General features: G+C 39.4%; 9 protein-coding genes, 1 long non-coding RNA gene and 1 other non-coding gene across 13 annotated transcripts; 4 read left to right on the plus strand and 7 right to left on the minus strand.

Moving 5' to 3' along the window:
• Window positions 1-889: 889 nt before the first annotated feature.
• On the minus strand, window positions 890-4,617 carry LOC116196351 (serine/arginine-rich splicing factor RS41). Of its 2 annotated transcripts, none has more exons than XM_031526024.1 (6): window positions 4,486-4,617; window positions 3,866-3,995; window positions 2,494-2,606; window positions 2,159-2,397; window positions 1,368-2,048; window positions 890-1,274 (listed from the first exon to the last, which is right to left on the minus strand). In XM_031526024.1, the coding sequence occupies exons 2-6, from the start codon at window positions 3,969-3,971 to the stop codon at window positions 1,253-1,255; spliced, it is 1,161 nt and encodes a 386-aa protein (XP_031381884.1). In that variant the 5' UTR covers window positions 3,972-3,995; window positions 4,486-4,617; the 3' UTR covers window positions 890-1,252. The 2 variants fall into 2 exon arrangements, with proteins under 2 accessions (XP_031381884.1, XP_031381885.1); XM_031526025.1 differs by lacking the exon at window positions 4,486-4,617 and adding an exon at window positions 2,801-3,149 and having other exon boundaries at window positions 3,866-4,000.
• Window positions 4,618-7,134: 2,517 nt separating this feature from the next.
• Window positions 7,135-12,336, minus strand: LOC116194055 (two-component response regulator ARR14-like). The gene is made up of 8 exons (XM_031522773.1): window positions 12,204-12,336; window positions 11,020-11,172; window positions 9,815-10,279; window positions 9,553-9,629; window positions 7,990-8,862; window positions 7,605-7,748; window positions 7,354-7,431; window positions 7,135-7,200 (listed from the first exon to the last, which is right to left on the minus strand). The coding sequence occupies exons 1-8, from the start codon at window positions 12,334-12,336 to the stop codon at window positions 7,135-7,137; spliced, it is 1,989 nt and encodes a 662-aa protein (XP_031378633.1).
• A 1,133-nt stretch (window positions 12,337-13,469) lies between these two features.
• On the plus strand, window positions 13,470-13,666 carry LOC116198275. The gene has a single exon (XR_004155218.1). It is a non-coding gene; the product is annotated as a U2 spliceosomal RNA (small nuclear RNA).
• A 540-nt stretch (window positions 13,667-14,206) lies between these two features.
• Window positions 14,207-16,586, minus strand: LOC116195993 (traB domain-containing protein). Its single transcript, XM_031525484.1, has 7 exons — window positions 16,058-16,586; window positions 15,737-15,855; window positions 15,519-15,598; window positions 15,343-15,417; window positions 15,146-15,253; window positions 14,905-15,000; window positions 14,207-14,786 (listed from the first exon to the last, which is right to left on the minus strand). The coding sequence occupies exons 1-7, from the start codon at window positions 16,510-16,512 to the stop codon at window positions 14,520-14,522; spliced, it is 1,200 nt and encodes a 399-aa protein (XP_031381344.1). The 5' UTR covers window positions 16,513-16,586; the 3' UTR covers window positions 14,207-14,519.
• Window positions 16,587-16,864: 278 nt separating this feature from the next.
• LOC116195995 (post-GPI attachment to proteins factor 3-like) lies at window positions 16,865-20,326 on the minus strand. The gene is made up of 5 exons (XM_031525485.1): window positions 19,978-20,326; window positions 18,830-19,091; window positions 18,532-18,728; window positions 18,037-18,224; window positions 16,865-17,487 (listed from the first exon to the last, which is right to left on the minus strand). Exons 1-5 carry the CDS (start codon window positions 20,070-20,072, stop codon window positions 17,201-17,203), a joined length of 1,029 nt encoding a protein of 342 aa, XP_031381345.1. The 5' UTR covers window positions 20,073-20,326; the 3' UTR covers window positions 16,865-17,200.
• A 1,700-nt stretch (window positions 20,327-22,026) lies between these two features.
• LOC116196165 lies at window positions 22,027-23,826 on the minus strand. The gene is made up of 2 exons (XM_031525753.1): window positions 23,241-23,826; window positions 22,027-23,128 (listed from the first exon to the last, which is right to left on the minus strand). The coding sequence occupies exons 1-2, from the start codon at window positions 23,787-23,789 to the stop codon at window positions 22,859-22,861; spliced, it is 819 nt and encodes a 272-aa protein (XP_031381613.1). The 5' UTR covers window positions 23,790-23,826; the 3' UTR covers window positions 22,027-22,858.
• A 176-nt stretch (window positions 23,827-24,002) lies between these two features.
• On the minus strand, window positions 24,003-27,975 carry LOC116196164 (calcium-dependent protein kinase 26-like). Its single transcript, XM_031525752.1, has 5 exons — window positions 27,765-27,975; window positions 26,385-27,422; window positions 25,685-25,981; window positions 24,883-25,296; window positions 24,003-24,499 (listed from the first exon to the last, which is right to left on the minus strand). The coding sequence occupies exons 2-5, from the start codon at window positions 26,971-26,973 to the stop codon at window positions 24,240-24,242; spliced, it is 1,560 nt and encodes a 519-aa protein (XP_031381612.1). The 5' UTR covers window positions 26,974-27,422; window positions 27,765-27,975; the 3' UTR covers window positions 24,003-24,239.
• A 5,433-nt stretch (window positions 27,976-33,408) lies between these two features.
• On the plus strand, window positions 33,409-35,179 carry LOC116194353. Of its 2 annotated transcripts, XR_004154410.1 has the most exons (4): window positions 33,409-33,542; window positions 33,722-34,122; window positions 34,326-34,499; window positions 34,911-35,179. It is a non-coding gene; the product is annotated as an uncharacterized LOC116194353 (long non-coding RNA). The 2 variants fall into 2 exon arrangements; XR_004154409.1 differs by having other exon boundaries at window positions 33,722-34,499.
• A 299-nt stretch (window positions 35,180-35,478) lies between these two features.
• LOC116194352 (sorbitol dehydrogenase-like) lies at window positions 35,479-38,160 on the minus strand. Its single transcript, XM_031523150.1, has 6 exons — window positions 37,874-38,160; window positions 37,653-37,720; window positions 37,195-37,431; window positions 36,797-37,087; window positions 36,439-36,626; window positions 35,479-36,280 (listed from the first exon to the last, which is right to left on the minus strand). Exons 1-6 carry the CDS (start codon window positions 37,980-37,982, stop codon window positions 36,088-36,090), a joined length of 1,086 nt encoding a protein of 361 aa, XP_031379010.1. The 5' UTR covers window positions 37,983-38,160; the 3' UTR covers window positions 35,479-36,087.
• A 458-nt stretch (window positions 38,161-38,618) lies between these two features.
• On the plus strand, window positions 38,619-40,826 carry LOC116194351 (L-idonate 5-dehydrogenase-like). The gene is made up of 6 exons (XM_031523149.1): window positions 38,619-38,896; window positions 39,316-39,383; window positions 39,506-39,742; window positions 39,882-40,172; window positions 40,258-40,445; window positions 40,535-40,826. The coding sequence occupies exons 1-6, from the start codon at window positions 38,779-38,781 to the stop codon at window positions 40,725-40,727; spliced, it is 1,095 nt and encodes a 364-aa protein (XP_031379009.1). The 5' UTR covers window positions 38,619-38,778; the 3' UTR covers window positions 40,728-40,826.
• Window positions 40,827-49,630: 8,804 nt separating this feature from the next.
• Window positions 49,631-50,446, plus strand: LOC116194174. Its single transcript, XM_031522926.1, has one exon. The coding sequence runs from the start codon at window positions 49,721-49,723 to the stop codon at window positions 50,111-50,113; it is 393 nt and encodes a 130-aa protein (XP_031378786.1). The 5' UTR covers window positions 49,631-49,720; the 3' UTR covers window positions 50,114-50,446.
• The last annotated feature ends 3,122 nt before the right edge of the window (window positions 50,447-53,568 follow it).

Consider the following 53,568-nt stretch of genomic DNA (forward strand, 5'->3'; position numbering starts at 1 on the left):
GACAAATGATCCATCGATGATTGTAAAGATTGCTCAAGATATTACAAGTAGTATTACAGATACATTTAAAATAATTTTTTATTTTTTCTGTAAAGAAAAGATATGATATGGTACCTACCAAAAGTCTGACTTGTATTGGCTCTGTCTCATAAGTCACAACGTACAAGCGCACAAAGATATCGGCAAAAGTGCGCCAAGTCATTTCAGTAACCCACTTGTAGTTGTAGTGGCAACATTTTCAACCAAGACCCGAGCTCAAGAACACCCCCATGTTCAGTCGACTTGCGAGCTTAATCATGTTTCTCATCATGTCACATTGTTTCTTCAAGATCACACATAGGTTATGCTCATATTAGGTACCGAATTATATATATACTTCAAAAGGTTTATTAATTTTCATCTTTGAAATAATAATAATAATAATAGCGAAAAGTCATATATAATTCAAAAAAGTTGCAATGAAATAATAAAATTATTCAAAAAAGATTTATTTTAATAAAAGGTGCTCTTATTTCACGGAATATATAACCCATACTTATTTTGCATAAAGGCATTGTGCTCGACTTACGTCCGAGATATCCCGGAAACAAAAAGTGAGACCAAATGTCTCGCCTCTCATACGTTTTACTTTTACATAGTGGTCCAAATTAAAGAGACTCCCAACACCACTATCCAGTTAACCCGAATTAAACAGACTCCCAACAACACTATCCAGTAAACCCGGGTCGAACTTTGGTCGTATGGGATTAATCCTAATTCACTCTTGATTTGAGCTCAAAAGTCAAGCTAGGCCAACCTCATATTTGCTTGGGGTTGATCTTTGATCGTATGGATCATTCGAATACATTGAGCTGCCTGGAAAGCCAGACTGAAAGAACAATAATCAGTCGAAGCTCCAAGTGAAAGCAAAGCTCGTGCAAACTCAAATGTGTTGTGGCAACAGACAGAACAATGATAAACTTCCCAGAGTAACATCACCATGACTTATCCTAAGACAACTTACAAAAAAAAAGAAACTTATAAAGAGTTGACGACTTCAAAGAGACAGTGCGAACAATCATCTCGGGAAGAAATACAAGTAAGAAACAAAAGCATCTGTCACGACCACTGCAACCTACAGCAGGGATGCACAATTCCATTCACTAACAGGCATCACAGGGAGGAGGGAGTCCAACTGCAAATAATGCTGAATCAGTTCATAAGGGAGCTGAAAGAAGAGATTGGTCCAAGCTAACCACTCCAAGCATCGACATTAGTCCTGCTGGGGCGAACCACTGCAGAAAAGAAGGCCAACAACAATCAATGTGCCGCCTATGATACTATATGAAAAGGAAAATACATTTTAGGAATTATATAAAAGCACAAACCTGCGGTCTCGGCCCTCCACAGGGCTCTCAGCACGTCCATAGTCGAGGGGACTGTCATGTGGCTCAGCAGACGATTTCGGGAGGTCCTCATGACCATTTTCGGGGCTGAGCTTCTCTCCTTCCTCAGGGCTCCGAGGGCTCACACGGCCATTGTCAGAGCGGACTTTCTCACTCTTCCTCTCATATGGACTGCGGCTGCGATCACGGGAGTTCCTCTCCTTCTTGTATGGGCTGCGGTTGCGCTCACGTGAGTCTCTCCCCCTTTTATATGGGCTACGGCTAGATGCACGGCCATTCTCAGGGCTGACCCTCCTGTCCCCATAAGGGCTCCGGCTTCGACTCCTGCTGCGGCTCCTACCATGGTCACCATTGGATCGGGATCTCTCCCTCCGACGAGGGCTTAGGCTGGGCCTATGGCCATAGTCAGGGCTGGTTCTCTCCCTCCGATGGGCCACTGGGCTCCCACCACGGCCATAGTCAGGACTACCCCTCTCTCTCTGGTAAGGGCTAGCAACTCCACGACCATAGTCAGGGCTACCCCTCTCTCTACTAAAGGGACTGGGAGAACGCCTTCTCCTCTCAGGGGACCTGTGACGGTCTCTGTCTGAGCCATATCCATCTCTCCTCTCATCATCATCTCGGACAGCATATTCCACTGATATAACTCGGTCCATCAACTTGCTGCACAAGAAATAACACCATACAATAGAATAATCATTTTCCTCGAGTCACTGTTCTGAACCAGCTATATTTACATGTGGTGGAAATGGGAAAAAGGCAAGGACATTTACCTCATATTTGTAGCATCCAAAGCTTTTGTAGCATCTTCTAGATACTCATACTGGACAAAAGCAAAATTCCTTCGAATCCTTACGCTGACTATCTTCCCATATGGTTCAAAGTGCCTCTCCAGATCCCTTGTCCTGGTCTGGTGAGGATCAAAGTTGATTACAAACAATGTCTTGGTAGGCCTCAAGCTGGATGAAGATCTTCTTGAACTTCCGGACTTTCGACTGCCACCTCGCTCTTGCTGAATAAAAGATACAGATAACTAAGGAATGCTCTCCAATTAAACAAAGTGAACAAAGACAGAACAAGAAAACCAATGAGAATAAGAAAACAGTACCTTGGTCCACTCAACTCGAAGTCTGCGACCCTTACGACCAAACTCTATCCGGTCGAGTGCTCGAATTGCATCCTCTGCATCTCTCTCATCCTCCATATAGATGAAAGCAAAACCTGCAAAAAAGGACAGTAAATATCCTCTATATTTACTTCAGAACTGGAGACCAGCTAAACATCCTCATGCAAAATTCATCCTTCCGAAAAATGCATTACTCCCTTCAGCCTGGTCAGACCTCTATCTTAGAAGAAAAGCTTGGCAACCTCTGCGAAATCTATAAACTAAGCTACCAGTAATTAGTTTAACAGACCTTGTCTGATGGACTAAGTGATGTCAAGGAACAAGAACGCATAATTGGATGTCTCATGGGAGGTCAATGTAAAAATGTGCCTTCTTGATCTATCCTGCTGACTCTGCCTGCGAGGTCAACAATGTTTGACCCTGAAACATGTCTGTAATTGGAGGCTGGAAGAAGGTGATTTCGTGTGAAGGGCACTAGTATCTGTGGAAATCTGAGGAAAGTGAGGGATGGTAGTGCCATTTGCGGAGCAGAGCGACCCTTCTCAGTAACAAGAAGGGGAAGCCCGTTGCAGGCAGGAAATAGGATTCTGAAGAGCCCATCCATTAGCCGGGAAGGAAATCCCTTTTCCGTGGTAATCCTGCGTCAAAGAAAATGCTGAGTATGGGGGCTTATGCTTCAAAAAACATTTCTTTTTCTTTCTTTAAAAGTATCCAAAACCCCCACTGCAGCTCAAACTGGACAGGGGCTTTATCAGGAACTGCTTGCACCGCGGTCTGCCATCATATTGCTGCCGATTCACTGAAGTGGCGGAAAATTGCTGCTTTCTGGACTAGGATTTGACTCCACAACTGCTCTGAGCCATAGGAATGAATGCCTTCTCCGAAAATGTGCGCATAGTTCAAATAGAACATTTCTCTTACACAGCAGATTCCTTAATATGGAATGAAATTAAACACTTATCTTGTTCAGTTATTCAGAATGGGAATGAGTTATTTTTAGTTCATTCCATATTTCATCTGCAAACCAATGATGAATTACTGGTTCCGCTAATAAGGAGGCTGCATAGCTCTCTGTGGTTTCACTTCACCTTGGCGAAAGAAATCGCACAAACTGATCTCAAGATGTAAGTTGACTCCTATTGACAGTCGGAAACAGCCCACTAGTAAAAGATAACGACCATTTACGGACATTACATTTCGAACTTAGGTAAAAGAGCCATGGAGTTCATCTTAAGATGTCTTTATTCACCAACGATTTATGCCCTGAGAAATAACTGCATAACCCGATCGTTCACAAATTCAGGCAACTAAAAGAGGTAGAAAAGTAGAAGTAAAATATCCAGCAGGAACTTACCAGACTTCATATCCACCCTATCAACCTTTCCATACTTCCGGAAAAGCCTTTCCAGTTCAGACTGTCTAGCATCATACTCAAAATTCCCGCAGAAGATGGCCCTCATTTTCTTCAAAAGAAAACTTCAGTCCTGCACAAGAAATAGCATAAAGAAGAAATCAATCCGATATCATATTTCACATTTGACATCAGAATGAATGAAGCAAAACTAGCAGGTTGCAGCATAAGAAGACCTAGATCATGCAAAAGTCTAGCTTTTTAACCGAGAAGCATGCTGGAGAGCTCAAAATCATTCAACGCCAAACACAGAAGGCAAGCTATAGAGAAGTTCTTCTTCATGAGAAAGGAAAGTTCCTGGAGCACTTGTCAACATCAGATCTATCCGATATGAACAGTAAAGGCAAAATCGCAGCTTCTGAAATCAATATGGTAATGAGAAAATCGACAGAATGATCAGTAACCCCAACAGTTTACGAGATCCCCAAAAGCTACCCTTCTGGGTACCTTCTAGAATGGAAAACAAGCAAACAAGCAGCACTCGAATCACGTCAAGGCGAAGTCTCAATTTTGATTGTCAGATAATATGATTTTAACAGAGCAATCGATGATTGGAACAGTACCTTCAGAGAGCGGCTATCGATAGGCTTGCAGATTCGAAACCCTAAACGAACGAACGAGAGAGAGAGAGAGAGAGAGAGAGAGGATGATATTTCCCTGCTGGGAAAGCAGACAAAATAAATATCTTCTGCGGTCGTTGCGTGACTACGCAGGGGAAGGATGAACGTTGCAAAGAAGTCCCCCAATTCCATTTATTTCTAAAAGCACCACTGTTCTTACAGACTGATACGTGGGCAAATTCTTCTCTGCCCAAAAGTATTGGCGGAAAATACCAAATCTTTTATTTGATATGAGCGTTTGCTATATACTCCTAATTTTTAATCAATCTAAAAATTTTCATAATTTATCAACATGAGTTTGGTTCAAGCGGTTTGCCACTTGTTTCCCTTAAATAAAGTCTCGGGTTCAAGTATTGTCAATAGAAAAAATTCGCATTATGAGAGTTGTACCATTTGGCAGGCTGACCTGGCTGAACTTGATTAATCGGAACCCAATTGGGCTTTCAAATATTAGAGTGTGCAGAAAAAAATTCTCATAATTTAAGATCCCACTTACAATAGCATGAATTATAATTTATTTTTATATCCAATGACTCTTCAATAAATGTGAAATTTTGAATTATGAGAATTTTTAAGCACATCATTTATAAGAATTTAACTTTTTTTTTATATTTTTGTTATAAAGGAAGGCCTGGGCTTGGAAGGAAATAGATGAAAGATGAAAAATATACGGACAAGTGGTTAAGTCGGTGAAAATCGAACCCAGACCCAACTCAAGGGCATACCACTCTGCAACCCCTTTCTCAACTTTATTTATTTTCTAGGGACGAAACGACTTTATTATTTTTTCGGTTACAAGGAAACTCCATAAGTCTAATATTATAACATAAAAATTTTAATAATTAATAAATGGACACGGATAGTTCTACTGAATATTGAACTTGAAACCTCTTAATTATTATATTAGAGCATGTGTCACTATACTACATTCTTTCTTTATATTATTTTACTCTGATAAAGTAGAGAATTATAGTTAATTGTCATATATAGGAAAAGAATCTAGGCTACTCTTTCTCACAATAGCATGATCAGAAAAAAAAAATTAATAGAATTCTCTAATAATATAAATTTATGGTCATTACTCAAATGTTTACAAATCTATTCATTTCATGTAGTTTTATATTGTTAATTTGGTTAATTAGCTCCTCCCATTTACTTATAAAAAGTAATTTTGTTTGCACCCTGACCGAAAGTCCAATAGGTGCTGCCTAATCCAATTTGAGTCATGTTAGCCTACTAAATAGTAAAGTCTTCCTGGATTTTATCCATTTACGAAATTTGAACTTAAAATCTCATTTGAAGAGTATAAGCGCCGAATTACTTGAACCAACACATGTTAGTATCTAAAAAATAGCTGGCTTGCATTTATCGATTGCCGTAAATAGAGAAAGGATCAATGAGAATTTGCATTTGTATAGGAGGTATAATATTTATGCTGAAATAGGTGTTATTTTCTGAATATGATAGTGAGAAATAATATATCGATTACTATTATAAAGAGAAAGCCTTCCCTCAAAATAAATTTACGAGAATGGCTTTGAAAAAATTTCAAGAAATCAAATACAAATAGATTAACCAAAGTTTGAAATATAAAGAGGAAAAAAATATAAAATAAAAGATTTTGAAAAAACTATTCCTTTTCACGATAGAAAAACTACCCACATTCAATGAAATTATCCTCGCTCTTGGCATTTTCTTTTTCACGTGATAATGTTATAGATATTTAAAAAATAAAAACAAGAGAAAGAGTTGCCATCCTATCCAAAAAAAGAAAGAAAGAAAGAAAGAAAGAAAGAAAGAGTTGCCAATAGAAAATTTGGGGGCAAAAGGTAGCAGATTAAATCCATTCTTTTTTCCTTTCCTTTTCTTGATATTCTTCTAATTTAGTTTTTTTTCGGTGTACCATGATATTTGAAAATTCAATAGATCACAACTAATTTAGTTTGAGCACAGTTAGCCCACTAAGGATAAAACCCTCTTACTGTGAATTTAATTTAGTTTTTTTTAAATGTAATTTCTGCTCGTAGAGCAAGTGAATCGCCTCTATTAAGTAACAATGCTAATAAAAATTTTGAAGGAATTACTCTATTATTATTGTATACTCATATATATATAGTTCTTAGTGTAGTTTCTTGTGGCAAGTGTATGTCTTCTTAATTTCGATTACAAATAGAGGCAGATGAGTCTAAATACATTAATAAGAGAAATTCTAATAGCCAATAAAAGTGGACGGCCAGCTGCATTACACCCTCTTTCTCGTTTCTTCTTAATTAGTATGGAAAATCTTCAAACAAAATCCGGTCAACAACCGTCCATGCATAAGACCATACTTAATGATTGTCTAAATTAATCGATTTTCGGATCCCATGATAGTATCGAATCACAAAACATTGATCTATTTCTATAAAAAAAACATAATAAAATATATAAATCTAGTCCAATATATAGTATCCAAATTAAGTCACAGAAACAATTGTCATCAGTCAGCCAAAACAAGTACATATATAGTCAAGTTCTAAACGAGTCTAGCCCGATGAGCTATATGTAAAAGAGCTTTCTCCACGAGCGGATCAGATTTTGATGCTCAGGTTTTCAGTCCATCAGGCTCGGTGTAATATTTGCAAGCAGAGAGTCGATGAAATCATCGTCTGGCCAGTCCTGAAAACCAAACATCAAGCTTGAAATCAGATCTCCTAAAGAGTCATGACTCATGCCAGTACGTCTATCTTTTCCTCAGTGAAATAGCTCGCATGTTCGTGTTCGTTGGCAGACTCCAGGTAATTTCAGTATGTATGAGTATGACTAACTTGCCTGCTCATGAGATGCATCATTCCCGGGAATGACTTGCTGCTGTTGATGACCCGTGTTAGGAACAACAGGGCTCAGTTGCTGCATTTATATCAAATAAATTACCATAAGTCATAAGCTTTTTCAATAAGAAAACCTTTTTGTGAAGATCTTCAGATATCGATCGAATTTAGCTAGAGATGCAATGTGAAGTTATTGAAAGATGTGATTAATTTCACAAAAAAAAAATTATGGTGCATTTTCTTAGACATTACCTGGAGGTCTTCATAATCCCATGGAGCATTCTCTTGGTCTTGGGCTGCATCACTGGGAATTATAGCGCCAACACAATGGTCTCCGTGACTATTTGAGCCATTGCTGAAGGGAGTCATTTGCTGGATTTCTTCTCCACCACGTGTCTGAGAGTAGCAATAGAATCACGATAAACGAAAAATCAAATCGATCACTTAGTTACCAAGGGAAATACATAATTTTTTGGGTGAATTGCTGGGTGGGGCCCAATTGCATTAAAATAAATTACTAAATACAAAGTCGGGGTATGGTGACCCCTACAACCTCACCAAATAATAGGAAATCGAGCCCAAATAGACAATGGCTAAGAGAGTGATTAAGATCGATGTAAGAATTATATATTCATACCAGATTAGGAAAGTGCTCCATTAATATGTTGAAAAGATCTCCATTCTTGAGCTGTGGTGTCGGAGTGTTGTCATTGAGAATCAAACCATTGCCTGTCATTTCATAGCCGTGATTCTCTCCATGCTCCAACTGATCGTTGGACATCAGATCCATTAATAAGCCATGGTCTTCGAAACCACTGGAAAGTTGGTTTGTTCCTATATTTATCTGGACCTCATTATTAGTAGTCATTCCCCCGAGGCTCGGCTGATGGTTGGCTATATAATTATTGTTGCTTGAGCGAGAATTCAATGGAGAGGCACTTCCAAGAAACCTGATCATATTTCCATAGCTTCCAGGGTGGTTGCCAAGACCAAAGTCGGGTTTCCCCGAATTGACATTCAAAAGGCTGGTAGGAGTGAGCAGGCCCTGACTTGCTCCGGTAGACTGGTTCTGAAACACTGGCTTCGAACTTGTGAGATTAGTGAAGTCACTTGTAGCAGAATACTGGGAAAGATCTGGATTGTTATTCAGGAGATCCGTCCGAGAAGATGGCATATCAGACCTAGAAAGGGAAGCATTATTGGCTGTGCCGAGTACCATCTGTTGGTTGAACCTAGCTTGAGCATTGGGAGCTTCTAGGGAGGCGAAACTACTGGCAACGATTCTACGATCATTAGGGATCGAGGAACCCCAGTGCAGCCCATGCTGGTTTGATGATGAGAGTGCTTGATTCGTCTGAAAATAGGGATATACTCCTCGAGTTGCTGTTATCATCGAAGGAGGATGAGGAATGGTGAACAAGCTCGGTCTCGGGGCTAAAACATCCCCGGAGTTCTTCAACTGATGCTCTTTCCCCTTCTCTGCAACTCGTTTGAGGAAGATCCGGTACTTCTGCTCAATCAAGATCAATTAAATTGTGATCAGTTAGAAGAAAGTTAATATCATCTTGGTTTACATTTGAAATTGAAATTTTTTTTAAGATAAACCCTAAACTAATAATACGATAACTCAATGATCATTTTATTGAATTAGTTGAGCCTTGTAATAATTTATAATAAAAAAAAAACAAGAAGTGCTTAATAATTTCTTTCATTCATGTATTGGATTTCCAAAGGAAAATGAGTCATTTGAATTTTTTATTTTTTTGGATTTGGTAGCCGAAGCCTAATTGCATTAAAAAAAATCCTCATTTTTTAGGGTAAAAAAATGTTTACTCTTAAAAGATTTTGCTAAGAATAATTAAAAGCAGACTATATCCACGAGGCCTTCCACACATAATAATATTATAGATGCATATGTGTGTGTATATACATATATATGTATGCCCGTTTATTATCACTCTACCAGTCAAGCAAGTAGAACAAAATTAGTTCACCAAAAAAAGTAGGGCAAGATTAAGGATCGGGTGATGTGATACTCTCAATTGCTAATTGAGGATTTATAGGGTTTTTTTTTTCCAATTGGTGGGGACATTAATTTTTCTGAATCATTATTAGCATATGACCCGATCGATGGCAAGTGCATATAACGTATAGTAGGAAACTTATCCATACAAAGTAGATAATTAATAAGCATACATACCTGCAGATGACTCGCAACATTCTGTCGGGTTAATCCAGGAATATTCATTAACTCGAGGATCTTCTTCGGAACAGCCCCTAGAACAAAAGGAAGGCGAATTAATCAATAATTATTATACGCTATGAGGGTGAGTAATGCTTCAAGTCTCACTATATATAAACTCAAGAAAGACAGAAGTACAGATAGATAGAAGGATGGATGGATAGATAGATAGATAGGGAAATGACAGAGGGCTAGGGTTCGATCCATCGATGCTACGTACTTTCAATGCCGACGAAGTTGATGGCCTGTAGGAATCGGTTGTGGAGATAGTTGGTCCATGCAACCTTTGGCTTCTTGACAGTTTTATCCTTTGGCGCCTTAAGAGGTTTGGAGGGCAAATTTGATTTGACGTCATTTGATGTGGGCGGTTGTGGAGTGATTAGATTTTCATGAACAGAAGCAGCCGCCATGGACGTAGGAGGAGTAGGAGTATTCAGCTTGATCATGCTCTTGACAGGAAGGATATTATTATTATTATTATTATTATTATTATTATTATTATTATTATTATTGTTATTATTATTAACATTATTAATGGATTTGCCCTTGGAGTTGGAGGACCTTGCTACAGCATACTGCCAAATGTTCTTGCAATCAATGGGCTTAACTGGCTTTAAGATGAAGTAGGCAGCCCCGCACTCTAAGCTCTTGAGCATGAGGCACTCGTTGTTATCCCCTGACATCACTGCATGTTAACAGCAATAATTACACAATAATTATTAACACAGACAAAAGGTGGTGTAATAAAAATTTACGCTGTCTATTAATTACATCTACATAAAACTTTTACTCATACTCATCATTCATTAAATGATTCAAAACCACGAGTTATCGTACAGTTAAGAAATTACACTTGCATGCAATGGAAGATTTCAAAACCATCAAAGAACACCTCATAATTAAGACTAAGCCGACACCTAAATGAGAATTCATCTCTGCCAATAAATATAAGGATAAATTGTGTTCTCATCGAGAAAATTAAAAAAAAAGAATCATATCTTATATAAGATATAGGACTAGTTGTGTACCCAATTAAAAGAATTTTAATTTTATTCACTGAAAATGCATCATATATTTTATGAAATTGGTGTTATTTGTCCAATAATTATAAACATTTATGTTCTCATTCGCCCTTCAAACATCCTGCTCCCTCTATCCAAATCCTATGTCCGTCCTTGCACACATGTTGTACATATTGTACATGCATTTGCTTCATGTCTATTCTCTCAATAATTGCTCAGCCTTATAAATAAATGTATTTTCATGCCACACGTGGCAACAAACGTAGAATTACTTGAGATTTAATCCACAATCAATACGAAGATAACGAAATTTTTAGGTTACGATTATGTTTAAAAAGAAAAAGAAAAAGGAAAAAGAAACTAATTAAATATTTCATCAATTGAAAATGGCGCGGGCACTCACTTATTACGGGTAAGTTGAATTCTTCAAGTACGCACTGTTGGAGTGCGAGCCCATTCATAATGGGCATATGATAGTCCGTCACGATAAGGTCGAATAGTCCTCGTCTCGTTCTGAGAGTCGATATCGCATCCAATGGATTTTTCACTCCGGTCACTGAAAATTTTCCAACAAAATAAAAATTACACACATATATAGCACAATTAATAATCTTAGAATATTGACGGCAAATGAAGAGTAATTATATATTTTAAAAAAAGGAAAGAAAAAACTTGTATTTATGATAGGGGTGATCGGTTCCGAGTACCCTATATTTTTCACGATACTCAGACCCTACCTTATTGAATCCTGAAACCGGAACCTATATTATACTACAGGTTTCGGGTACCCTGTTAAAACCTATAAATTTTTTTATCTGGCTAAATAAAATCGAAAATGTCACATACATAATCAGTAATCACGCCAAATAGAATATCAACAAAGATTTAGATTAATCCACAACAAAAAAAAATAATATGTCTCATCAATCTATCGACAAGATTAAACATTCATAATACGATCCCACACAGCAAAGTGCATATGTTCTAATTCATTAAAAGAGATAGTAGCTTTACTCTTTCATCGTTTTCTTTTTAATAAATAACCGATTCCGATTACCCTGTAGGCAGGAATCGGAACCGGAACCGATTTTCACTTGTTCCTTATTTTAATGCCCGGAACCTATTCTATTTTCAATACGAGCTACCCAGATCTTACCCTAACGGGTAGGTTACGACCGGTTCCCGATATACCCGGTACACATGCACACCCCTAATATATAACACATCCAGCCTCTAGTCGACAATTGATGCAAATATAAGAGGAGTTCGAGAATTTCGTTTTCAAGCCGTCTCTGCGAAAATGCATGTTGTAACTGATCTCTTTAATCGAATATAATTATGCGAATTATACGGAAAGCAAATAAATGTTACAATATAACATGGTTATCGCTAGATCCGCTGTAATTAGATAGATAGTTGAGTATCAAACTTGATCCATCAGAGAAAAGGGGAAAAAGGCACGACCGAGCAGCACGCGAAAAAGGGAAAAATCACTCAAGAGAAAATCCTTAGACCCAAAAATTAAAATTAATAAATTTGATAAGAATCAACTATCAATACGGCCAGCAATTAAGTCCTATACTATACCTTCATAGTTCCATTTCTTGAGAACTTTGGTCACGACCAAGAGAGAAGTCGAGTCGTCGTCGACCACCAATATCCGGATCTTGACGAGAGAGCTCCTCATGATCTCGGCAGAATATTGGCACTGCGAATCCATGTTGTCAAAACACAACAACTGCTGACTTTATAACAATTCAAGAGAAAAAGCAAGTACGCTTAGCACAGAATTACTCAAAAAGAGAGAGAGAGAGAGAGAGAGATAAGGAAAAAGGACACGCACCACGGTCTAGCTTTTCTTCTTGAATGTATGTATGTATCTATGTACCAGCACCTTAGCACTGCGGTCTAGCTTTTCTTCTTTGTATTTTGCTTGTATATGGGGAAGAGATTGATTTGAGACAAAGGGAAGGGGCCTGGAGGGGTAGATGGATATGTTCTAACGGGGTCTCACAAGGGTTTGATCTCTAATAATGGGTTTTTGGATTAAAATGAAGGGAAACGATTAACGGTATCAGACAATCGATGATACGTTACGACGGTTCGGTTTTTTTTTTTTTCAAGTAGTCGCTGTGTATCTATATGTTGTCATGGCATTACCGCTCTCAAACTTAAAACATGGCGCGCGCCAATCCTTTTCAAGTTAATAAATATCGAAATCTAGGGGAGGAATTAGCATTTAATGGATTCCATTTGCCCACAAGAAAGAATTTGCAGGGGGAGGGGTTGCAATTGGGTTTTTTTTTTTTTTATATCAAGGGGAGGTAATTAAGTTGTTGCATGACGTTCATGTTCATCTTTTCCAGCAAATCCTACTTACCACTATTGGCTGATTTCACTTACCATCGACAAAATTTAACCATATTTTGACATTCCAACCATCATATTCCATTAACCCATCTCATTCACCCTTAATTAGATAAATAAATAAATTTAAGTAAATTTGCATATGGCAAGTGAGGCTCTTGTTCCTAATTGCCAATCCCCCCTTGGCCCGGCCCGGCATGCTAGCTTTTCATCATCATCTCAAATCACAGGGCCCAATGTTCAATCTATAAAGTTGCTATGACCGTAATATTATATCTTACGAGGACGTAACATTCCTTTACTATCTATAAATCGAACAGAAAAAGGAGCGACTGCGGGGGGGACTTGATGAGATCATAACTCATCAATATACCATTTTAGCCCACCTCTCCGATTGACCGTACTTCAGTTCGAGCAATCCCTCGCCGAAGGGAGAGAGAGCCCGGAAGCATTGGGTTAAAATGGTGGGCCTGGGGCTGGGCCACAATACCTTTCTCGACCTTTCGGCTAAGATCAAGTGTAGTATTTGTTAATTATCAGTTTAATCTGGGATACGTGGGCCATTGACCCACAAGATATTTAAATTTATTTTTATAGAAGAGGGCCCACAACAGTAGCTTGCTATTGGGGTCCTCGAGCGTCGCCCAGGCGTTGCACTACATCCCCTGCCCGGCACGCCCTACCAAATCTTAGTCCAAATCCGGTGTACTTACAGAAAAGAAATGGGCCTCTTGACCCGTTAGGGGCCCAAGCCTCTGTAACCAGAGATTAACCTTAAGTGCTACAATCCGGGCATCCTGATTAAACTTGAATACTCAATTTACCTTCTTCCTGATGTTACCTACAATACCATAATCCACCTTTATACCAATACGAGTTGATAGTAATGAACTTCTCTCCAGTCTATATAATCCTACTTTTTACCAACTCATGCAGAGCCCTCGGTATGGCCCCTTGTGAGATCTCGGAAACACTAGTTTCCTTGGTCCGATATGAGCGGGATATGAGCGAGTAGATGACCCCGGCCCTTCCCAATGACTCCAACTATCTTCCTGCTGTTGTTCACGGCTTTGCTTCTCTTTAATGACCACGCAAAGTGCCGTACACAGTCGAGGAAATACTTCCATTATTCGGAAGAGTGAAACCAACAACTTAGGTCGATGGAATGGTTTGTACTCAGTTCTGTCTCGTTCATGAATGACAGGCCGCAGGAGAGCAGGATATGAATAACTTAGCTGCTCATTCAGCTGGAATTGCGGCATCCGCTATCGGTGCCTGATTCCTAGCTACAGAAAACATATTAATGTTTGAGTAGTAATTAGGACAACAATGATCCTGAAATTCAGATCAAACATAATTTTTTCATCTGTATTCTCCTGATGTACAATTCTATACTCTTTTTTTTTTTCCAGTAATCCTATCACAGACGAATAAGATTGACGGTCGAACAAGCACAGGAAGATCGACAACAATATTCGAGTTCCCAATTCCTCGCCAGCATTTTCCATTCCGAGTTGATAGAAACATTGGTCGACTCTACAATCCGCCTTTTACCAATTCATACAGAGCCCACAACACGATGCCGATTAAAGTGTCTCTGGCCAAGCTCTTAGCAAGATCCGTAACCAATCTGTTGGATCCATCATCGTCGGGCCTCTTTCCCGTGAGATCTCGGAACCGCAAGTTTCCTTGGTCCGATATGAGCGAGTATACTACCCCGTTCATGTGGCCCCTTCCAATAATTCCAACTACCCTCTTGCTGTTGTTCACGGCTTTGCTTCTCTTTAATGACCACGCAAGATACTGTACGCAGTCAAGGAAAATACGTCCATTATACAGGCAATCTAAATTTATATTCCATCTTTTCCCTCTTCAAAAGCCTGAAACTATCAAGTTAAGTCGACGGAACGGTTGTACTCACAGTGTCTCGTTCATGAATGAGAGGCTGCAGGAGAGCTGGATATGAATAACTTAGCTGTCCATACAGTTCGAGCGTGGCATCTTTGGTGCTTGATTCCTACAAAACAGATTTGGGGCATGGTGAAAAGTTTTATAAATTGTACCGTTCATCCCTCTCGCAACATTGAGTAAGAAATCATTAGCTTTTATATGCACGGAATGTAAAGAAAATAACAGCAGTTGCAGCTTGGCGAGAGGAGGACCTTGAGATTGTTTTCTGCTATATCAGACTGTGAAGCTAAGCCGCGAAAAACCGAGAATACTAGGTGTATCTTCTCGTCCAAATTAAGACAATTCCAAGCTCTTTCAAGCTGTAGAATGAAACGACTCCATCAAGAACATGTTATATACTAAATTTGCCACTTTTTTTATTTTTATGTTTGGATTCCAATGGACTTACTGTGATTTCAATTGGTCGATCACCTAAAACGATTTGAGCACCAATCTCTTCAGCTACTTTTCGTGCAGCCCGAAACTGTATAAAATCACAGAAGACATTTTAATTTGAAAAACCCTATGATACATAGTCAGCTCCTGCTTTAGCTAATTTGAGACTCATTTATTCGAAACGAGTACCTCATCTCCAAAGGGGCGATTGGATATTTTCGATGAGAAAACTGCAAGGAGCAGACGCAGCGCAAGAGCCGTTTGCCCACCTATCCTTCCATAAATGAGCAGGTCATTCGCGCTCCCTTTTTTTTTTTTTAAAGGTATGGCAAACTGAGGCACTCCGCTTATCCAAATTGTGAATTAATAGAAGTTTCGACAATTTATGACGAGCATTTGTTGCTTACCCAAGTTTATGCTACGACCAACAGCGCCGAAAAACCCAGTGCCACTGAGAGAAAACATACTGGACCGAACTTCTTGTTGGCTAGCATCGCCACCGTTTGAAGAGTACATTATCCCAGCTCTGAAAACGAACTCTGCAATGACTGAAAATCAGATGCCGACAAGACATAGAACAAGATTTTGGCATGTTTCAGAAGAAATGACAACTCCACGTAGTATTGAGTCACTTTGATTGTGTATTAGGAAACAAACGCAGCCACACCTTCTATGATCATACGATACCAATACGAGCAGCGAACAAGGAGTAGGAAAGAGAAACTCGCCTGCTCCGGCAGAGCTCGACCACCACATTGTCGGGCACCACCGATCGTATGACACGCTCGACATCGGTGGCGGACCGATCGGAGATGTGGAAGGTGCCAACAAGCCATATGGCCTCGGGCTCCACGAACTCCGACCTCCAGGGGGGCACGGGGCCGTACTGCCTCTTCTCGATCAGCACTAACGCACCATTATCAGCCAAATCGAGCAGCTCAGGGTGGGTCTGGAAGATCCTGGCCCTGGAATCCGCCTGGATTTCTCTCCTGAAGTCAAAGTCGGGGGGAGGCGGCCTGATCGACTCCCTGGAGGTGGAGGGCGATGCGGACGCGGATGCCCTGAGGGTGTGAAGAGTTGGGTTAGAGGTGAAAATGGGGAAAGAGGATTTAAGAAGGGATTCCATGGACGAGGAAGAGAGACTGCTGAAGCTCTCTGCGGAAGCACAGGCACACCTCCTCATGAATGAATGAATATCTGGCGCACTGCCCCGAGGAAAAGATAACGAACCCAACCGACCGGTCCGACCGTCCCCTTCCACTTCCAGAGAGAGAACGAGCGGCGGAAGTTTATGGAGAGTTTATTGTCTACGTCGTTCCTTCCCACACACAACACCAAACCGATATTTTTAGCTGGGGCCCACATCTTCAGTTGTGGTTGGGTCTCGGGACAGGGGGGAACATTACAATAGAATAGTTCACCATTGGAAAAGTCCTCCACACATAAATAAAATCAATCTGTTCCAGCAATGTAGTATCAACACGAGGATTACGAACAAGTACATGCTACAGTTTTCGGAGATGAAATTGCTTAACTTGAAAAATCAGACATCTGGGAATCCGATTCAGGAGGAACAACAACATCAACTTCACAAGGCACCATTATCGTGCCACTGTTCAAACAAAAACACAATACAAACCCGACAGGTATTGTGTGCAACTCAGTGGAGCACATCGAACTTTCAGGGAAAAAAAGAACTTCGTGCCGCCTTCCAAACCTGATAATCCGATCTCCACCAATAAATTAATCCTCTGCCGGGAAAAAAAAAAAAAAAAAAACGAAAAGGCAAGACAACCAGCTTTCTAGCTATCTTTCGTGGTAGAGTTTGAAGTCCTCATCAGCACATGTCCAGAAGAAACAGAGCTTCTTCTCTACTTGGCCTTCTTCAGTAGAGTTGTGGTCCTATGCTCAGCATCATCCCGAATGAAGCTCCACCAAAGGTATGAGAGGGGGATGGTGCTGGCATGCCAGAGAGCATGGGCATCCACAAGCCCCTGATATGGCGGGAAGTCGTACAGCTCCAGGAGCATCGCGAGGCCTCCACCCAACACCACTACCCACACTTTCCGTTGTGATGGGTGACGGCTCACCCCAGCCCAAACTGCCCATATCAGAAGCTGAGCAATGGCCATTGCTACACAAACCTTCATGTTCAATCCTACAGGGGAAAAAAAAAGGTTGTTTAAGCTATATATCATCGTATATATATATACACACACAATACAGAAGGTCGATTGATCTTGAGCAGTACAGATTCCTCATGCATTAGAATAGAAAGTTGCTGGCTATTAATTGGAAGAAATAGGTATGCAAAGATTCCGCTGCATATGATTCATCAGTAGGCGTCTGACTCATGATGGAGATAGCCTGGCTCATGAACATCTAATCCCATGGAAGAGATAAATCTGCGTCTACCACGGAAAATATAAATTCTGGCCTATTCAGAAGCACATATGAGGGCTCACACTGCATCTACGAGATCCAATGATAATACCACATGCACAAAAAAGAAAAGAAAATCGCCATAATGTGGACAAATAAATGTATAAGATACACTGACAACAACATGCTCTTTGCCAAAGAAGGCCATGACAAGGGATAATTACGAGGACATGCATGAAAGAAGAATTGGTTTGTAACTGAGGAAACAGCAAGCAAGGAGCACAATAATTTAGAGATGACAGAGTTAGGATGTAGAAGTCTTTACCGTAGTCTAGCTTATAAAAGTTAAGATACAGAATATGTGTCGTTACAAATGCTATAAGAGGAGCCGCAACCATGACCCTCGCAGCTTCCTCTCTCACATTGAAAGCTCGCATTATGGCCACAATAAGGGAGAACCCAAGCAGAGCCACAGCCGATGAGTAATCGAGCTTCTCCGTCAACTCCACATCTCTACAAATTGCAGAAAGATAAAAATCACAAACAGAACAGCAATCAATTGTCTTTAAAGAAAAGCATCTACATATATGGATGTAATGATCCAGAATGGGAAAGCTTTTGGTATGGAGAATAAATAGCAATATGACGCAGACAATCGAGCTGCTAGAGAGACATATAAACTGCAGCAAGAAAAAAATTGCTGTTGCTAAGGAACTCTCACAACTGAGCCAAATCCACAAGATCACAGAGTCGTGTAGACAAATGCTCTGCTAGTATTAAGGATGATAAGTAAAGAAAAAGTACGAAGATGATAGCTTACCGACTATGAAAGACAGCACTCCAGAACCAGGAATTCATCGACAAGAGCCCATAGATATGCCACAGGCCAGTGTACTCATATAAAGTTCCCCTGTTAGCTTTCAGAGGTAACTTGTAGTACACGAGGATGAAAAAGGATAGCCAGCCGTGAAATTGCACGGAAAGGTTGAGGGCAGAGAAGACGACTGAAGCGGGTTCCTGGAGATACACAACACAGTTTGGAACCGATAAGGTATTGAAATCTCAAGACGATAACAAAATGATGAATTAGCAAACCAAAAGGATCGAGATGTTTGAACCTGGATCCCGTATATACGCTGAAATGGCCATTTTCCGTGGTATTTGATAGGCTTTTCACCAAGTTTCTCCCTTTCCTCCTCCCTTGAGAGCATACAGTGATATCGGCAATCACTCTGGCAGTCCCACTGTTTCCAGCGCAGATACAGTGGTTCTTGCATATGCAATGGACTACCGATTGGTTTCCCATCAGAAGAAAACTTACAGTGTTGGAAGCATCTCTCACCAACACATCCTGATTTCTCACAATCCGCAACACAGGACCTGGCAAATGAAGAAGCAACAAAAGGATGCATAAGTCCATCAGAAGAGAAGCCCCCAGATAAATGTAGAGGGGCACCTTAATAAGAAAAACCTAGCACATAATAAAACAATAAGCAATGAGTTAGGAAGTTCATATATAAAAAAGCATAACTCACACCACAGCTCAAACCACTCTCCCATGAGCCGTCAAATCTTCAGGTGAAATTTACTTGGCGTTTCCTTGCAATTAAGATAGGAACCAGAAATAACAGCGAAGGATCTCTAAACCCCAGCCATTTAACTGCTACCAGGCAGCAGTAACCGCCCGGTCACTCATTATCAGCACAAAGCGTGACTAAAGGCAAGGTGCCTTTATGGTTGGTGCATAAGAACGATGATGATAGCACAGCGAAATTTGAAATGAATATGGCATCAATCAAATAAAAAAGAATCAAACATGTAATCAAGAAACAGTCATCCATTTTCCATTGATTATTGTTACAGATTCTAACTAAGAAGCTAACAACTAATCCTAGGAAAATTCGGCGCTTACGTTAAGAAGCCATAGTCAAAGGATTGAGCAACGGATACTCAACTGCCCAACAGGAACGCAAACAGATCCTCAGGGTTGGACGTGATCCCTGAATCTAGAACCAAGTAGGAATGGTGCCTAAAGCTCAAAAATTGGAAATCGGTATATCATGCAAAAAAAGCACATCTTACATCACATCGAGCCATGGGCAGGCATATTACCAAGTGAAACTCTTCATCTTCCATGAGTAATTACAGAAAGACAACAAGAGATTTGATCGGGATGCTTCAATCCATGTAAGAAGAAGATAGCTAGCACTGAGGTGGAGCTCAAATCATGACGACAACAGCAAGGAAGAGAGAGGGGAAATCTCACTTGTAAACTGGATCGGCGTCACCGGGGCTGGCGTGGAGAGCTCCGACGAGAGAGAACAGCGTGGCCAAGAGGAGAATCGGGCGGTAGCGAGACATTTGATCAGGATAGAGAGAAATGCAGGAAGCCGTGAGAGGGCTCCGAGATTTCGAGGCGAAGGTCAGCGAGGGAAGCTGGATCGAGCAGGAGCACGGTAGGTATCCTACTATCAAATCAAATCATGAAGGAGAAAGTCTTCTGAAGAAATGCCGAGAGACAGTGAGATCAGGGGGGGAGAGAGAAGTTTGTTACAATACAGAGAGATTATGTAGAGAGAGAGAGAGACAGGAGAAATCGTGGGAGCAAGTGACGAAGGAGAGAGAAAGAGAGAGACAATCTCGTGAAGACTTTGATCTGAGAGTGACAGCCGAGTTGGAGGACGCCATATGGGCCTCTCTGATCCTGCCACGTAATCTATATGTAAGAATTTCCATCAGGAATGGATTGCAGGAGTAAATATTCGGTGATTCTTAGGCTGCTTTTGAATTGTTAGTGTGATTTTAGAATCATGATTTTGATTTTGATTTTGATTTTAATTTTAATTTTGATTGTGGAAAAAGACAAATGAGATAGTATTATAAATTTGACTTGGGAAATGTGTATTTTTGTTGTGTAGTGTGTTGAGTTAAAATCAAAATCATAATTTTAAAATTAGTTTAACAATTCAAACGGGAGTTTCTTACACTCATTGACATTTATAGGCTCGATTTATTTCAAGAAAAATAACTTCATGGAAAATATAAAGTTCACTAGGAAAATGAGTTTTCGAAAAATAAAATTTTTTCTTATATTTGGTAGTATATTGAAAAAAAAAGTTGGAAAAGGAACAAATAGATGAAAAATTGGGTGTGAGGCGGGAAAGAGCGAGTGAGTGGGAAAAATGAATTCTAGGGAATTCACTTTCCAAACTTTTCTCCTGTTTTTTTGAGTCCAAAGAAAAGCATTTTCATGTTGATTAAATACTTATGCGTTATCAAACGTAGGAAAATGGAGATTTCACTTTCTAGTAAAATGTTTTTCTCGAAACAAATGGAGCGTTTAGTCGAATTTCACTAATGAAATAAAACACGGAATTTTCTTAATTTTTCTTTTTCTCTTTTGGTTGGAAAGTTTCTTGATTTCATTATTTTTAGTGCCATGGGAAGGCATATCTTGATTCGAAGTTTGAAGACGGAAATAAAATCAAAATGGGGTAAAATGAGACGAAAATTGGTAACGCAATGATATATATTTTTTTTGTTATAAGAGAAGTTCATAAACCTATTATAACAAAATAAAACCCTTTTGATTATTAGGCGAAAACATGCATCATTATGTTACATTATCTTTTACAATTTTCAATCTGTTAATGAGGAATCGAAAAGAATCTTTCACTAAAAGCTACAATTATAATGCTTCATTTCGATTGTGATTCTCCCTCATTTGAAACGAAAGAATCAGATGGGCCATCGATACACACCTATTGTCTATTTGTACATTTTCTTCAACGAGGCACGTTGTCATACTTAGATGAAGCTTTGAGTGAGCACCTTCTTTTCATCTTTTTTTTTTTCGACTGTCAAATACTATTTTCGCGAATACATTTCAATAACATGAAAAGTGGCTTCTCACCCGCCATTAATGTCTTTCCATGGTGGGACAATGTTAGGGATAATAGAGAAAATATTGAACGAATAATATACAGTCAAATAGTTGGGTTCACTTTCGAATTATAACGAGGCGTTTGGTTTCAGAGTTAAAGTAATTTTGATTTTGATTATGGAAAATGACAAATGTTATATAGTGTGTTGAGTTAAAGTTAAAGTTGACTTGAAAAATGTGTATTTTTGTTGTATAGTGGATTGAGTTAAAGTTAAAGTTGAAATTTTGTGATTTTAACCCTGAAAACAAACGGGCCAGTGTCTTATTAGATAATTTCCTCTCTTTTCTACTTTACATGTGTCGCATCCCCAACTTGAGAGGCGATTTGAGTCAAATTAAAAGCGAAAACTTCTTAAAATTCGTCCTAAACAGTTAAGAATGAAGTTATTAAATTAACCTTCACAATACTCATATATGTAAAATCAATGGCCTTGCTTTTTATACTCTTAATTTTAATTCTAGGATTCCATCGTTGGCCCCAATCTTCTGCCTCTAATTCATCTCTTTTAATTGCTCCAGCGTACGACTCGATTGATGTGGCCTCCTGTCGTCTTGATTGCATTGTTCTTTCGCCTCCTTGTACAAATTAAATGTTATGGTAAGACCCAAAAAAAAAAATCCACAATAATTATTAAAAGACAAGAAAGGGTTCTTGGAAATTTCCACTAATCCAGTAATGGATTTAGAAGAGACTTGACTTGAGATTTAACTTCTTTTTAAACGGGTATGGATATATCGGATGGACCTATCCGTCCTAAAGCCTCTTCCATGCCATCCCTAGACAATGTTATACCAAACATGCCATATGGAAACATTACTCTCCAGTCTCCAAGAACAATGCCATGGGATGGCGTATTTCAACTTGCAATCATTCCATTTCTGTGATCTCCAATTATTCCGCGAAAGGGAGAATGGACCAGGCAATTTCGGTTTGGATATTACCCAACTCCTCGACCCTACATTGAGCATAAGGAATAGAACTCGAATCAATCCTTATCCGAACTCTATAGTTCCTCGGTCCCAAGGCACAGCACAAACTTGTTATGGTCCACGAAAACCCAGGTTTTGGCACGAGGACGACCCGACTCAACAGAAAGAAGTCATTGCCTTGGAGGGATGCAACATTATGAGATCTGTATGTTGCATATACATGACTTGATCTGGTACGAATGCTAGGGGCAACTCTCAGAAGCAGCGGCTGTAATCAACCCGACAATGATATCACGGCATTAAGGTCCGCAAGGCACTCCGTGGGAAGTCCAAGGAATGAATTCATGAAGAAATCGTCTATAGGATCAACCTTGGCGACCCCGACCAGTCGGCATCTGCCTTCCCCGTTCAGCCTTTCCCCTCTTCCTCTCCTGATGCTCCCGATGGACTCTTCAGAAGTTAATACAGTCTTCACTATCAGGGGAGGAGCTCTGTAAATGGTGCCCACCGAGAAACAGAACTTGGCCAAGAACTCGAGGTCCACCTGATTGATAGTAAACAGTCGATGACTGATGACCGAGTGCTATCCATATTTCTCAAACGGAGTAATCAAATTTTTCACGAACCTAATAAGCAGTTTACTTATATTTATGTACCTTTCCTGTTTCTTGATTGATTCTTCCTCCAAAAGATTCCGGTACAATCTCGATCTTCAGATATGGCGGCAAAGGCAAACCGAGTAACCGAGTGGTCTCACTGCTCAGTGGCGGAATATAAAGCGTGTCTAGATCGAAAGACACCAAAATCTCATCAACTGACCCGCTTCCCGTTATCTTTTTACCCAGTCCTGTTCCTGTTCCTCCTACAGCATTGTAAATGAAATCGGGGTACCTCGCAATCCCGAGCTTACAAGCTCCAAGGGTCTTGAACTTGACCGCCCAAGAATCAGGTTCCGGAATTTTGACCTGGGTGCTGATAGATGGAACGGAATTAGGCTCTTGCTCATTTCTGGTTCCAGAGGAAGAGGAAAAGCATAAGAAAGATCTGGGTCTGAGATGGGGTTTCACTGTTGGGAGCTGGTGAAGTACTAAAGTTGGGTTCACGGAGTTGATCTTGCAACCCATGGAGAGAAGAAATGAAGACTTGACCAACTTCGAGCTCAAAGGCGGAAATGGGAAGTGGGTTTCGTTTCTCAGTGAGGACATGTGATCAGTAGATGTCCATGTGGAACAATGTAAAGCACAGATCTTTGGTGCTCTCTCTCGTCTTTGATCTCCACATAATTTTTGAGATGTCCTCCTCCTATCTTTTGCAAAAAATATCGTTGGGCAAGTTTGCGTGCTTACCGGACGCTTCATTCAGCCGGTAACTTTACAGGGGAGGTGAAAAGGAAGAAAGACCGAAAGATGAAGCACTAATGCGAAAAGAAAAACACAAGTAGCTCTTTACTCAGCAAAAATGATCACATTAGCCAGTGCTTTGTCACAATGTACCAGTAGGCAAATTACAATCAACCCTCAACCCAAAGAACACATCACATTTCACCACACCCAGATCAGAAAGTAAGCACCGGGAGTTCGGCAATACCAGGAACACTAAACCTAATCACATTTTCCCTAAACCTAATAAGATACGTCAGCTGATGAGTGGGGAGTTCAACAGACCAGAGAAGACCTCAGAGAAGTAGGAATTAGCGTGCATGATGACCAGCGAATAACTGATTCAGTGGCCATTAGATCAAGCTGCTCACGCTCGCCAAGACCAATAGTTCGGTTCCTCTTACTGTGGATGCCTGATACTCTATGGCCCAATCCTCCCACCCGCTTCACTTCCACTCTTTGCTCAGGTTCTCTGGCTTTGTTTTCGTCTAGAACCGCAGAATTTGGCAATGTAAGTGGCATCCCTTGCAAGCCCTCTGCACAAATTTGAAAACGCTCGTATCAGCTCACTCTTGAAACAAGGCAGAACCATTCATCAAACAAGGAAAGTAAGGCTTGGTTCGTTATTTGAACTGCAGTTGCACCACCGTCAAATTCCGACATGATCAACAAGCGTGAGTGGCGATGGTTCTTGCAATATTTTGACGAAGTAAAAACACTTTTTTATTTTGACTAATGAGTCATGAAACTCCATCATCAGAACCCAAACTAGACTCTTCTCGAGCACAAGCAAAGCTTTCTTACAAAAGATCAGAGAGTGAAAAAAGCAAACAATTTCTCAAGTCAAACCAACAGCTCTGGTTTTGTAAACAGTAAAAAGCACAAAAACTTAGGATGACAAATATTGGAAACTGCATACCCCCAAGTATTGAACTGCTTCCAGATACTTCTGACAAGGACTGGACCTCAGAAATCCCATCGCCATTCAAGGGACCTGGGCTGAAGAAGGCAAAGCTCGGCATCGAGGGAACAGGGGAACAGAATTCCAAGCTGTTAGAGCTCCCACAGCTGTGGAAGGAGAACCCACCATCGGAAGCAGGGTAAGGTGTTGATGGTTCCACCAGAAAGGAAGAAAACGATGATCTGCATGATAACGCTGGCGACTGGACATCACAGATAATGTGGGACCCAGTGCCAAAGCTGATATCTTGATCACGAGAGATGTACGAGGCAGATAATGGCTCTCCACTGAATTCAAACTTTCCGGAACTTCTACTCTCTCGAACAATCGATGCATTGAGATTCATCCCATTATCCTCCATCCATGAATGGTCTACAGACAGCATTGGATAGTTGAATTATAAGAGAAATCTACATCAGTAATTTACAGGAAAAAAGAGAAAGCTTCACAATAACATCGCAAGCAATCAGACCTCACGTTTGAACGTTAAACTTTGTAAAAGTAATGACACCACAAGACAAATTCCTCAATACAACTGCAAGAACATTGGGTTATATTATTCAATTTTTCTCAAAGATTTGGGGCAACTAAGAAAATGCAAAACTAAAGCAGAAAACATGAGCATAGACCAACAGAGTTAGATTTCCAACAGAAGAGCATCCCTGTTTTGCACTTGGAATTTATCATTATCCAGATGAACACATCCACTCTCATAAAAACTGAGTATCTTAAATTGAGAGGGATAATCAATCCAACCCACCTAAAACCTCCTGAGCAGAGAGCCTTCGAGAAGGATCAACACAAAGCATTCCTCTGATTAGTGTCCTTGCAGAAGCTGATATGCGATCCCATGGATCTGAAGGAAATCGAAGATCGGCAGCTCTCACAGCATCAAATATACGGGACTTTGTCTTGCCCCAAAAGGGCGGCATCCCACTTAACAAAATGTAAAGAATGACGCCTGCACTCCACACATCTGCAGCCTGATTATATCCACCAACCAACACCTCGGGAGCTATATAAAAGGGACTTCCAACGGTCCCTTGCAGACTCTGCCCTGAAAAAGGAACCTCATATTTCAGAGGAGGTTCGGGAAAGAGAGAGGAAGCACCAAAGTAAATAGGGATGGAGCCAGAGAAGGTCGAAGGGATCAGTTGACCCATGAGATCCCAGTTTTTTCATTTTCCTTTATTGGAGAAAGATAAACAAAAAAATTAAGGTAGTGATAGCTGCATCCAGTTCACAAGATGCGTTTCACAATGACAATATGAGGTTATGTTTCCTTAAGAAAATTGAAGAAAATATAATTTTAGTGCAAGAGAACAGATTGGATTCGGTTGAAATTTTCTTCAATCAACTCCTTGATTGCTGTATTATCCCTTCAACACTAGCCCCAAACAACAAATTCTGACTCTCTCCCTGATAACAGGTAAATAGAAGAAAGGAAATTAAGATCTTACCAGGCTTAATGTAAGTAGCCAGACCAAAATCAGCCAACTTAATTGGAGAGGAAGACGCTTTAGTCGCCAGTAGAATGTTCTCAGGCTTCAAGTCCCTATGGACAACTCCCTTATCGTGGCAATACAAGACTACCTGCATCAGATGTCGAAATATGACTCTAGCCTCAGTTTCGGAAAACCGCCCATGCTTCTCCAACTTGTGGAAGAGCTCTCCTCCAGCACAAAGCTCCATCACCAAGTGGACATAGTCTTCCTCCTCGTACACCTCTTTGAGATCAACCACATTAGGATGCCCCGACAATTGCGTCATGATCTCAATCTCAAGCTTAACACTCCGAACATCTTCTGCAGTCACAAGGCGATCCTTAGCAATTGATTTGCATGCCAAAACCTCTCCCGTTAACTTATCAGAGCAGGCCCTTATGACACCAAACTGGCCCCAGCCCAGCTGCTCTCCCAGCACGTACCTATCTTTCAAGTTTGAGGTCTTATTCGCACCCAAAATGGATTCTGTCAAGCTCGAAACTCTGTAGTAATTGTACGATTTTGCCGTTAATTCACAGTTGCCGTTGCTATTGGCAACGGCCATACCAATATCTCAAAGGCCCCCCCAATGACAGATAGAAACCTGAGGTTAAACTAGCAGCTCACTCCTCAAGAATCTCCTCGGTGGACGAGGAAGCTTAATTTAAAGGTCAGAAGTCTTTTATCACTGCAATCATGTACTTGAGAGGTAAAAAGAGAAAAATCCTAAAGAGGCTGTTTTCTCATGGACAGCGGCTGAAGATCGATGACGAGAACCGCAGAAGATTCAAAATCTTTGTGTCTTCAATTGTGAGCAAACAAGCTGGATCTGAAACGGAACCAGTCCACAGTATCAGAGATCCATCAATCGCCGCCCGGTTTCTTGAAGTCGATAAAGCCCATAATTTCTCAGCTCAGAGGAGTGCTTTTCCAGGTGGTGGAAGATACTGTCAATCCAAGCTAAAAGAAGGCATCGGTGTTGCCTTCTACATCACTATCTCAACCTTTCAGCACCTAACAGTAAGGACAAGGAAAGAGACAAAACTTTCAAAATAAAAAATTTATAAAAGAGAAATTTCAACCTTCGAAACTAACTAAGCATCAAAAGCTTCCTAATTCCGAAACCCTAGAGCGATCTCAAAACAGAGATCAGCTCTCCACTGACTGCCCTTATATCAAAAGAAACAGCCACTGATACTGAACTCGCGGTAAGGACAGCTAGAGCAGCTCACATTCAACGGCGAAAGATCTCAAACCCACCAAGAATTTCCTTGACTCTAGAAACCAACAGCACTGAGCAAAGTAAACCCAAATTCAAAGTTTCCAAAGCCGCAATTCAAGCTCCGCAGCGCGTACCTTGAAAACAGAGCTTGCGGAGGGTGGGAGAGAGATAATGAGGAAAGAAGAGGACCCTGTGCGCCGGCTACGGGACCGACTTCCGAAGCCGGTGGAGGTGGGAGTGGGGACGGCTCTCCCCTTCTCTCTCCTCCTCGAGGAAGTCTGCCCCTCCGCCTCGGAAGAATCAGTCTTAGTCGGGCTTAGGCTTAGCTGTTGATTGATATGAGACTCGCTTTAAAAAAAGGAAGAATTACGGGAGAGATCATAAAAGTACATTGAAATTTAATTTTGAAAAAATTAACTCTAAACTTTTGATAAATGAGACACCCTTTGTCCTTTTCGTAACAGAAGCTGCTGACATGTACTTCACAGCCTTAAGTTCGTACTACCTGACCGTTTACGATTCACCTAATAACCCCGAGCGATTCGATCTAATGGTTAATGTGCGAATTATGAAAAGAACTACAAGTACATGTCAACAACTCCGTAACAGCGAGTTGCAGAAAGAACTACAAGTTTCTTATTTATCAAAAGTTTAAAATTTTTTTAATTAAATTTTTAGAATTTAATGTAAAAAAAAAGACAAACTTTTTGGGGTCAGTAATTCTCTCTTTAAAAATATAATATAATATAATAATAATGGTAATTTTCAAAATTGAATAATAATATTAATAATGATAGTGGCAATTTCCGATCTTCATTTCTTTTCAAAAGAAAAACTAATTGAAAATATTTTTGTTATTTATTGCTCAGTCACCTCTTCTTCTTCTTTTTCTTTTTTCTCGTTTGGCTTGAATTTTGTCCGTGTCCTATTTTTTGAAAATTATTATATTGAGAATTAATTAAATTTGACTTCCTCGGATGCGACTTCATCTTTGTTTACTAAAATAAGGATGATGATGTATTGATATTAGATGGATTCGAAAATTTTTTGTCTGCTTATGGACTGGACTTGACTTTCAAGGATGGCCATTAATATGTTTTTTTTTCGGCTAAATAATGAATAATAATATTAATAATTAGAGGTGTCTATAACTATATTTAGGTTTGAATATCCTTAAAACATACAAAGTGAACAAAAATTTGACTTTGACCCAAATTGGCCTAGTTCATGGGCAAGAATATTATCTAACCTTGGAATCCAGGAGCAAATCCAATCCGAGAAACAATTAAGAATAGAGGTAATATCCGAAACTATGCTCCTAATTTCTCACAATGAGTTGTGTGGGTGCAAAATGGCATCTGCAAGTAACAAGGCATCACAACGTAACCAAATATTTGGCTCTCTTCTTTCTGTCGCTATTGTAAGAGCAAGGAGTGCTGCTCGAGCCTCTGCTTGGATGGACTTGTCGTCCTGTGAGATCTGAAACCATGATATGATTGGAGGACTATGTGGATGATATAGGACTCCTAAAAGACATGATATACTGTTGTTCCAAGATGCGTCAGTGCTGATGATGCTCCAATCGAGTCCTATGGGTTCTTGTGCGGGTTCAAGTTGCAGGGATGGCATTGGTGAACACCCATCTTGCTTCTTCGAGTTGCGTCCTCTTCTGGAGTGCTCCATGTAGCAAGATTTGATTCTTTTGATGGTGTTGCGGAGGTCTCCGGGCTTCTCTGCATGCAAGACATCATTTCGTGAGTTCCACAATTGATATAAGATAATAGCAGCATATAAGGAAAAGCTTGTTTTATCAGAGATGTTTGCAAGCAATGTCTTTGGTGGGCAAGCAATGAAGTTTATCAAATCCTTGATAGATGTACATGGGATAACATTTGAATGTATGTCCCAGGATGATTCCCTCCAAGCTACATGATAAAAGATACAATCTTTATAGAGACGATCGGGTTTATCGGAACTGATTTGGCGCAAAGGGGACAAGGGGTGTCCTCTTCACTAAACTAGGGGAGGCATTCACTAGCGATTCTCCAGAGATGGAGTTTGAAACGTTCATGGATTTTCATATTCCAAATGGCTTTCCATGCAATTCCGTTATTGTTTTGAAATCTGTTTTGCTGATCAATGAGATAAAAAGAATTTGACAGAGTGCTTCCCTAATATGTTCGGTGCCCATTGTGCTCCATCTTCATAGTCTTCCTGGGGTAGATGGATTCTGAGTACTTTCTCCACTGTGTTTTACTCGAAGAGGTTTGTGAGTAGAGGGCGTTCCATCTCTTTGGGTTGAAGAGCATTAGGTCGCGTACCTTTAGCTCCTAGTTAGGGGCTATATTTAAATTAGGGGTTGGCCTGCGATCATGCGTACCTGGGATCCAAGGGTCGAGCCAAGTTGAGATGGATGAGCCATTTCCTATAGTGAGGCATGTACTTGCCTGGATAGTGTCTTTGCACCATTTGAGCCCTTTCCAGATTGGCGATGAGGATGAGCAGTAGGATGAGTTTAGGAAATTACCGTACTTCGCCCTAACAGTTCTACCAGCTAAGCTGTTGTTTGTTCTTGTTAGGGCCCAAGTTGTTTTGGAGAGTATTGCCTTGTTCGAGTCTTCAGCCCTTCGAAAGCCTAGGCCTCCTTTGGATTTTGGCTGGCAAATGGTCTACCAATTCTTAGGGGCGTAGTAGCTTCCTTCTTCCTTTGTTGTGCCCCACCAAAATTTTTTTGTCACTTTGTCAATATTGTTTAGAGTGGATTTAGGAAGTCGAAAAAGTGACATGGTATAAATGGGGGTATTGTTGATCACTGAGTTGATGAGAGTAGCCTTTCCCGCCCAGGAGAGCGCTTTAGCCTTCCAAGAAGCAAGCTTGCCTTTTATCTTGTCAATCAGGAATTGGAAGGATTTTCCTTTTGATGAATAGCGGGTTCCCCAGATATTTGGTATCCTCCTTTAATTTCCTTATGCCAAGGATTACTCTTGCATTTCTTCTCGTGTCCGCCGGGGTATTCTTGGAAAAGAAGATGCCTGATTTGGAGCAGTTGACTTCTTGGCCTAACCAAGAGCAAAATTTGTCAAATATGTTCTTTACATTCCTAATGTTAGCTTTTGTTGCTTTGGAGAGAATGAGTAAGTCATGCAAACATTAGGTGTGATATCTGTGGACCTCCCATGCTTATATGAATGCCCTTAATATCTCCATTTGCTTCTACCCTATAGAGAAGCCTAGACGGTATTTCCATAGATATTACGAAAAGATAAGGTGAAATAGGATCTCCATGTCTAATACCTCTAGATGGTGAGAAGTGACCATGGGGTGAGCCATTAAGAAGTATTGAGAATGTGGAAGTGGATATGCATTGATAGATCCAGGATATGAAAGTTGAGATGAATCCGAGTTTTGCTAGGATCTTGACGATGAAGCTCCATTCCAGCATGTCAAAGGCCTTCATAAAGTCGATTTTCATTTCAATCCAACCTCTGCGAGCTTTAATCTTCTTCATTGTGTAAAGGATTTCTTGTGCTAGTAGGCCATTTTCGTTTATCCATCTTCCTTCAATAAAAGAGGTTTGGTTAGGGGAAATAATCTTGTCGAGAAGTGGTTTGAGTCTATTTGCAATGATTTTTGAGATAACCTTGTAGCAAACATTGCATAGACTGATGGGTCTGAAGTCTTTGAAGGTGGAAGCTCCTTGGGATTTTGGAATGAGGCAAATAAAGGTGTTGTTCCATTCTTTGAGAATATATCCCGAGTTAAAGAAGCTCCTAACAGCCGATAACAATAAAGGCTTAACAATTTCTCCGTAGTGTTTATAGAACAGGGAGGGAACTCCATCAGGACCTGGCGCCTTTAGATTTGGAATGGAATTTAAGGCCAACAAGATTTCTTTATCGTTTGGAATTTGGATTAGGCTTTCGTTTTCGGTATCAGTGATGGTTTGGTTTAACAACCCTTTTAAATCTTCTGGTATTTCTGGTTGGGATGTCTTGAAAAGGTCCTGGAAATTCTTTAGAAAATAATTGCTTATTCCTTCATGATCTTGGCACCATTCTCCATTGTCATCATTTATGGTAGCTATGTGGTTTGATCTTCGTCAAATGATAGTTGAGAGATGGAAAATTTTGGTATTTCTGTCTCTGTCTTTCAACCATAGCTCCCTCGATTTCTGACACCATATAATGTCTTTCCTCACTAGGTTTTCTTCCGGGTCCGCGATAAGTTTTTCCTCTTCATTTTTGGTTTCAGGCGTTGGGTGCTTCCCTTGGATTTCTTCAAGCTTCTTCAGGATTCCTACGACGTTAGTGTCACAATATCCAAACACATCTTTGTTCCACTTCCTAAAGTCTTTCTTGACGATTTTGATTTTGGAGGAGAGTTGAAAAGCCCTTAATCCTAACACTACGTTATTCCAAGCGTTTTTAACAATGGCATCACTAGACTAGTCGCGAGTCCAAGCTTCCTCGAATTTGAATGGTCTAGGCTTGCTAGAAGACTCCATCCAAAGTTTTACCAAAATGGGATTGTGGTCTGATCGGATTTGAGGGAGGTGGTGTACACCTGCCCTAGGGAAGGTAGTTCTCCAATCATCATTTGCTAAGGCTCTATCTAAGCGTTGTCTTATATAAGCTAGATCCATTCTCTTATTACACCAAGTAAAGGGATTTCCAGTGAAACCCAAATCAATACAACCCAATTGGCATAGAAAAGTATCAAGGAAAGTGCGAGACGATGAAGCATAATTACGACCACCTAGTTTATCAGATGCAGCACAAATTTCATTAAAGTCTCCTATAATAAGCCAAGGTTTATCAATGGTATTCGCAATATCAGTCAATTCAGCCCAAAATATCGGTTTTGCATGTAAGTAAGGGGGGCCATAAACAGTAGTCAGAATCCATGGGGCAGGCAAAACATGATGATCAACAGTCGCTTGGATAAAATAAGGAGAAGATTTGAGGATAGTTACCTTTAATTTGGTGTTCCATAGGAGGCAAAGACCGCCCATTGCATTTGAAGAGTCGACAGTAAAGATGCCATCAAGATTACAGCATTGTGCTATTTTATTGCAGTGCCTGAAGCATGATTTGGTTTCTGAAAGAAAGATTATACTAGGCCGGTGCTTCCGAACGAGGAGACGAAGGACTCGAACTGTCAGTTCTTCTCTCATACCCCAACAGTTCCAGGCTAGTAGACTCACGACTTCCTCGAGGGCTTGATTAGGCCCGCCTCCTCGGCCATTTGAATATCATCGGCAATAACATCATCTTCCATCTCATCAACGAAGTAGTAAAGCCCCAAGTTTCCTATTGCAGGTTCTTGTGGGGGGGGGGGGGGGGGGGGGGGGGAGGGGGAACTCTCCTTCCATTGTTTCCATAGCTTTTAATGAGTACCAGTCCCTGTACATCTCTTATCCTATGGTTACCGCTATTTTCTTTAGAATTCTGGAGTATGGAGTTGTTATCTTAAGATAATCTTCTTGGCTCATTTCATTTTTCCTTTTCCTCTGTGGCATCGCGATCAAGGCTTCGGATTGGAGAGAGGCAGCCGGATTGAAAGGTTGTGCGTGGGCTTGGGGACGGGATGGGCTGCGTCCAGTACCCGGCCTTGCTTGGTTTTGGGCTTCGGCCTGGCTGCTGAAGAGGTGTGGGCTTCGGTGGGATTGTGGACTGTGGAGTGGGCTGCCAGAAGAGATGTAGGCATGACTTTTAAATGGGTTGGTCATTGCTTGGAATTGGGCCTCTATTTAGGCTTGATCGTCAACAATTCCAGAGTATAAGGTATCGGTGGTAAGGATGGATCGGGAGGGTTTCCATGCTCCCTTCCTCCTCGAAGCGCAGGAGCTCCCATGGGACCGGTGTAGGAATGACTCCTTTGTGTAGGTCTCCTTTCCCTTTGGGTCAGCAACGGTAAGTTGATGTCTGCGTCGTATAATTCCCTTATGTAGCATTGATTGGAGATGTATTGTCACTGTCATGTGACAAAGTCGAATTTGAATCGGGGTGATGGACGCTGCTAGTGTGCCCTAGTTTTTTGGAATTTGCACCCTTTTTGGAAGTTGGAGATGAGGGTTTTGTTGGGGTCGTAGGCAGCAACGGTGGAGTTTCAATGACCTGCGGCCGGAGGATGTCCGTCTGGTTGTCGAAGCGAAGCCACGGTCCATGTAGATTCAGTGGCGCTGGTGTCTCCAAGGAGCAGTGTGCTTGATCGTGCCCCAAGATGCTGCAGTCGTAGCAGAAGGTCTTAAGGTATTCATACTTGAAGAAAACCCAGGTAGGCGTTCTATTCTTTCTGTTGATTCTTCGTCCAGGGCATAGGGGGTTATTGACTGGGACTTGAACCAAAGCTCTAGGTGTTATATACCATTTCGAGAGGGACTGAGTATCCTTCCAGTCGATCTCGAGAACCTTGCTTGCCTTCTCAGCAAGTCTGACGATGTTCGTCTTGGAGAGTAGCTCAGGGGGAATGCCTCTAATCTGTATCCAAAAGGTAACAGTCTTGAACTTAATTTCTTCTAGCAATAATCCATTATCCCAGCGGGCAATCATCATGTGTGCTCCTTGGACCGACCAAGCTCGGTCCCTCTCAACGTGTGTCATGTCCCTTTTGTCTCTGAAGAGACAGATTAGAGTGTCATCCGTGTACTTTTTGGGAGATATGGTGACTCCCTGTTTGATGTTCCATGCCTGCAGGAGTCTGGGAATGACTGATTTTGGTGGTAGTGGTTTAAAGCCAAATGGTTTTATGAGGAGAGTTAAGGGAATTGATTCCTGAGCTTCTGCTTCATTTGTCTGGAGTTCAAGGATTTCCTGGTTGTGGTTCATGGACATTTGGTTGCATAAGATATCAGCTAGTGAAGCATCCAGGTACGTATTTTCCATTATCGGTAGTGGGGTGTCCTGAGGTTGCAAGGAGGTTTTGTGAGGGGATGATGGGTAGGGGGTTTACTTACTGGTAATGATCGTTTGAGATGCGGCTGGAGTGAGTGCTGGAGGGGAAATAAAGGTGGTGAGCTGGGTGATAAAAGTTCTTATGGTGAAGTACAAGTGGATGGTTGGGGAAGTAATTGTGATGAAGATTTGCTTGTTGCCAGGATCTATAGTCTGACTGAGCGTCTGATTGAAGTGTCTGACATTCCTTTGATCTTCGGAGGATTGATGTTTCTGCCGTGGGTTGGGTAGTTAGGGGTTCATTAGAGCTTGCATTGAAGATTTATCCTATGCTGGTTGTTGCCGAAAGGAAAAGCTGCCTTTAATATTTTCCTCGTTTGAATGAAGCAAGTTGAAAGCTTTGATCTGTTGGAGCATTGAGCAAAAGAGGGCCAGAAGAAAGAAGAAGAAGGGGAAGGGAAAGAGGAAGCTTCCAACTAAGAGTTAGAGAGAGAGAGTTCAAGTTCCTTTGTGTACTCTCTCTACTTGAGTGGTAGAGTTATATGGCCATTAATATGTTACTCGCTCACTGTAAACAAAATATTGTAAACATTAGTAACTATTTAATAATAATAATAACTATTTAATAGTCGGATGATACTTCAGGGTTGACAAAATCTTTTACTGGAAAAAATAGGGTTAATTTAAACATGGGGTTTGAAAGATGATGATTTAAATGTGTATGAATACGCACCTTCCTTTTCAGTTGAAACTACATTATCGGGAACTTGTTTTTTATTTCAACTACATTATCGGGAACTTGTTTTTATCCATACGCCGAAGAAAAAGATATCGGGAGCACCGCAGCATTATAGTTTTAATTAAAGCAAGGTACATATAGGCAATGCACATCCAAAGACTCTTTCTTAGTTATAAGATATATGGATATGGGTTTACTTTCGTATGGTTGCGGGTGAAACTCAAATAATTTCGTGTGTACTCCTTCTTGTGGAACGAAGAACATCATTTTTTCAATGAATAAAACAAGAAAAAGAGAGGAAAAATGAGGAAGAAAATTGTGACTTCCCAAAGATGACCCCATCTAACAATAATATCCTCCTCGAATTCCATGCTGAAGAAAGAAATGCATTTTCTCCTCCTTGTTTTCATACCATATTCCTTCTAGATCAGAGAATTTTCCAGTGGAAGTTCTCAGCCACCAAGATTGTGCTCCACTCCAAGGGGCTGGGGTAAGGATGAATAAGCTGAAGTCGATATGAGTTTTACCGCCTAACCTGAGTTCTACTATCAGCTTTGTGTGATCCGCAGGAATGCATATAGCTGTTAATTCGCATTCCCCGCTCGAATTTCCATGGACCGATGCATTCAGTCCAGGTCGACTCAATAGGTTCAAACTGAAGCTTATCAATCCAAATATTGCACAAGCTCCCTCCTAATCCACAATACAAAAGCAAAAGCAAACTGGATGTTTATTCTTCTTTAAACATGGAGATATGCTTATCCTGCCTCCTTAAGATCGTATGGCACCGATCTCTTATTAATTACGTTGGTTGTCTCTCCTAGGTCAAAGGTTGAACATGACCTTGATGGCATTCCCGCCACGAGCGCTGGTCTCAAAGGCTTCCTCCACTTCTTTCTGCGAGAACCCAAACCTGTGGGTTATGAGCGGCTTCACATCGATCTTCCCGCTTCTCAGGAATTCGAGGCAGAGCGGCCATGTGTTCTTGTAGCGAAATACGCCGATCACATCAACTTCCCTGCACCACAAAAGAATATTCATCAACGTGCAGTGTCCGCAATGCTTATAAAATCAAGTGGAAAAGAGTTACAGAACCAGTTATGCATGCCTCAAGCATAGTCTTCCCTGGTGAAGATTTTCTCAGCTTTGCAAATTAACTGGTGTTTAAACCAGTACCTTGCAGCGGCTGGGGTAAGTGGGACGGTCATTTCGTTGTGGCCCATCCCAACAAGACAGACTTTCCCTCCAGCACGTGTAGCGTTCAGCGCCGTCGACATTGTTTTATTGAATCCCACGCAGTCGAAGCTCACATCTATTGCAGCTCCCATTGCTTTCTGTATCAGTTTCACTTCCTCGTCAATGTCCTACACGTTAAAGAGCAGTATATTACCACACCTCCGTATTAAACACTCTAAAATTTTAAAAATCAGTCAGCAGTAAATTTGCAGGATGGCCAAATTTCAACACTGAGACTGAGGGCACAAACGGTCAACTCCATCCACTGGAAGTTTCCCGCAAGTACAAGATTGGATACCTCCATTTTTGTGGAGACCTTAACAATGTCATCTGCACCAAGGTCCTTTGCAACAGACAAGCGGTAGTCATCCACATCCACAATGACTATCCTCGGTGCTCCGAAAGCACGGGCTGACAGCATTGTAACAAGCCCGATAGGCCCCGCGCCCATGACCAAGACGTTAGTTTCAGGCCTAATATCACCCCGGCGGCAAGCGTGGACCCCGACGCTGAGGGGCTCACACATCGCTCCTTCCTCCAAGCTGACATTGTCAGGAAGCTTAAAACATAGGTCTGCAGGATGCACCACCTGATTTTTGGATAGGAAATAAAACCGTACCATGATGCTTGTTTTTTTCACTGACAAAGTCAATACATCAGACAATGGAAAATGTAAATTGCTCAGATTTCTAGGACCTGATTGGCGAGAGAGCCATGAACTGGAGGAGTCGCAAAAAACTTCATATCAGGGCAGAGATTGTAACTGCCCCCTTTGCAGTAATCACATCGCCAGCAACTTATACCGGGCTCAAGAGCTACCTGATCACCGGGGACCAAGTGTTTCACTTCGGTCCCAACTTCTTCTATGATCCCAGCACACTCGTGCCCGATGACCATCGGTTCTTTCACGACGAAATGCGCAAGCTGTAATTTCTGCAAGTGAAAGGAACATGTTAATTAACATCTCAAGTATTTCAGCCTACATTAAAAGAATCAAAACTAGTTGTTTCGATGATGCCTCAATCTTCCTATGCTTCCTTGAATCGAGAAAGATGACCAATGACCAATCAATCTATCTATCTGCTATATATATTCCTAATCCTGTTTTCGCAATCAAGAGATATCAAAATTAAGGATACGGTTCTGTAATTCACCTTGAGAAAGTGAACATCACTTCCACATATTCCAACAGCCTTCATCTTTACTCTCACGTCATGGGGCCCTAAAAAAATTTTCACCGAAATTCCCAAACACATATTTGATATCAATATGATTGACCATCAAGCTAAGAACTTTGATTCGAAATTATCAAAACTAACACAGAGAGAGAGAGAGAGAGAGAGAGAGAGAGAGAGAGAGGGAGGGAGGGACAAACCGAGAGGTGGGAGGGAGAAAGGTTGAATCTTGAGGGTGTTGACGCCCACAAGCCAAGCAGCCATGTTTTCTTCCCCTTCTCCTTCCTTAGACATTGCCCCTTTGCCCATTTCTGCCTTCTACCACTCTGAAACTCGTCCAACCAACCAATCAATCAAGACAGAAGCCCCTCCTTCCTTAAAGAGCACAAACTGCAGAAGGAAGTAGTGAAGAAGGGATTGTGAATGTTGGTGGGAATGATGAAGATGAGAAGCAGACAGATACCAATGGCTGCTGTCTTCTTATTTATTAATTCATCAATCTGATTAATATTCGGAGGGCAGGCGGTCGGCAAAATCCAATAATTTCTCCTTTACTAAAAATTAAAAGAAAAAAACTAATATTGATTAGTTCTAGTGATTATTTGTTATGCTTGCATAAGTAAAGTCTCGTGTTCGAGTATTTTGAATGTAAAAAAGTCATCCTGGGAGAACTGTATTATTAGTGAATCAGATCCGACTCGATTGAGTTAGTCAAAGTCTAATTAGACTTTCGGATTTCAGACTAATATTAAAAAGAAATTCCAATATTTTTTGTATGTTGTCCTCAAGCACCAAAGGACATCCCTATCGGATGCAAATAATACAAGTGGAGAAAGAATCTTATATATATATATATATATATCGTTTTTCGTTTCCTTCGTTGTGCCAATACAGACCTTACACGTACAAGTCATCCCATAGTAAAAATGCAAAGCGCAAAAAAATTACTAGAGAATTCACAAAGAAGAAAATATTACATGAGGAGAAGAGAGCACTACACTGACAGACGGAGATCGGTAGGTGACAGTAAACCCAAACTGAAACCGACCAGTCTTTCTCTTGATCTGCTTGTGGGGGTGTGTGTGTGTGTGTGTGAGTTTCTGCAATGGGGAGTAAGGAAGAGGACAGAGGCGGAGAAGAAGAAGAAGAAGAAGAGAACGAGGCCGCGTGGCTTGTTGGCATCAAGAACCTTCAGATTCAGCCTTACCCTCTTCCTCCTTTAGGTTCGTTTTCTCACTTCCTCTTCCCCCGCTAACGTTTTACCTTAGCTCTGCTCAATTTGTGTTTTTTAATTTCAGCACAGCAGCATCTCTGAAATACTGTGCGTAGAACTTACTTGGGACAGTGCTTTTTAGCTGTCTAGGTCTGTTTCTTGATTCGGTCCTGTATGAACCTTTTCTGCGGCGATTGATAACAATTCTTGCCCAAACCCATCCGAAGTTCACCTCCATATGGTGATCTCAAGTAGATATCTTTCGCCCATTTAGGTGATCTGTAGTAACTTCTAGGCAATTCTTCGAGAAAGTTCATGTCCTCGATCCTGCTCGGAGTCTTCGGGCCCATTTCACTCGTCCCATGGTCCTCCGGCTGCACATAGTTTGCTACTCATTTCAATTTTCAAGGAGTGCGTGGTTATTTTCAGGCCCTCATGATGTCAAGGTACGGGTGAAAGCTCTCGGCATATGTGGAAGTGATGTTCATCATTTCAAGGTCGATGCTCCTTCCTTCCACCCTAAACAGCTTGTTCATTCTGCCTGACAGCATCAATACACCAAACTAAATTAATTTGTTTCCTGGACTCCTCTGCTTTTCAATTGAACATCTACCCTCAGACGATGAGATGTGCCAGCTTCATCGTGAAGAAGCCGATGGTGATAGGGCATGAGTGCGCAGGCATCGTAGAAGAAGTTGGAACTGAAGTGAAATCTCTTGCTGTAGGCGATCATGTTGCATTAGAGCCTGGCATCAGTTGCAGGAGGTGCAGTCTATGTAAAGATGGCCGCTACAACCTTTGCCCCGAGATGAAGTTCTTCGGTTCTCCCCCAACAAACGGTTCCCTTGCGAATAAGGTAAAGTTTCCCTTTTTAGCGCGTGAAAATTTCGAATGTCACTGCAATATCTATATGATTGGAAGGCCGTAGTATATTTCAGATTGTTCAAGGATCGACTTACTTGATCTGTGTCTGTAAATCTAAATTGTTCTACTAGGTGGTGCATCCTTCCTACCTGTGTTATAAACTTCCCGACAACGTGAGCCTAGAAGAAGGGGCAATGTGCGAACCCCTCAGTGTCGGGGTCCATGCCTGTAGACGTGCAAATATAAATCCTACAACGAATGTTCTTATTATAGGATCTGGACCGATAGGACTGGTGACTCTGTTGGCAGCCCGGGCATTCGGAGCTCCGAGGATCATCATTGTCGATGTTGACGATGAACGATTGTCCATTGCCAAAAGTCTCGGCGCAGATGGGATTGTTCAGGTCTCACAAGATATTAAGGTACTTATAATTTAGCATCATATCAAGTCTTTCAACGCAATGGTATGGTGTCGAATTGAAAATGTTCCAATTTTTTTGCGGGCAGCTTGTAGATGAAGAGGTGGGACTGATACAGAAAGCCATGAGTTCGAGAATTCATGTGAGCTTTGATTGCGTTGGGTATAGCAAAACCATGACTACAGCTTTAAACGTCACTCATTCAGGTGGCAAGGTTTGCCTTATCGGGCTGGCCCTGACCGAGATGACTGTCCCACTTGCTCCGGCTGCTGCAAGGTAATACTCAAACTCAATGATAATCGACGAGATAACTGCACTTCAGTTCCGGGAATGGTAATTACTGTTCTAACTTTCCTGGTGGACAGGGAGATTGAGGTGATTGGGATATTCCGGTATCGGAATACATGGCCTCTGTGCATTGAGTTCCTAAGGACTGGGAAGATCGATGTTAAACCTCTCATAACCCACAGGTTCGGGTTCTCGCAGGAGGAGGTTGAGCGAGCCTTCGAGACCAGTGCTCGTGGCGGGAATGCTATTAAAGTCATGTTTAACTTGTAGACTGTAAGAAACGAATTATAATGATATTTGCATACAAGAATGAGATAGGGTTAATAAATAAATAAAAAAAACACTTATCACATTTTAATAATTCGAGCACGAATTTTTTTTCTTTAACCTAAAAATGTAAAAACTTTCGATCTGATAACAATTCTATCAAGACGTCAAATTTTGCGTTAATTTGGACTGAATTGAAGTTACAGAGGACATTGACAGGGGTGGTGGCTAGAATCGAGGCCCCCACCCTCTGGAATCTGGAGAACCCTCAAATTGGGAATTCTCTCAATTCCGACGGGTGGAGCTAAGATGCCGGCCATCACTCCTGATTGGGATAGTCACCGCTTTCTATAGTCTCGATTTCATCTAAATTAACGAAAAATTTGATGACGTGTTGCCATTGTTAAAATGTGAAAATTTTATATTTTTTTTTATTAACCAGAATAAGAGAAGATATAAACAATTATAATATTTCTGATACCTAAGTAGACAATGATATGGAATGGAAGTTTGTCCTTCCCTGCTCGCCGGTGCCCTTCCAGTTGATGGGCTCAACTAAAATCTGGTCAAAAAGCGGGCCCAGGGCCCAATTAATTCGAAAAGCCCAATTTCCCTTACTGTTCTTTCTTTCGTGTGTGTGTATATATATATATACATGCATACATATACTGGCTAAGGATGACGAGTAACAGTCAATGCATTAGGTAGGCAGAACGATATCGCGAAATGCCGAACATATGTGATGCTTTTTTATTTTTTCACGAGCTCAAAAGGGCTACACGTCAAGATTCCATAGAAATAAGAGATCAGTTGAGTAGCCAATTAGAGGGGCTTTGAGTGGGTTTTTTCTGAATTGGGCAATAATCCGAAATGCAATTGAATATCATTTTCATTTTCCACCACCAGAATAGTATATGGCCATTAATTAATTTTCGTGAGTGCCGTGCACTGATAAATTTTGTAGCAATTGTGTGAAGTGAAATGAAATGAAAATGAATGGTAGTTCTCAGGTAGTTAATGATTAGTGGTGTCCACACATCCTTGTATTATGATAATGTATAATGTAGCCCCAGCATTGCGCGATCATTTGTATTTTCTATTTTTAATTGCTACAAATCTTCTTGTCTGTGCGTTTTGCGGGCCATATTTTTATATATATTAGCAAATATTGTATGAATATATTTTAGAAATACAGTCAATAGTTTTTCAGTTGATACTTGATAAATTATATTAAAGAACTTACCACTGATGATGGAGAGCAAGTAATATGTGAGAAAATTAAGAATACGTCTAAATTAGTACGATAGATTATATGATGAGCCTTACTTCTTTTCCATTGTATTTTATGTATAATTAATTAATTATAAATATATAATAGTAGTACCATCACACTTACCGGATAATGTAATAATATTATATGTTATAGATAATGTATTTCGAGATTTTTAAATAGTTGTATTGCAGACTCAAATTCATGAATATCTATTTAAGAGATGAAAGCCTACATGCATCACATTTATTTCAAATATAATATTATATTGATTATTGGAATCTTTGCATATCTATATGCAATCCTAATAATGACAAAAATACTAATAGATATTCCATAATGTGCTGAGGATGTATAAAGGCATAAATTTTGTATATGCTCTTATCAGTTTGCTTCAAAGTATTTTAAATTCTTCAAGAGTTCCACACTTTATGATTGTATAGTTAAACTATGAATAAACATCTCAAAAGAAACGTGTATAGATATAATTTATATATTTATAGTTTATTAAATTTTATTTATTATGCTTATGCATTTCTTTTAGTTAAAGACATTGTCACCGAAAAAAATTGTGTTTCTGTCACCAAAAAAACGATTATTGAATGATGACATGTTTTCTCATTTCAGGAGGCGGAACTAATATATATACTCGCAAATATATAGAGAGATATGGGTTGTGGAAATTTTAATTAGATTGTTTGAATTTCAATAAATTTGATAAAGTTTTATGTAGGGCATTCAATAAGGAGAATAGAATAGACAATCAACTAGGAAGCAAGAATTCACCTAAGATGTTTATGTGGCATGCTCTCACTAAAGGAATGGAAGTCTCTCATCGCATGATACCTAGGAGTTTGAATTAAATATATAATAGATGGATTGTTGAATTCGTGAAACTTATAATGCAACAGATAAGATATAAATAGAATATATTGAGAGTAGTTTTATTAATTAATATCTTTAAATAAAATTATGAAAGTCTTATTGGAAAAATATATCCAATAAAATTATAAAACATTACAGAAATCTTAAAAAAGAAAAAGAAAAAAAAAGTTTAAGTAAATATTAATGGAAAAACTTGAAGGATGAACAACCATGAGTTGAGGATTCGTTCTCTACGCTTATATGGAAATATCTCATTGCACGAAAGGAAGAATTTTGTGAGAGTAAGCGGAATTAATAAATATAATATAGATGTGTTAAATGAAATGGACAGTACATGCGTATAGCATTAATCTTGGCCGATAATGGGGAGTAAAACCTTATCTGCTATTGATTACAAATACGCGACTCTAGCTAGTTACCTTTTGATCACCAATGTTAGACTTCTTATTGATCGTCAATTTTGCTTTAGACATATCAATTTCTCTTGATATCAGTCGATTTGTTCATTCTTTTCCATTTTTTTTTCTTCAGTGTGAATCCTGGTATCTGAAAACCTAATTGGACCTCGACTAATTCAGTCTAATCGAGATGGCCCATTAAAGGGTAAAGTTCTTCCAGCGTTAATTTTCTTCATTCACAATACTCGAACTTGAGACATTGTTTAAAGAAAATAAGCCGAAAATTTGAACCAATCCACGTTGGTGATTTATTCATTTTACGATCATATAGATTCAACAAAATATAAGAATTTTATTCAATTTCTCTCTCTTTGAGGAGTTTTTTTTTTCATTAATCTTGTCTTCTTACATGAAGGAGAAAGTACCATGAACCATGAAATATGTGAATAAGATCTCGTAATTTTTATTAATTAGACTCGAGCCCCGTACTGCTTGTATTTTTTTTTTGTTAATTTATCGTAAATAAATAAGATCTTTATGTTTCTATGACTTATTATGTTTATGGCTTATATGTAATATCATATATTAGTATATGTAACATTGATTGAGAATATAGATTTGTTATTGTTATATATTAATTCTTTTTTTAGTAGAAACTTTTAAATTTATTTGTAATATATTTATATAGATGGTTTTATTTAGTTTTTCATAGAAAGTTTTTTTTTCGGTGATAGTGGAGGGCGAAAACCCTTACATAGAAATTTTATTTAGAAACAATCTACGGTATAATGCTAAATCCAATACAACTTTTCATATGAATAGTTATATTAAATATTATAAAAATATGATAATTTATATATTTTTGTAGAGATATGAGTTACATAATTGCAAGTATTATCTTAAAAGTTCTATATCCATGTAACATATTGGACATATGATATATGTATCACTTTGCAAGGGCCCAGAAGGGGGAGCCCTTATTCCGGTCCCCCTCTGGCCTCTCGGTGACTATCCAGCTCCTTAGCGTTATTTTTTAAGGTTTAATTAATTTAATTTATTTTAATTTCTTATTTTTCTATTACTTTTTAAATAATTTTAATTTGCAAACACTAATAAATTACCACGTAAGTAAGATTAACGGTGTCAAGTCCATATTAAAAATGTATTTTTTCTAAAAAAAATTCAAAAAGCATAATAAAAATAAGAAAAGTTGAATGGAAAGTTTTGAACACTAGACAATTAATACAACTAACCATATTTCTACCACTACGATACTAATAAATTTATACTCGTCTCTCATGTTTTATAATTTTTTTATTAATTACTTTCGATGGGTTATTAAATTAAAGAAGATAAATAAAAAGACACACATTCAGAAGTTGAAGAACTGCTGAAAAATTCTACATGGCAAACTAACATCACATGAATGAAGGCTTCTCATCATATAGGCTCGTAGAGCCTACTTCGAATGCCTATAATGGATAATCTTACTGATTTAACCTAGTGCTACTCTGTAAATTTTCTCTTCTAGTCCAGTTAACTATTAATGGAAGTCCAATACAAAGTAGCGCTTCTCAGGACACTGATGTAATTGCCTTTACCGGATATTCCTAATCAGGGTACATATATTAATTAATTAGGCAGGTTGGGTAGGCAGTAAAGTATGGATGGCTAAGCTTGGGTTTGTTTTTCAAATAAAATCACTACTCCATCCAAGTTAACTCTATCATTCATCAAATTCAATACTACGATCATTAATGTTTTGTCATTTTCTCCTATTTATTAATAATTTCTCACTCGTATTTATTTTCTACTATTTTTATAATCAATTATTTAATAATAAATTCACCATATACTTATATATATTTGCACACATCCATAAATTTATCAGCACTTACGATAATATTTTTTTATCTTTTCTTATTTCACAAAATAAATAAGAGTTGAGTAACTATCCTACTCTAAAACCAAACAATTATATGTCCCGAAATATTAGCTAAATCCATGGCATTTGATCCCATTAATTTTCTTGTTGCCCTAGCTTATTCTTTTTTTTTTTATTTATGACGGAGGCACGTGGATCTAGTGCAATAAAATATAAATTTTAATAACTAATAAAGGGGCATTGGTAACGAACCTAGATCTTCTTGGTTACCAAGCGAGAGTATACGTCACTGCCGTAACTTGTTCTTAAAAAGTCAAATTAACCCCAATCGAAGGCAGATTAGGTAATTTATTGAATAAAGAGCATACCATGTATGAGTAATTTCACCATATGCTTCACCAAAAAAAGAAAAAGAAAAAGGAAGAGAGAGAGATTTTCAACGTATAGGGATAATACTTTTTGTTAGTCTCTACTAATAATTCACCCCGAATATTGTAGTCTTTTTTTTTTGGTAGACCTAATTAATTATGATATAGTCTCGATAGAAAGACATAGATTGCTGTTGTCTAGTTTACTAGAAAATTAGAAAATATCATAAGAGAAAACCTTTTAGTTTTAGCTAATTTCTTATAATGTAATGTCATATATAGAATTCTAATTTTAAAGAAAAACTAATTCGTGGGGAAAGAAAAGAAAGATGAGAAGGGAAGAAAACAACGCAAAATTTTAGAAGAAAATCTTACAGGACTAGTATAATAAAATTAAAATTTCAATAACTAATAAAGTAGATGGTTAGTCAAACAATGAATTGACATGAATTTTTTTAATTATCAAGCGACGACGTACATTACTGCGCTTCTCCTTATTTTGCTCCTAAACATTTTATCACTATGTTGTCCACAACCAACCTTATCCCAAAAAATAATATTTTTTATTATTATGTAACATGAATTGAATTATTTGAACCAACTCACTTAATTTTTTTTTTAAGTTAGACCGTACGTTTTCTTCTCAGCCATCCCAATGAAACTTTTGCTAATTCGAGTCAACCACTTCATATATATATTTATATATATAAGAGGTAATATGTAGAATATATGTTTATGTAGTTTTTGTTTTATTAATAGAAGGGAAAATGACGTTCATTTGGACTTCGAAATATGTAGACTTGCAAAATGATTTTTGATTGATTAGTAAAACCTAATGGGGATGAAATAGACCGGGTCAAATATATTGTTTTGGTCCCTAAAGCAAGTAATAGCACGCGCGAAGTCCAAAATCTTCCCCCAATTCTCCCCTTTAGGTCCCATCACCACTTTCAAAGATGGTCGACCTATTGAATTTCACATCGGTCATCGCTCCCGTCCGGTACGTAAATATCATTCCTCTTTCTCATTACATATTAATGACCTATCTCAATCGCATTAATAAATTTTTTTCGCATGGCCTATTCTCCATCATGTTTATCCTACCGGACACTCCAATATGTATTCACAAACCTGTCTATTATTGAGTTGGTGAATGACCAATAATAACTTTATGTAACAAGAATTAATCATATCACATCATCGCTAATAAGGATTGCCGTGTACGTTCATAATCAGTCCAAAACTCAATCCAGTTCTAAACTAATGCGCTGTGAGTTTATGGATTAATCAAGCAATTTCGTGGAGATTGTTGTAGACTATATGTCAACGTAATATTTCTCTTTTGCGATTCTCGCTTCTTGTGGAGATTGTCATATACTATATATCATCCTAACGTTTCTTTTTAGATTCTTGGTTGGGAGAAGAAGAATCATGCAGGGATGTGCATATAATTTCAAAATGGGGTTAAGTCAACCTCCCCCCATGGATTGGGTCATCCTCTCCTGGGTTAGTTGTTGGTCGTTGGGTTTGATAACTGCTGCAACTACTGATCTCTTTAAAAAATAAACTAAATCAACCCAAAAAAATTTGTAAACAAATTAAAAGATTTGTTTTCCTTAAATACGAAATTAATTAAGAATAAAATCGATCGAGCAAATTAAATGGTCGGGCCTGGCGATCGAGTGGGAAACGGAAGGACACAAAATTGCTTCACGCAAATCAGCCGCAATCCACATACGCGTGCATATATACCAACACCACAAGGAATCAATCACAAACACAATCCTTCCCACTTTCTCCTCTCCCACCACCGTCCAACTACTAAATGTATATTCATCATCTTCTTTTTATTGTTATATATATATATATATATATATATATATACACACACACATTTCATTTTGCACCCATCCCCCCAAAAAAATAATAATCATTTCTTGGTTTGTGGGTCACACGGACTGATGAATGCATGTTATACCAGTAAAATTATTTTCAGACTGAAACCCGGACTTTGCAAATTTGGAAAAAGAAAAAGGAAATTAAGTCATCATCTAAAAAATAATACGTTAATATATGGTACGCTCAGGGACGAAGTCAAGATTTTTATTCAGGGGGGATAAACTTATATTTTTGGGGTAAAATTTAAAAATTTTAAAGTTCAAGGGGCAATACTCATTCGTTGGCTCTGCCCCTGGGTACGCTTTTTGGGTTATTATGTCACGAAGGAGACTGATGCATAGACTAATTAATTAATAATTAAACTAATAATCCCTGATCAGAGGTCTGAGCTTCGAGATAACTTTTTTTTGGATGTGGTCGTCGCCTAGGAAAGAAAAGTTTCATTAAGAAGAGAGTTTAGTCGATCGGATTAATCATCACGACATCAGACTGACTAATTAGCTTTGCTTTATTGACCAATAATAATTATTTTTTTACTGACCTTAATCTTTAAATTTTTCTTTCACTTTTTGGTGGTGCGGGCAGATATATAATATCCGCCCTCAGATATAAATACCCCTCATGCACCCTCGAAAAGTTGCTCACCTAATGTACAGTTGATTGCACCATAATCAGCATATATAATTTGTAAATTTATGCGACAACAACTAAGTACGGTATCATCGACAGACCATATAAATGAAATGGTATGAGATCTCAACTAACTGAATATAAGTTATTGAAATATATGATATGTATACTTATCCAAAAAGAAAATGAAAATCATATTCACGATATAAGTAATAGGACTAACAGAATGACTAATTAATTAGTCAGAGACCTTTGAAAGAAATACAAACTAACTGACCAATTAAATTAAATTCAACGGAAGGTTTACGTGTAATTTGGGGAAAGAGAAAGGGGCGGGGGGAGAGTTTCGCGCGGTGGACTAGATTGCCCATTTCATACGTTATGGGATTTGGGGGGGGGGGGGGGGGGGGGGGGGGGGGGGTTATGTCTTCTTTGAATCTCCCAATTTTATTTTCCGTCCCTTCAGTTATATTAATGGTCAAGCAAAAATGCTACATAATACATAACCACGTACGGTGTAACAAAATATGTTTTTTTTTTTTTAACCTTGAAATTTAAAACTCTAATAAGTTATGATAAATCCAGTTCGAGCCGGATAAACACATGAAGGAGTAAAATTCTCTCAATCAAAGATTTTCTTCATTTTCAATACTCGAACTCGATACCTTGGTTAAGGAAAATAAATGTTAAACCACCTAAACCAATACTTATTGGTCATAAACGAATATGCTTTGATAAATAAAATGCATTTTAGCCAAATGTAATAAATAAAATAAAATAAATTTTCAAAGACGTATAGAATAAACAATAAAGTCTGTTCAAAGTACTTATCATGTTTTCAAAATGCATAAAAAAACGATTTTAATATTATCTTCCCACTGAATAGATTACTCCAATTTATTCTTATTTACGTCTCGTGTGGCTACCAAAAGTTGTTAGTCTATTGATGAGATTTATCTCTGCTCGAACGTTAGCTAGCGTGGCCACGGAGGTGATGATAATCCAATTAGTGTTTTTTATTTTTTTTAATAATCAGGAGTGTTCAGTCTTCATTCGGCTAATCTCTGGGGTTCCGTGAACCCTCGACGATAAACGAAGCTAGTCATCACACTAAAGGCGCTTTAGTGGCTCCTAGGGGTTTCGAACTCAAAATTGAGTGGATATTTGAGTTCCTCCTTAATCACTAGGTCAAATCCCTTAGAGTTAAATTCAAGTAGTGTCGTTACTAGTTGATTAATTTTCCAATTATAAGTATATTTGGCATAATAGTCGCTCGAGCCTACCAATAAAAAGAAGAAATAAAATTACGAACCTCCCGAGTAATGGGGTAGACAATGAGCATAACGACATATATTATCATATAAGAATCAAGAAGTTTTAAATTTAATTCTTAATAGTGAAATTATATGCGTTAATTTATTTAGAGTTTTATTTCTTTATACTATATTTACGGAGCTCACTTTTAGCCGGAGATTTTACAAAGTGGCCCCTCTATCGTTGTCTGTCTGACCCTTTCCTTCTTCCCCCTCACCTCAATAGAGAGCGGAGTAAGTAGATATAAATATATGGACTTAATTCCCTCCTTTCAACATATAACTACTAAAAAAGCAGATTCCCTCCTTCCTTCCTGTTTCATCAAAACTCCTTTCTCCTCTTCATCCATGGCAGCCTCTTCGTCTCCTTCATCTTCTCCTTCTTCTTATTCGAGGAACAAGAAGTTCGTAAAGGCGTCGATGGCAATAGCAGACATGGCCTCATGGTGCTGCGCCTTTGTCATCCTGGGCCTAATTCTGGTGGCCTCTGTTAGAGACGATCAAGCTGATCATGACCAGAGCTCATCTCTCTCGGCCACCCTCAGAGGGAGCCAGTACTTGGACCGGCCGTGCGATGAGATTTATGTGGTCAGGGAGGGCGAGACCCTCCACACGATCAGCGACAAGTGTGGGGACCCTTTCATCGTCGAGAGGAACCCTCATATCCATGACCCAGATGATGTATTCCCGGGTTTGGTAATTAAGATTACTCCCACGAAGAGCCGAAAGGCACTCCGGTGATCTTTACGGGGATATTTAATAGATGCAGGGTGGAATAATCAGTTGCTCTGTATGCAGCTGTATATGTCGATTGTGCAATTATGTGATGTGGCGGAGTTAGGCACACGACCATAACTTGGAGCATGCCGGCAGCCCGATAACCTTTTATACTATACAGTCTCTCTTAATTTTCTTGTTATGCCATAGTTTTAGATCTCTTCCAGTGCCAGGGAGATGTAAAGATTGCCAGTTTTGTGGATGTATAGTTTGATGCTTATTATGAGGACAAATACCAGAGAACAGAAATTAAAAGAAATAGAAGATACTGCGAATCATAGCATAGATATATATATATATATATATAGCAAAAGATTCATTCGAGCATCATTTATGTACATCCATCGAGGACGGATCGAGAATTTGATTGAAGTAACCAGCCTTCTGGGTTCTAGCTAGCTAGGACCTACTGCTGTCACGTGCGAGAGTGGAATTCAAAAATCTCTTTTGCTCGAGGTCGAGGACGAACGCCCCTGCAGTAGACCACACCTTTCTTATTGTTCTCGTATATACGTTTGTCGTGACATTTGAAAAATAGAAAAAAGAAAGAGTTATCGTGTTGTCTTGGCAAGTTAAATTAGTCTCTTAGCTGCGAGGAGCTGCCGAATTATGGCGATAACTGGACGGAACGCACCACGTTGAACATCCGAGTGTTTTGCGTGAGTTTGCCTGTTATATACCAACAGTATAAAATAAGCTGGATATCCTCCGAGGAATTGATCACGCAAAGAGCGATATATCCCGTGCAGTTGACGTCTGGCTATAATGATTCCTCGTTCAAACTGGTTAAGAACCAACAAGGGCGTCCACGGTCATGTCGTGCTCAGCAACAGTGAGTTAGTTCATTAGTATCAGGAAACGGGGAATTAGGCACCACTCCTCGGAAACTACGTACATATATGTCTGGTTTAGTTTGGCTGCCGAGAAAAATTGTAGAGGAAGGCTTCCATTCCATTCCACTTGTCAAAACTTATTAATCAAAGAAGAAAGGAGGAACTAACATCCGATTTGACTTTGTTTTCACGTACCGTATGCTATGTATCGATAATGCACAACGACCTTGGCGTTAGTTAGAATCTTTCCTCCTACAGCTGCGTGGAAGGGGATTTGTTAATTTTCTGCCTGAATTTAAAACAAATATCTGATAGTTCAATTCAAGATTTGAACACGTCCATTTATGGCGAGATCCACTTCGGACCCGTTCATCCGCATGGACAATCAGGCACATATAGGTCTGTCGACAATACTGTCCTAATAATAATCTATACTTCTACCAAAAAGGAGCAGTCAAATCTTCGTCTAACTTTCACTTTTCATAAAATTCTATTAAAAAATTATAAGTTGTTGGATTAAAGGGAATATAGTGAATCGGTCATTCCACGACAATTAATTGCCCAACCTTTTTGTCTTTTTTCAGCTTTTCTCATTTATCTCTTCTCCCTCCTCTCTTTCTCTCTTCTCTCACCGCGAGAGCAATAATTTCATTCCACAACCTTTTCTCTATCCCCTCTTCCTCTCTTTTCTCTCTCTCTCTCTGTCTCTCTCAAACATTTCCTCCACCTTTTTTAATTTTGGATAGATAAACATTCCCTCCACCTTTCTACCCTTCAACATTTTCTTTTTATTAATTTTATTATTTAATTAAATTAATAAAAATCTTTTTTTAACCTCTAAAGCCACAGCACGTAGGATTTTCATAGCAAACTTACGTTCAAAATCCTGCAAGTAGCACTATCACCTTCTTTTAATTAAATTCCGTACATAGCACGGGTTTGTGTCTAGCATAATAATATGGATTTAGGGCTTCGGCTCCCGTATGAACACCCACCCCACACCCTCCCCCCAAAAATTAAAAAAAAAAAAAGAAAAAAGAAAAAAAGAAATCGTCATGGCCCTGTCAGGCATCCTGTTTGAATGAGTTGTAAAAAGGATGAAGACCGACAAGCTAGGCCCATTGGGCTGATAAAGATGCTCGGCCCATTAGCGAACTATAATAATCTGAGGATCCGGTGTAGCTACCCTTGTTTTTGCGTTTATTTAGACTCACTCGGAATCGAGAGCCTATTTATCCTTTGCGGAGCAAATCAAGCCTAAGCCCAAGCCCCATCCCAAGTCCAATGCGCTTTTTTTTCTTAACCCCCGATATGTATCATAGTATTCGGAATCACAATAGACCTTGACTTATTCAATTCAGGATACAACTCGCTAAATGATAAAGCTCTCATAACATGATTTTTTCCCATTCACAAGACTCAAGTTCGAGACATTATTTAAGGGAAACAAGTATCAAATCACTTGAACCAATCCTCTATCAGGAAATAACTAATATGATGGTCTTTTCTGCCCCACTGAAACCACAACCTCAGTCTATAAGATAACATTAATCCCTATTAGACTTCAGTTTCACTCTAACTACGAGTTGTTTTCATTTGAAATGTGAATCCATACGCTACAAATTAAATAATGTCCGAGTATTACAAGTACTGCATGTTATACATGTTTATTGAGTTAATTTGGGAAGTTAACTATCCCAAAATAAAACCTATGGGTTAGTTGTCCTATAGCTAGAGAGGATCATATATCAAATTCTCTTGCATCGCTTCATATATATTCCATACATACATGTTTTGAAGTAAATATATCCGGGTGTCGGGCGATTATGATCAATTGAACTTCTCCGATCCCGAAAAGCCAACATACACATCAATGAGAGAGTGAGAGAAAGTGAGGAGAGAAATAGAATAAGTACTTGGATATGCTGTGGAAATATGCCCAATGCAACGACTATTGATGTTCACCGCAATATATACGATACCATGGAAATATATACCAGGATCGCCCACAGAGAGAGAGAGAGCACATATATATTTGTGTATATATATATATATATATATATATCTTCGCTCGACGATTTCTGCTGCTTTTCTCCACTTCTCACCCTTTGAAGAAGAACATTATGGCGACAGACATATAATTGTACAGAGAGAATATCTCTTACATATAATTAGAGAGCTTTTGGAATGAAAGAAACTTTTGGACTAACAAAAAAGGCAGAGAGAATCCTCTCCTCTCCTCTCCCCTCCCTGCAGGTCAGCCGATGACATGGGATATCCATATGGCATATGCCATTAGCTATGGTTTCACTGGTTTTATCCCCTTCCTTTAATTTGTTCCATACCAATTTCTAATTATTTTTGCATATAAAAAGCTCCTCGACTCCACAAGATCATTCCAGCAGGACTCCATTGAGAGATCAGAGAGAGAGAGAGAGAGAGAGAGAGAGAGAGATCGATTCCCTCTGCCAGGAACGAAATGAGTACCTGAATATATTTTGTTCGTAAGCTAATCAGTTGTAGGGCGTCTCTTATTTGGCATGCCTCTAGTGTTGGCGATGATGATTATAATATACTATCTGTGCA

Source organism: Punica granatum, chromosome 2 (genome assembly GCF_007655135.1).
Source record: "Punica granatum isolate Tunisia-2019 chromosome 2, ASM765513v2, whole genome shotgun sequence".
In the NCBI taxonomy this organism is placed as follows: domain Eukaryota; kingdom Viridiplantae; phylum Streptophyta; class Magnoliopsida; order Myrtales; family Lythraceae; genus Punica; species Punica granatum.

Coding starts and splice junctions, on each gene's coding strand:
- LOC116196351 (XM_031526024.1), bottom strand. CDS start 3,971: ATGAGGGCCATCTTCTGCGGGAATTTTGAGTATGATGCTAGACAGTCT. Junction 2,398..2,493: donor TTCGAGTTGAGTGGACCAAG/GTACTGTTTTCT, acceptor TCTTTTATTCAG/CAAGAGCGAGGTGGCAGTCG. Junction 1,275..1,367: donor GTGGAGGGCCGAGACCGCAG/GTTTGTGCTTTT, acceptor TCTTTTCTGCAG/TGGTTCGCCCCAGCAGGACT.
- LOC116194055 (XM_031522773.1), bottom strand. CDS start 12,336: ATGGATTCGCAGTGCCAATATTCTGCCGAGATCATGAGGAGCTCTCTC. Junction 9,630..9,814: donor CAACTTCGTCGGCATTGAAA/GTACGTAGCATC, acceptor CTTTTGTTCTAG/GGGCTGTTCCGAAGAAGATC. Junction 7,432..7,604: donor GGGATTATGAAGACCTCCAG/GTAATGTCTAAG, acceptor ATATAAATGCAG/CAACTGAGCCCTGTTGTTCC.
- LOC116195993 (XM_031525484.1), bottom strand. CDS start 16,512: ATGAGGAGGTGTGCCTGTGCTTCCGCAGAGAGCTTCAGCAGTCTCTCT. Junction 15,254..15,342: donor ATCGACCAATTGAAATCACA/GTAAGTCCATTG, acceptor TTCATTCTACAG/CTTGAAAGAGCTTGGAATTG. Junction 15,001..15,145: donor TAGCAGAAAACAATCTCAAG/GTCCTCCTCTCG, acceptor TCTGTTTTGTAG/GAATCAAGCACCAAAGATGC.
- LOC116195995 (XM_031525485.1), bottom strand. CDS start 20,072: ATGTCTCGCTACCGCCCGATTCTCCTCTTGGCCACGCTGTTCTCTCTC. Junction 19,092..19,977: donor GACGCCGATCCAGTTTACAA/GTGAGATTTCCC, acceptor TTCATTTGCCAG/GTCCTGTGTTGCGGATTGTG. Junction 18,729..18,829: donor AGCGTATATACGGGATCCAG/GTTCAAACATCT, acceptor GTGTATCTCCAG/GAACCCGCTTCAGTCGTCTT.
- LOC116196165 (XM_031525753.1), bottom strand. CDS start 23,789: ATGTCCTCACTGAGAAACGAAACCCACTTCCCATTTCCGCCTTTGAGC. Junction 23,129..23,240: donor TCAATCAAGAAACAGGAAAG/GTACATAAATAT, acceptor ACTATCAATCAG/GTGGACCTCGAGTTCTTGGC.
- LOC116196164 (XM_031525752.1), bottom strand. CDS start 26,973: ATGGCCGTTGCCAATAGCAACGGCAACTGTGAATTAACGGCAAAATCG. Junction 25,297..25,684: donor CTCTGCTCAGGAGGTTTTAG/GTGGGTTGGATT, acceptor TGCTGTCTGTAG/ACCATTCATGGATGGAGGAT. Junction 24,500..24,882: donor AAGCAGTTCAATACTTGGGG/GTATGCAGTTTC, acceptor AAATTTGTGCAG/AGGGCTTGCAAGGGATGCCA.
- LOC116194352 (XM_031523150.1), bottom strand. CDS start 37,982: ATGGGCAAAGGGGCAATGTCTAAGGAAGGAGAAGGGGAAGAAAACATG. Junction 37,432..37,652: donor GTGATGTTCACTTTCTCAAG/GTGAATTACAGA, acceptor TTTCACTTGCAG/AAATTACAGCTTGCGCATTT. Junction 36,281..36,438: donor CTTACCCCAGCCGCTGCAAG/GTACTGGTTTAA, acceptor TTTGTGGTGCAG/GGAAGTTGATGTGATCGGCG.
- LOC116194351 (XM_031523149.1), top strand. CDS start 38,779: ATGGGGAGTAAGGAAGAGGACAGAGGCGGAGAAGAAGAAGAAGAAGAA. Junction 39,384..39,505: donor GTGATGTTCATCATTTCAAG/GTCGATGCTCCT, acceptor ATCTACCCTCAG/ACGATGAGATGTGCCAGCTT. Junction 40,173..40,257: donor AGGTCTCACAAGATATTAAG/GTACTTATAATT, acceptor TTTTGCGGGCAG/CTTGTAGATGAAGAGGTGGG.
- LOC116194174 (XM_031522926.1), top strand. CDS start 49,721: ATGGCAGCCTCTTCGTCTCCTTCATCTTCTCCTTCTTCTTATTCGAGG.